The sequence below is a fragment of the Falco biarmicus genome, chromosome 7 (genome assembly GCF_023638135.1).
Source record: "Falco biarmicus isolate bFalBia1 chromosome 7, bFalBia1.pri, whole genome shotgun sequence".
In the NCBI taxonomy this organism is placed as follows: domain Eukaryota; kingdom Metazoa; phylum Chordata; class Aves; order Falconiformes; family Falconidae; genus Falco; species Falco biarmicus.
Window position 1 is genome coordinate 58,882,149 of NC_079294.1, and position 62,898 is coordinate 58,945,046.

Sequence of the window (62,898 nt, forward strand, 5' to 3'; positions counted from 1 at the left end):
TCCGAGAAAGTACTGTAAAAATCTCTAGAAAGGTGCAAGACAATTCTATATAAACTATAGACTAATCTGTATAACTGCTATGTGGGATTTTCTGAAAGGGAAAATGTAAATACAAAGCACGTACCTAACATTTTGTATGCCTGACTTCAATTATTTTTACAGAATTATTTGCATAATTTAAGTAACAAGCATGTGATGCTTTAAGAACGTGCCTTTAAAAAAAGAAAACTGAACAGTGGTCAAAAATATACAGTCAGAATAAGCATGCATGACACCTCCTCTCTTATACACATCCAGTTTCCAATGATTTCAGCTTGCAGAAGTTTCTGACACCAACAGGAGTGTGGCTCTTCAGCAGTCCCTTATGAGCTCTCTTCTCAAGCAGACACCCTCAATCCTGAAAACTTTCATGAACAGCAGCATCCTTTTCTAGATACTTGTCCAGTCTCCCCTTGCACCTACATACAATTCTGCATCCACAGCATCCTGCAGTGAAGCTCTACAGCCCTACTACCCACCGTGTGATGGAGTACCTTTCTTTGTTTTGAACAGAGGCCTGCGTAGCATCAGTTGTTCTGGCATTGAAAGAGACCCTTAAAACAAGCAGTTCCTATCCAAATTACAATTTTGCAAATCTTCCATAGCCACCTCAAAGTTTTCTTTCTGTGTTGAGGACACACAGCCTACTTTTAGTCATTCCTTGCACTGAAGCCATCCCATACCTTTCATCACTCTTGCTGCCTTCTCTGAACCTTTCCTGGTTCTAATACAGATTTTTGGAAAGAGGAGGTCAGAAGTACACACAAGATCTAAAGTACAGGTGAACCACGAATTTACACAGTGGGATTGGATGGTTTTTGTTCTGTTCTCTGTTCCTTTTTTAGTGCTAACATTTGATTTGCTTTTTTCACATCAAGCAGTTCGCTGACATTTTCATGGAATCATCTATCCTGATGCTATGAAACCAACCCTTCCCTTTGATCACTCTTCCCTTTGTGCATCAGTTCACATTTATGTATACTGAATTTCATCTGCCATTTTACTGCCAAGTCCCTCAGTCATGTATGGTCCTTCTGTAATTCTCCACAGTCTGCTCACATTCCTATATTGAACACCACACAAGGATCTCACTATTCCATATCCAAAACAAGATCCAGTGAAACACTGGATTGTATATTATGCTGAAACATATAACCAAGCTTATCTAAGCAGTAATCAAAAAGTGCTAAAGACAAATATAGACAAATGGATAAATGTGACTTGTTAAACCATCTGCTGCTGTCCATTTTTCCCCTCTTGGAAAGGCTACCACCCCAAAGAAGTGTACAGAGAACGCAATGTGCAGCTGGGCCTCACATCACCCTCAAGAAAATGTAGTTTCCTAGCATAAAACCATTTCCTTGGCAACATAAGCTAAGACAACTGAGTTTTCATTGGAAGATTTCAGGTGCAGGCACACATTTTTTTCTGATGCATCTGCAGTGACAGCTGCAGAGATGCAGCATGAATGTTATCTAAGGTGCAGTAACTTCACCATAGCTTTCTGGCAGCAGGCAGAGATTTTCTTCACTCCTCTTTGAGAAATGCAGGGTCTAACCCCACATGCCTTCCACATCCAAAATTCCTACCAACTGCAGTGGGAACTTTCTCCGTATAAAGAAACAAGACTGGATGTTCACTAGAAAATTAAGTAAACACATCGAGGGTGGCCCTCCCATAGACATGCAGACATACAAAAGCTCTTTCCACTCCTTTTCTAAGCATGTCTTTACAATTTATCTACGAAGTTTAGTTGTAACAGAGCCTGGTCTTTCAAATATGCAGTATCTAGCATAAGTATAATACAGCATTTATACTTAGCCACAGAACCTCCACAAATACTAAAATCCTGCCCTAAAGTATACATACGCTATCTACTCACTTTCAGCAACCTGTATTTGATTAATAGACAATCACAGCACATTTTCAAACCCATTTACCATTAAAAAGACCATGTTAAAGACACTGTTAATTTGACAGTTTAAAATAAAAAAATCAGTTCTGATACTAGATATAAACTTACTAAAAATATAATCAGTTTAATATCCTCTTTACTTTGTATACAGGGAATTATTGTAACAAGACAGTTATTTTTATTTTGTGAGTTACAATAATCAGGAATTTTGAACCTTATTTTACTCTACCAATACCCAATACCTGTAAACAAAAGAAAAACAGAAATATTATTCTGTCTTTTTAGAATATTATTGGAGTATGTTCTCCTTAAAAAGTTAATCTGGCCCACTAAATCTGAAAGCAAAGAATAAAGGAATATTCTTTCCCAGCAACAAACCCAACATGAAAAAGCTGAAAGAGTAATGAAGCTGAAAATTATCTGAACACTCACTGTGCTGGTTTTTCAGTTTCATATTAGAAACAGAGTGAAGACAATGCTGGACAATATTTGATTTCTCCAAGAACTGATCACTACGCCCTTCAAATTATCAGATCTGAAAGGAGAAATAGAGCCATTCTTGAAGATCAGCTGCCATCTAGTGAATCATAAGAAAATGTAAAACATTATTCTTTTTTTTTTACAGTTTAAACTAGATTGTGGGTGGAATGCCGTTTTGCCACTTTGTTACTGTTAATTTTGGGGTCTGTAAATTATTTAGGAGCATGGCTATTAAAAGGTATGCATTCCAAAGCAGAGCAATGTCACTCAGTGATGTTTTCTATTAAAATATATAAAAAAGGTCTTGATCCCACAGTTTCTTCCAAAGAAGCCAATCCTGTGCACTTTCAAAAAGTCACAGTAGTGATTTTGGGGCTCCACTTCATTACACTAAAAAGAACTGAACTATCAGTGTCTTAAAGCAAAATATTCAGTATTAGAACAATATGCTAGTTAAAAATCAAGTAAGTTTAAGATAAAACTCACCAGCTGAGATGCACTTATCAAGCAACAATATCATAGTTTTTATGTTGGACAGCAAACGTGTTATTGTTATATGTTTTACACCTAGTAACTAATCTATATAGCAGTGTGCATCAACACTGTCAAATTAACTACTTTTATCTAAGACTGCTGTTTCGTGAATTATTACTTCATTCCCATTTCCCATTTTTGTGAAATGTATTCCATTCATATTTCATAAATTATTACTGGAAGAAACCTGCCAACCAGGCTGGTGGCTTTGTCTTTGCTCTTTCCATAAACCAATGCCATCATTTCCCCAATCAATGTGATGACACAAGCTGGAACTGCCACCAAAAGAAGTTTCAGCTATCCCTTTTCTTCCAGCTGCCCATTTCAAGCCATTTTTTGCAATGACACAAGCATTTGCACACCAGTGCAAATTCAAAATTTAGTGCCAGTTAACTAACTCGCCAAGAAAAAACATACTACATGAAACAAGCTCATCACCTTTGCCATACAGATGCTTTTCTTATTAAAAGAAAGGACAGGAATTATATAATTAAGGTGATAAAGGGTGGCATCCCCTTTTTTACTGTCTAAACTGATCATGGAACTATAATCAGAAAGCAGGAAGGAAAAGAGACTGTTGATTGCTACTTATGCAATTCTATTTATGCAAATCTGTATCAAAGTATTTTTAAAACTGGAAAAATAGATGGATTACTGCAAAGCATCTCTTCCATGCATTTGTCATTAAAAAAAATCAGCAAGAAACCTAGACTTGTCTTCATAAAGCCAACAGAAGCTCAAATCAGTAATTCTAACAACTATTATTCGGAATTCTTTGTCACTCAAGATTAGATTTGCAGGTGTTTTCCTTCTCCTAAGAAATCAGGTTTTCCAGATGTTACAATAAGTCTGTTACAAAGAACAACTATATATGAATATAAACCACAGACTTTGTTTCAAATATGCAATTTTCCATACTTTTATTTCCTAAACACAACTTTTTAAAACCAAGCAGAGGGTCTACCATTTACCATTTGGAACTCTGAATCACAAATCTGCCATTTTAAACAGAGTATATTTTTTGTTTAATCAAGTACATACTCAAGGGCACTCATGTTTACGAGAACCTTTGACAGAAAGAAATAAAACAAGAGAATGTGTTTATAAGACATTGGCTTGAAAATACATTCTCCTTCTTGGAATGAAAGCTCCTTATAATCTTTTGTCTGTATATTCTCTAGACAGGCATTAGTCTGTTGCACACTAAATACCTAAACAAGTCTGCATATTCCATATAAGCATTTGCATACATGTGCAGTACAAAAAAGTGCTATGAAAAGAAACATTAAGTAGATATCCAGGAGAAAAGGAACAGAAAATAAACACTGAAAGGAGAAAATTTGGTCATTAATTGAAAGGAAATAGAACATAGGCCAGCTCGCACAAGAAAAGGCATGGTGGTTTGCATACTCCTCAGCCCTATGCCTTTCTTCTGAATTCCTACTCAGCATTTAAAATCAGCTAAACCGGCTCTGCTAACACTGCCTGCTGTTGTTCACATACATTACTAAAATATTTTGCTTACAGCCCTTCATTCAATAAGGAATATGATTAAGCAGGACACTCAAATCAATAAGATTTCCTTATGCTTCCCCTCCAGAGGCCTTCAAAATACCTGCTGGACACTTCATATTCATGGTGTAAATCACCTTTCTGGGTTTTCTGTGGCCATAACTACACCTGACTGGTAACGTATATCTGAGATCCCAATTCTACATACTTAGCCTCAAATGAAGTCTGCATGTATTCAGGACATGCACAACTTTAGTTACAATGAAGCTACTTACAAAAATAAAATTATGCACATACTAAATTTTACAGCTCACCATTTATCTTGTATCCCACAATGCTTCTTCTGACAGGTTTTTATAAAAGTACTGCACAATTTAAGAAGGCAGCAGACCAAAATTGTTATACAATTGATATTTCTTAAATGCTGATGGAGCATTTGTCAGAGCAACATCCTACTACAGTTTTAACAATTGTTGAATAGCTATCTGTGTCCTAATGACTTTTAACAGCTGCTCCTCATGTCAGTTGGGTGGCTCCCTACTCGTTTTTCTTAACTGGCACCTACAGTTGACTCAATCCCAACTGCCAGTGAAAAAGGTGCTGAGTCCAGGGAAGCACTGACAGGAGACACGAGAAAGGGGAAGCCCAACTTTTGGGAACATGTTTAAGAAGCGCAAACCCGATAAGCGGGAGGCGCTGAGAGAAGAGGCGAAGTGAGGGAGGCGGCGAGCTCCGCCAAGCCCAGCTCTATGGAGAACAGCCCGAGTGGTAACGAAGAAAGGGGTGAATCCATTCCGTCTGTTGAAGAGGGCAGAAGAAGTCGAGAGAGCGAGCTTACAGCTGGGTAGCGGCGAGCTCGCCGCACGGACCGCCGCCTGACAGCCGCTCGGACAGGGACGCCCTCACCGGCGCTGAGGCGGGAGCGTGAGGGAAGGGAAGGCCCCGCCCCGTCCCGCCCCGTCCCGCCCCGCCGAGCGCGCGTGCTCCACTGTGGCGCACGCGCGGGGGGCGCCAGGGCCGCCTGTCAGCGCGGCGCAGCGCGGGAGCGGCCCGGCCCGACCCGACCCGGCCCGGCCCGGCGAGGGGGCCGGGGCTGGCGGAGCGCGGGGGGCGCGGCGCGGCGCGGTGAGTAAGGGGCTGCCCGGGGCCGCGCACAGCGGAGCGGAGCGGGGTGGAGCCGCCGCACTCTCCGGAGGAGGGAGCGCCGCGCAGGTCCGCGATGGAGGCGGCAGTCTTAAAGCTGCTGCCGCTGGACCCGGGCGATGAAGGCACCCAGAGGTGCAGGATGGGCCCTGCCGCCCTCTCCTCCCTGGGCGCCGGGCTGGGCGCCCCGCTGCGGGTGGCGCTGCCCACCGGCTGCTGCCTGTGCACGGCCTGGCCCAGGCACGATTTGGCGGACGGGTACCTGCAGGTGGACCTGGCCTGCAGCACGGCGGGGGTGGCCGCCGGGGACCTCAGGGGCCTGAGTCTGAGCCTGGGCCAGCTGAGGCCGCTGGTCTGTCGCCGGCTGGAAAAGGCGGCTGTGAAAGTGGTCCTCAGGAGCTCCGTGCTGAAGAAGTCGATTCCCAGAGCAGTGTTGCAGGAGACGATCAGAGAACTGCTAAGAAATGTTTATGTTTCACCTCTTTATGTTGTTACTGTTGCCCCAAATCTCGAAAATCCCGTGGTGTACATTGAAATCCTGTCTGCAGAGCCTTTGATGGATGAAGCTGGCCTGGTAACCTCCCAAACAAGCATAAAAATCAAGGAGGTGGTCACTCTTGAGTGGTACAGACATTTATCAGAAGACACTGCTAAAGTTTCCATTGCAGGGCTGGATGACGTGGGGAAGTCTTTGAAAGAAATGATAGAGCTGCCTTTCCGCTTTCCAAAGACTTTTAAGAAGCTAGGGCTTTCTGTCCCCAACGGAGTGCTGCTAATAGGGCCCCCAGGCGTAGGGAAAACCCTCATGGTAAAGGCAGTGGCAAAAGAACTGGGAGTGTATCTGGTTTGCATCAATGGCCCGGCCCTCTACGGCTCCAGGCCAGGAGAAGGTGAAGAGAATTTGCGAAGAGTCTTTGAAAAGGGCAGAGAGATGTCACACGAAGGCCCAACTGTTCTCTTCATCGACGAAGTTGACTCCATCTGCCCGAGGCGAGGAAGCTCGAGCAATGCTCCCGAGGATCGCGTGGTCGCTCAGTTGCTGACGCTGCTGGATGGTGTAGGCAGTGAAGGTAAGATGGTCGTCATCGCAGCAACAAACAGGCCTGATGCCTTAGACCCGGCGCTGAGAAGACCTGGCAGATTTGACAGAGAGGTGAGAAACCTTGTTGCTGATATGCTCTCTTTTTTTCTTTCGTTGTTGAGGTGGAGCAGGGGGCAGTTAATAAAGTAATTCTTTTTTTTTTATGTCTACTACTCATGTTTCATAGTGGGGCTCTACAGGCTTGACACATGTCTTGTTTCTTTAGTTTGCTGCAGCTTGGGTAAGGTAGGGAACACGCTTTCCTGTGGAAAACAAGAGCTTCAAATACTTGAAAATGGATAAGAGTCTTTGTGCTTCTTTATCATAAAGATATGGACCTGTTCTTGAGGGGTTTTTTTTGCTTACAGATATTTAGTATTACAGACTTACAATAATTTCATATAACTTATTGATAATCTTTCTGTAAAAGTTTATTGTGACAGAGAAAATAGTAACCTGTTGTCTCAAAACTTCAGATTTCAGTAACAGAGGCTAGGTCTATTCTGGAAAACTTCTGTTAGCCAAATGGTCAGAAGGAGGAACACATCTAGTTATGCAATGCAAAAATGCTTTTTACTTGTATTGTTTATTTTCCTGGCTAAATGCACTCCAGAGTCATCCATTTTAGTCTTTAATTCCTTTAATGCTTTCACAATTACAATTTGCTTTATTTTCTACGATTTATAGATTGTTGAGATACATTTTCTGGCAGTATTTTACCAGGTTTTTAATAATGTATGAATGTTTATCTGATTAATTTTTTCTATTGGATGAATCTAATTCAGTCCTTGAGATGCAAGTGTTATGTTAAGTTTGCCTTAAAACAGGACTTGCTGGACACTAGCCGACAGTGTGTTATGAACAACTGTTTATACAAACACTGCTCACTTGGACAGTTGAGTGTAAATGAAGGGTATTTAAAATATTTGTCATTTGTGTATTGTTGGTAATACTTTCTTGTAAAAGTCGTTAGGTGCAGTGTAAGTATGTATGAATCTTCAGTAAGCAGTATAAAGCAGAGACAAAGTTGCTTGCATAGGCTTATAAAATAAGAGGAATATAGCAAAATATCCGCTTTAAATTTTTGTTTATTATATTTGGTGTAGGTTGTTATTGGGACCCCAACACTTACGCAAAGAAGATCCATCCTGCAGTTGCTTACATCTAGTATGCCGGTGTCTACAGACGTTGATTTGGTTAAACTGGCAGAAATGACAACTGGGTATGTTGGAGCTGACCTGACAGCACTCTGCAGAGAAGCTGCTATGCAGGCTGTGTTCCACAGCTCTTCGGTATGGCTGCAAATTAGTCAAGATAAATGTCATTAATGTATGTACTACCCTTTCTTCATTAATACATGGCTTTACTTGAAGAGCTCAACATACTGAAGAAGTCACAATAAAATACTGAAAAACACCAGGTGTGTTACAATTGTAAATATGCCATTTTGTTAGGCCTTTCAGTTCTCCACCTGCAAAGACTGTTTTCTCCTTTCTGGGTGAAAAACTTTGCTGCGAGTTTTTATCCTTGTCCTTATCTTTTTAGGATTGTGCAAAGCGGAGGTTCTCATCTTTTTTGGCAAACTAAACTCTAGTGTCCACAAAAGCTTTCATCTGAAGCTATCAACAATTTAAAATTTTACTTTTTTAATAATAACTTCAAATTAAAGTTTAGGTTGACAGGTAAATAGATAACTGCTAGTGATAATAACTATTATCATTTGGGTTGTATGGCTGGATATAACCTTGTTTTAGACAAGGACAACAAGGTATACAACTGCCCAGTGTGCAGAAGTTAAACTTCTTGGCAATTCTCTAATTCCATGGCTAGAATAGCTATTTCTTAATATTCTGACTTAATATTCTGACTTTTACAAGAATTGTGAGATATGTTTGCTGTGGTTTTTCATCTGGAACGGCCTGGCAGAAATTTGAAGCCGTATTTGCAAAATTTCCAGAGTCAGAGCATCTCCAAGAATAGTAGAACCCTCTGTATTCACTCAGGGATAGAAAAAGAGAGCGTGATGTTTCTAGAACTTCCATCTCCTCCAGATACCTTACAAATATTGAATATGATAAACAAAATAATTTAAGCCTGGTATCCCAGAAAGAAATAGATGGACAAATGAAAATAATAAGTAGGCAGCCTATTTCCCTTGAGAACGGGAAGTGCCTTTGTAAAATACACCTTAGTTCTGTTACTGCATCTGTAGTTTAATTGTATTTTATAGCCTATTTGAGAAAGCCTTACTTTCTCCAGTATGTAGTGAAAATGGATGTTAGAATATTTTTATTTGTATTCAAGAGATTTTAGGATTCGGTGTGTGTGGTAACCCTGAAACTAGCAACCATTTCATTTAGCAGATCACTGTCTAATGGAACCATAATTTAGGGGAAAAAACAGCAGTTTTCTCTAAAATATTAATCTCTGTTTGTGTTACATCTTTGCATTGACAGTGTTTAAGCTTGTTAGGGCAGGAATTTGCTTCTTTATTAGTTGCATTTCGCCTTTTGTGAAGTATTTTGCACACTAATGCAGCGTTCTAAGTTAGTACATAAAAATATTGTTAATAAGCTTTATCTGGGTTTCTTCAGGATTTGACTGAAACTGTGGTTAATATGGCAAATTTCCAAGAAGCTTTTAAAAAAATTCAACCGTCCTCTTTTCGAAGTGCAGTTGGACTAACAGAGTGTAAACCTGTCACGTGGGAGCAGATTGGCGGTCTCGAAGATGTGAAATTAAAGTTAAAACAGGTAACATATAAAACAAATTTAGATAAACAGCTGGTTTCAAATAACCATGTCCTCAGAGGTATTCTGTATGTTACAATATGGAAATGAATTTTCTTGCAAATTACCTGATTATAAATTGCATCTTAAACATCTTTCCTTATAGTGTAATAACTTATTACAATGTGTATGAGTGAGAATTCTTCCAGTCACAAGGTATCACCACCAAGTGTAATATCATGGGAAATAAGCATGCTTTTTAGTAGTTGAAAAACACTTAACTTGCAGCCAGATAATTTGTCCATTCCTGAATTTGCAGCTGGAGGTGGCTCATGCGTGTCATCTTTCAAGTACTGCCTTTTTTTCCATTTGAGATGGAGAGGAAACTTTAGGAAGCGGGGAGCATTATATGAAGAACCAAATTAGGATTCTCTGATTTGAAATGAGTGTTTATACCAAGGAGAGGAAATAATGTGCTCAGCAATTTTATTGACTGCCTATGAACTCTAGTTTTATTACTAACGAAGAGTTTCATCCCTTTTTTATGTATTGACAGAGTATTGAGTGGCCTATGAAATTTCCTCAGGCGTTTGCTAGGATGGGCCTGTCTCATCCAAAGGGTATTCTTCTCTATGGGCCATCAGGGTGTGCCAAAACCACGCTGGTGAAGGCTGTGGCCACAAGCTGTCACTGTTCCTTTCTCTCTGTAAGTGGTGCTGACCTTTTCTCACCTTATGTTGGAGATTCAGAGAAGATACTGGCTCAGGTACAGTTCTTAATTTGTGTAAGGTCTATAGTGTATTTTTGCTTGATATTTGTAAAATGTTAGCTAGGCCTACATTTTCTTTTTGAAAAAATGATAGTTAAAGCTGTCATCTGATTATTAAATAGAAATGGTTTACAGGTTTGCATTTATATAAACTGAGAATCTAGCCCTAAAATTATTCCAATTTTAAACTTTGAAAGTAGTTCTACCCTTTTGTTTTCAGTTAAGAATTTAAATAAGAAGTAGAATTAGCCTATAGTAAACATAAGCCAGAACAGGTCTTTTGAATCTGTATTAATGTATCTTTAAAGTTAAGTGAGTAAAATACAGAGCATATGTAGATAGGTATCTTCACCTTACTTGATAGAATATATGCATTAACATTTTTACATTATTAATATTTTTTTCTTATAAAAAAGGTTTTTCGCCAAGCAAGAGCAAATACTCCAGCAATAGTATTCCTAGATGAGATTGATTCTATCGTGGGATCTCGGTCACACTGCAGAACTGGCCATGGTGTCTCAGAGCGGGTTCTTTCTGTTCTTCTCAATGAGTTGGATGGTATTGGACTGAAAGTCACAGAAAGAAGAGGAAGCAAACTACAGCTTGAGGGTCAATGTCAAGAACAAAGCGATGAGGAAAGAAAGGTATTTATGTCCCCTCTTCCATATAGGAAGAACGATAAATTCTATCCAATTGTTCCAGAAATTTTAGTTGTTGCATTCACACTTCTTATTCTTATCTCAAGCTTAAAAATATGCAAGATCTTCTACTCTGTCATGATTTCTGTTTTCTAGAAAATACTGTATATAGGCTGCTAATGTTCTTATATACACTGTTCCTCAATGAGACTTTTTTGAATGCAATACCCACGCAGGCTAATGAGCATTACTAGCTGGTGTTCATCTTCTGTCACAAGAATCCTCTTGCTTGACACAAAGGTAATTTTTTAGATGAATTGTGCTAATTTTTACTATTATACAGGTTCCTTCCTGAACTTACTTTTTAAAGTGCTTTATTTGCAGTGTTTTCTCGTACGTACTTTATACAAAAACAGTACAGTTATGATCAGTTACTTTTTTTAAACAAAAAAGTTGCAGCTGGGCTTTTCAGTGTTCATGACATTTAATATCTAGCTTTTCTATATTTAAATTTCTGTCTTTGTAACATGATAATCTTTGGGGGAAAATAGAAAGGAAATGGTTTCAGAATTGTAGGATACTGAATTTTTGCATATAAAAGGTCTTACAGTCTGGCCAAAGAAAAGTCTGTGTTTATCATCAAGGCAGATACTAACTCTACTTCTTCCTTGTCCTCTAATCTGGCCTGCACCAGATTTTTTTACCTCAATAAAAAATATTAATATTGAAAGGAAAATAACGGCATGAAAAGATACATCACCTTTTTGCTCTTCCCCTTTTCTCATGAGTAGTTAGATGTTATCTAAAGATGATTAATATCTTAACCATGTTGCACTAATTTGTTTATATCATCTCTTACTCAGCTAGAGTTTCAGGAAACTTTGAACAAAGATTTCATGGTAGTTGCTGCAACAAATAGACCAGATATGTTGGATGATGCCTTACTGCGTCCTGGAAGGCTAGACAAAGTGATCTATATTCCACCTCCAGATCTGAAGGTGATGTATTACAAAATCATATGTGACTTTAAATGGAGAGATATTAATTGCCAGCATACTTTAAGAGCAAAGGTGGCATATTCCTAATAATGTATTTAACAGTTGATGGATGATTCACTGAAGATCAGTCACTAAACTCAAGGTATAAAGGAGAAGTTTAAAAGGGAATAATTACATCTGTAATTTAAACACCAGTAACATTTTAACTGGTGTGTGTAGTTACACTGTTGCAAATAGAAAACAGCCAAAATCTGGAATAATTCTGTACAACATCAAGCTGCAGTTTAGGAAGTATTGTAACAAGGTGTCTATTCTTGCTTCAAATCATTCTTGTGCCCTGTTCCCAAGAGTAGCGTAGCCACTTGCTCTGAGCTTCCTAAAAAAAAAGGAGTTGACCCAAAGCAGGCCAAATATGAACTCTTCAGTCTAAAATATTATGTTTTCATGAAGTAATGAGTAACTGCAAATAACAGACTTGAATAGAACCATATAAGTATCATGTCCATTAATAGCATTGTATTCACTCTTTCACCAAAAACATGTCAGTTTGGTTTTGGTACTTTTGGGGATTTTCCTTAGTTCTAATTTAAAATGTGGTACTGCTTTGGAGAGGAATTAATTATTGGTTTGTTTGGCTTCTTTTTCTTGTATAATATGCACCAACTCACAGGGAAGGCTTTCCATTTTGAAAATCTGCACAGAAAAAATGCCATTAGATAATGATGTGTCATTACAAGATGTGGCAGCCATGACAGACCTGTTCTCTGGAGCAGATATTGAAAATTTGTGCAAGGAGGTAAGAAATATTCACAGTTAATCTGTGAAATAAACTGTAAATGAAACCCTTCAATGAAAAAAAGAGAGCTAACTCATAGATGTTACCAAGCCATCTGTAATATGGTTTCTTTCACAGTTTCTAATGAAAAATAAAGATAATTGAGTAAAACAGAAGAACTGAACAAGGGTTAACTCTTTAAATAAAGAGGCCAGATAAGAATAAATACTTTCTGTGATCATTGACTTGAACTTAAGGAACTGTACTACCCTTTGTTTCATGTGGCCCTTTCTAACTCAGGCTCACATCCAGATAAATGGTATTCTGTGCTTTGCAAGCAACTGCAGCATCTTTAGCTGAAATTGGCATGTGCTCTCAAGCCTAGAGAGAAAAAAACTGAGAGGAGAAATCTTAAGTATTTGAGATAAATTATGTAAAAGAGAGAAGACTAGGAAGAAAATCCAAATATATGTGATCAAGGATATATTGTTTAACCCAGACAAAAAAGCAAATGAAAAAGTTACACTCATCTTACTCAATTATCTATTGTTAAATAACTGTAAATTATACAATGCTGTATTCATGTGCTTTACCTAAAATTTTGTTTCATGTAAAGTACTTTAGAATACTTATAATAACTTCTTTGCAGCTTAAAACATGATAAGCACTTCAAGTTGGTTTTGTTCTGGTTTTGGTGTGTTGTTTTTTTTCTTTTAAAGGCTGCTTTATTGGCATTGCAAGAGAATGGACTTGAAGCAACTGCTGTAAAACATGAGCATTTCGTAAAATCACGGAAGACTGTAAAACCATCCTTAAACATAAAAGACTTGGAATTTTATGAAAAATTTTATAATCAAGAATTAGCCTCTGGAATCAAAAAGGAGTGATGTAGCATAGGTATTTTTAAATACATTACAAAGATTTTGCAACAGTTTACATGTTTCCTGCTTTTTAATACTGTACTTACTATAGTTTTCAGTGTATATGAAATACAGTAAAACTTCACTTGTGAAAAATCTGTGATTTCAATAATGGAGAATAAATTCAAATCTTGTTTGTTTTGGCTAGGTTTGCATCTGATGAAACAAGTAACTGAGATACTTGGATAAAGCACTGTGGAACAGCTTAGCTTTACTGTAGATTCCCTACTTTTCGGTACAAACACTGGCATGATAAGAATATTTAATTTAAAATGTATTGTGAAATCTCCAAAAGACAGTGAATATTTTAAAAAAAGAGAAGCTTTTAGAATGTTAAATAGAAGGAAGTAAGTCTCATAGTATATAAAACGTAAGGTTTTACATGTATGTCTACAGGCTTTCTTAGAAGCAGCTTCTAAAATACAGAGGCAGTGAAAAGGTGGTCAGTGCTTAATACCTTGTAAGTTTGGGAGTCTGATTTTTTTTGGAGTAATTTTAGATGTTAATGCTTACTGTACAAGCATTTGGACTAAATAAGAAAATACTAAGGAAGTCTAATTTCTTCTTTAGAGAAGGGAGTTTGCTTTATAACAGTTTCTGCAGAATTCTTTTCCCCACCCCACAGTTCTTTGTCAATATATTTCTGAAGGTCATCTTCTAAAATACACAGATACGTCAAAGGAAATTGTTACTACATGTAAGTGTGCATTTTAACTTACCAAGGTAGGAAGTTTTTAGTTATTCTTTTTCCCCATGAAGATGCTTGTGAACTGAGTAACTCTACTGTCAAAGATAGTTTCTAATTTCAGCTGAGGTTCTTCAGTTATAAACCCATTAATGACTATTTCTTTCTCATAACAGGGATGCTAGGGCCTGTGCTGCAGTGTGGTTTACAGGGAGATGGATCACAAAAGGAAGTTACAAGGCAGTTAGCAACTGCGCAGGGTAAAGGGGAGTAGTAGAAGCCGTTGTAACTTAGGACACACATAAATGACTGTCCTACAGATTGGTGGCTTTGATCACCATTTCCTAAGGAAGGACTGTCCTGCTGCTTTATTGCTGGCAACGAGTAGGCCAGTGCCAGTGAACTTGCCCAAAGGTTTCTCAGCAGAGAAAAGCTGGAGATAAACTACGAAAAACCTCACGGTAACTCCCTGTTTTGCTTTCCAGTGTTTGAGAGTGTTGCTTGAAAATTACCAGACCTGAAAGCTGTTGGGACAGCAAAATACTGTCAGTTCGTTGTTTCAGAGATAATGCTGCTCCCCTTCTGTACTCACCCCCTAGGACCACCCGAGCTAACGGTGCCCTGGTGTGTGTGTCTGTCCCTTGCTACAGGGAGGCAACCGAGTCAGGGGAACCTTCTCCTTCCTCTCCCTGCTGCCGTGGGGGGCGAGAGGGAAAGGGAGAAACAGACAGGCAGGGATTGCAAAGGCAGAGGTAACTGTTAGAGGAACGGCAAAGAGGAGAACGGGGCAGAACCCAGCTGTGATGCTCCAGGGTCCCCCATTGCGTAGTTGGGCATCGTTGTTGATGGCCAACATGCAGCCTGCTGGCACCACGTACCTCCAGCCTGCCCCAGGTAGGAGTTTTTCTGACGGGGCTATCGGGAAGCGATAGGAGCTGTGTAACACCGTAGGGCGGAGGGAACCCGAGTGCCATCGGGCGACCTGTTTGGGCCACTAGACGCCCCTTGCTGAGCTCTGAAAGAGGTGGGCCAGGGCTCGCCTGTGCCGCGGTATACCTGGAGAAGGGGACAAGCAAGGGGACGAAGGAGGAGCTGAGGAGCGAGGTCCGCGTCCCGCAGTAACGGAGAGCGGAGGAGCTGCGGGCAGCGCGCACCAGCCGCCGAGCCCGGCCGCCCGCCGGGCACTTCCCGGCGCTTGCCCGGCGCTGGCCGCAAGGGGGCGCTGCTGGCCCGCGGGCGGCTCCCCGAGGCGGCCGCTGGGGGGCGCCCTGCCGGGCGGGCGCGGGCCGGGGGCAGGGGCGGGCGCGCCGCCTACGCCAGCAGGGGAGCAGGCAGCGCCTACGGCCGCCGCGGGGCGCATATAAGGTGGGGAGGGCAGCGGCCGGTGGCCGTCCGCAGCGCTGCCCGTCCTGCCCCGCCAGGGAACGCCGCCCGCCCGGTCCCGGTCCTGGGCTAGAACCGTTTGTTCCAGGTCCGCAGCCTCAGCAGGATGCACGCGAGCTTCTTCCAGATCCTGAAAGCCAAGAAAGAAGTGAGTTGGCCAGAGGCGCTGGTGTTGGGGTCGCCCCCTTGGGCGAGGGGGTCGCCACTTCCTAGCGGGCTCGTTGGGGAGGGAGTGGTGGCAGTGGGAAGGGGACATCCGCGCAGGGACCCGCGGTGGCGTGAGCCGCGGCAGAGGTGATGCCGCCGCAGGTGCCCGCGCCTCGGTGCCCTGTCACCCCCGCGGCCCCGGGGGGGCTCTGCAGCCGGGTACCAGCTCAGCTCCTGTTCTGTGTCTTTCAGCTCATCCCCCTGGTTGGAGTGGTGTCCTTCGCGGCAGTCGGGGCGCTCTCTTTCTCTGTCTACTCGCTATTCAGCAAATCCGATGTGATGTAAGCAAAAGACACGCTGCTCGGCGTTTACCCAAAGCTTTTTTTGCTCATGGAGGTATTTGACCATTGTGTTTGCACCCCAGAAAAAAACAACCACCTCCATGTGGATGTTCCAGAGTACTACTAATGCCTAAGATACCTGCACTTTGTAAATACTGGAGAAATTAATTGGTTTGGAGCATAGTCCAAATTATTTCCAAACTTTTGACTTGCTAACTGTATTTTTTCTTTGCTTTAGATATAATAGATTTTTACATGTTCTTAGGAAGAATTTCGAATATTCAGATAGGTAAATGACATGCAGATGTGTTGCAGACAGGCTATTGCCTTGTATATAAAGAACAGCATTTGAAAATATGAACTTAGAATAGCTTAGTATTTTAATGGCTTGGCTAATAATTGGAGCTAAGTCCTACGCTGTTTAAGCTTTGGGGATTATTTTTTTTTATTTAAAGTTATTGGAATGGGTATTTTAGCTGTCAGGGTAAGAATCCCCTTACTTTTTCTGTGGCTTTATTCAGTTCTGATGTTACAGCTTACTTCCCGTACGGTAACACGTTATGTATACTTGAACAATGCTGGCTTGTTTGGTGCTTTGGAAGCCTCAAATAAAGCAAGGCATCATTGATTCCTACGCAGAATTTTAAAAGGAAATGCCCAAATCTGTCAACCTGTATTTGAGGGAACTGCTTACATGAATAGTTTTACCAACAATAGACTGCTCATATAAGAAAAACATGTGCAAGGTCGCACCCCAAAACACAATGCCTGCTTTGCTTTGTCTTCTCTTAAAGCATTAACAAGAGTGGCAATCCAGAACCATGGGAAACGGTCAATCCTACCAAGCCTCAGAAGGTAATTTGTACAAATAATATAGTCGGTATAAATAGCATATATCTCCAACACAATTAATAACTTTATTTAAAGGCGTAACAGCTACCAAAATATTAATGAGGAAAGAAATGTAACGCTGACGTATTTAAAAGTGGAACTAACTGCTTAATTCGTGACATATGTATCTTCCCTGTGTTACGTAATGATGGGGATTCGGCTGTTACATTCTAGGTCTGAACCTGAATTTATGGTGTATTTCTGGTTGATATGCTGCCCCCAACATCCATTTACTCAATTCCATTGGTAACAGTGGAAATGCTGTTTACCCTTGCCTTGTTCCTGAATGATAAAATGGACTAAGAATGGTTTTGAGTACTGCAGCCTGAAAAAAAATAATCCTAGTTTACTAAAGCATCTAGGATAAGGAAAAATAAAATTATTTGGCATTATTATTTATTTAATATCTAAGTGATTTTGTTCAACAAATGATTAAATATGTTATCAGTTGTTATTTTTGCTTACTTCTGAAATGAAAATTTAAAGCTACTAGAAATCCTTCTTCAACCATAAGTTGATATGGGATGGGATGGGGAGAGTGGATCAAATGCTCAGTTTTTGCTAATTTCTTTTGTATTTTCTGTTTAATTTCTTCCAGCTATTAACAATCCATCAGAAATGGGAACCGATAGAAGAGCTGGAACATGTCAGAAAGCTTATGAAGTGACAAGTTTCTGTTGCCTCAAAAAGGTACCCTACGAATCTAGTGGAATCACTTCTGCACAAACTTGACTACTGAAATCAGTGTGCGGAAATGCTTCTGCTACATTTTTAGGGTCTCCCTACATTTTTTGGACTCTGGATGAGGAGTTTCATGTTGCTCTAGAAGTTGGCATACAACATCCACATAGTCCAAAAATTTGTCTCAAATAATCAGTTTTCAGTAGGCATTTGATGTCAAATGTTGAATATTCAGATGGTAATTATAGATGGAAAAAGCCCTCACATTTTCACACTTTTTGTCGTGTTTTGTTTTCTCAAAAAACATTAATTTTGTAACTTTATATATTTTTAATAAAATATATTTAAAATTTTCACAACACTCCATGTAAATTCCATAAATGGAGATTACCTAAATGCCCTTCTAAATTGGGATTGCTGGTCTGCTTCTGCTCTGTATTGTATTTCAATGCTGTATGCAGACCAAAAAGTCATCATAGTCAGAGGATGTCTGTATGACAACATAAGTGAGCATAAAAGTATACTTCCATTAGTTTTCTATGTTGGATATGATGACAGTTTAAGTAAAAATTAATTTTCTACTGCTAAAACTAAAGTTTACACATGCACTTGCCTGAACGCACTGAGGAGTCCAGTGGGTTACTTAAGGGTGTATTTGAGACTGCAGGATTAGAACACAAGAATGAAGCATGGCTAAAAGGGAATTGGAAATGAGATAATTTCTGTTGTATTTAAATATTGTTCGTATTTTAAACTTAGAATGTCATAGGAAACTTGCATTATCCAAAACTAATTACATAATGTTAATTTCTTCTTTTCATGCAAGGTAGCCCATGTGCAAGCTCAAATGTATGGCACAATTAATATTTTTAAACATTTCTAGATACGTGCTATTAAGGACATCTGCCTTAACAAAGAGAAAGTAACGTTAAAATTAGGAAAGATTCTATGAAGAGACAGTTCCTCTTAAGCATCTGTCTGTTATGGGTTGGCCGGGGAAGGAGTGTGATGGGCAGACCCCCAGTAAATTAATGAGACAATATATGCATCCAGTGGTAGAACAGTTCTTCTGTGGATATTTTCTGTATGTGTTCCCTTCCAAGCAGTTTTGCAGTATGTTACACAGTTTCTTTTACAGGGGATGTTCAGAATATATATTACTTTCTGTGAGAAAGAAAGCAAAAGCGAAACAACTGCTACTTGGAAAAAAGTCCCCATGAGTGAGTAATAGGGAAGTGCTTTAGGTCACTCTGCTGCAAGAAAGACAAAACTGAAGTTAGTAAAGCTGTCTTCTGAATTTTAAGGTAGTTTGGCTTCATAACTTTAGGTTTTCTTCAGACTTATTTCTGCTGAGAAAAAGTAAAGGCTGAAGTGTTGTCACATACTTGTGTGCAGGTGCAGCATAAATATCTGTTTATCAAGTAAGCATGACTCAGCAGCATTTATGTTTTAGATCAAGAGAAACTACAGGGCTTCAGAATATTTTCTTAGCTTTCATTTTAAGGAATGACATTACAAGATGATTGGACAGCATATAACCACAAAAATCTAGTCCTCTGAGGAATACAAGTTTAAAAATCTAGTCCTCTGAGGAATACAAGTTTGAAGTATTTTAATAGAGATTATTTCAAAATATTTTCTGTAATTTCTGTTAAAAAGTATATATTCTGTGTGTCTGTATTTTTACGGGACTGTATCAAATAGAACAAAGTGCTGTGCTCTGAGTTGATGCATGAATTAAATGAGTGTGTTCTTCACTAAATCCCTTATATGGTCTGTAAATACTATGACTTAAGTATCTGTCAATGTTGGGGAAATAAGTGTAAGTCATTTTCATGTGGTTTTTGTACTTAACTACTTTTCAGTGGTGTCTTCCAGTAGTGCATTAAGCAGTGTGACTGCCATCAGTCATGGGTTGTTGCTTCTTTCATCTTGTCCTGAAGCATAATAGCAAAGGTAATAGAATGTTTTGCTTTGTTAGCTGCTCTTTCTTCTTTTTTTCTTTTTATTTTTAATAGAGATCTGTGGGGAGAGTTTTCACATAATGTGAGAAATCAAAAATTTTTTCTGCACTTCAGAAAGATGGAGATTATTGTGAAAGTTCTTGGGACAAGTTTGTGTGTTCTCAGGCTGTCCCTAAAAAATATTGTCTCCTGCATAGATAAGGAGTTTTTTTCTTGTAAGTAGAGCACACCAAGAGCGATTACTGTATCTCCCCACCTCCAACTACTTGACATAAATCTATAAAGTAATACATAAATTTAACTCCTTGTACTACAAACATCAGAGTTAAGACGTTAAAAATGTAATGGGCTGAATTTTATGAGCTAACTTTTATGAGAACGGTAAGATTTCCATGTCCTGTCTTATGCAAACCTGTGACTTTTTATTCCATGGATCATTTAGCGGCCATTGAAATAATTTAACAACTTTCTTCCTTCTCTCCATTCTGTTGTCTCCATTTTGTCTCCTACTGCATTCTGTTCTTGGGGGTTTTGTTGTTTTGTTGGGGTTTTTTTAAACAATTGCTATCATTGCTCACCCTGTGTAGTACTTTTCCATGGAACTGTATCACTTCCAACAATTTCCTATTAATTACAGGGTTTAATTAAAATGCTTACTGGTTTGTTAGATTTTCAAATACAGATTAGAAACCATTGGAAATGTTTTTTAATGGTTCTAATCACAATTAGAAATAAATCATCATCATGCTTTTCTCACTGCAGGTGGCTGTTAAGTAATTTGTAAATAGCTTTCTGGCAGAACAGTAGAAGATTACTTCTTTAATTACTAATTTTTGTTATTACAATAGTATTTAAAGGCCTGAACTGTAGATGTGGTGTCGTCATGGTTTATCCAAGAGCTCTGCTGATTTTTTCATTTGGTTTTCTTTGCATGATAGCCCTGGTGTCAGCATTTCTCTGTCTGATGTCCCCTACCTCTGCATTTCTCTGCCACAAGATGCTATAGTATAGTTACTAAGTGTTACTCTAGTTACTTCACCGGCACCTGTGGTTTCTGTAGAAAATAGTAACTTGCAGGGATGCTTGATGCAGTCAGTAAAGGAAATTGTTCATCGTGCAGTTGTCATCTGTCTCGGTGCAGAGGGTTGTTGTCCCTGGGACTAGCTGTGGAAAACAAACACGAGTAATGGGAACGATTCACTGGATCTGGCTGATACTTGGTGCTGGATGCTTCCCAAAAAAGCTTTTGGATTAAACAAACATGACCATGCTGTTCAGCACGGTTCTGATTCACTGGCCAAAGTCTTTGAGGTGCAGCACATCGCAGCCGTACGGGGAGCGCACAAGATAAGGAGATCACCTAAAGGTGTAACTGAAATGGAAATACAAAAAGTGTTGGCAAGGAAGTAGGTGCAGGGCACTGCAGCTGGGCTGAGTAACTATTGACCTGCAGGCGCTGATGTGAACAGAGAGCGGGCACGTTGTTTGCTGAAAGCTATCTCCCATCATAAAACTTAATTGCAGCCCTCAGAGGAGGTCCAAAGAGTGCACGGCCACCTGGTGCAGAGCCCTTCCCGGGCACCCGCCCTGGGCAAGGATCACTGCCGCCGGGGCACGCTCCAGGGGGCTCTGCCAGCCCTGCTGTGCTGTGTCTTGGCCTGATGGCCAAAGGCTTTTGATTTAATCAGCTTTTAGACAACCTTGTTCATAGAATGGGTTGGGTTGGAAGGGACCTTAAAGACCATCTAGTTCCAACCCCCTGCCACGGGCAGGGACCCCTCCCACCAGCCCAGGGTGCTCCCAGCCCCGTCCAGCCTGGCCTTGGGCACGGCCAGGGATGGGGCATCCACAGCTGATCTGGGCAGCCTGGGCCAGCGCCTCATTGCCCCTGCGGTGCGGAATTTCTCCCCCAGATCTGATCGAAACCTGCCCTCCTTCAGCTTCTTACATTCACCCTCGGGGCAGAGCTGCCCGCGGGGCCGCAGTGCCCTCCCGCAGGGGCACACGCTGTGCCCCCAGGGCCCCTCGCACGACCAGACGGCCCGGGGCCTGTCACAGCCAGGCCAGCGAAGGGCTGTGCCGGCCCGGAGACCGCGCCCGCCCAGGGCCGGGGGCTTCCCCGGCGCCTCCATCTTCCCCCGGGGCGCCGCTGCGCGGAGACGGAGGCCTCTCGCCCCGGGAGCCGGGCAGGGCGAGCCCCGCTGGGCACCGCAGGCTTCGTGGGACGGCCCGGTGACCCGGTGGGTGCCGCGGGCGGCGGGGCCGGCTCTGGCCGGGCGCCAGGGACAGGCAGAGCGACCCCCCCGCCCTGCCCCGGTGCCGTGCCCGGGCGCCCGGTGCGTGCTTGGGGGAGCAGAGCCCCGTGAGGCCGCATACTGCCGAGGTGCGAGGCGCAGGGCTTGTCTCTGCCACAAACAACAGAGCTGTGAGAAAACCGTAAGTGGGGCGGCAGGGGGTGGCAGAGCTTTAACTGGCGCGGGGCTGTGTTGGTGACAGTCCTGGGAATCGTTTGTCCCGACTTCGGGATACAGGCCGTGTGCTGGCTGATGCAGCCAGTCTAGAAAAGTAATTAAAAAAAAACAACAACCCAAAACAAAACAAAACGTTAGCAGTGGGAGCGTGCACAAAAAAAGTTCGGCATGGTTTGATGTGGGTTTAGTTTTTCTCTTCATTTAAGCTTTCCAAGGTTCAGCCCAATGCGTGAGGCAGGTGCTGGGGCCGCGGCCCTCCCGCTGCGGTGGTGCTGGGCACCCCCTGCTCAGAGCAGGGCCCTGCCCCTCGGCCTGCCTGCGCTCCCTGGGGTGCTGGTGGCATCCCGGCTGGTGTCCCAGCTGCGGCGGGCAGGGTTTGTGGTGCCCGGTGAAGCGGCAGGGCACAGCGGCGGTGACAGCAAGGGCCAGAGTCCGGCCCCTGTGGTGCTGGGCCTCCCGCCACAGTTCAGCCTTGAGGCTGGGCTTGGAGGTGTGCGCCCGTCCTGGGTGACCGTACCGTTGCTGCTGTGCTTGGCCAAGATTTGACCACGTGTAATTTTCCCTAAAAAGTGTTCGGTATAAATAATTCAGGCTTCACGGTGCAACATATTTTAAGAAAAAGCTAATTGTCTTTGTGACTTTGTTTCTATAAGGTTTAAAACATGCTTGCGCTTGTCTGTTAAAATTCAGGTAAATGTGCTTCCGGTTTTACCAGCTGTCAAGCAGTAGAAAAATCAGTCTCTCCAACATGAAACCCTGGATCCGGGTTATGCTAGGCTGGTATTACTCGCTGCCGGCCCTCCACACCCTCCTCCCTATTTTCTACTGCGACTCCTTCTGTCATTCCCTTGCTGACACATCTTTCCTTCTTGCCAAATCTCTGCCTTTCTGTCTCACCCACCAAAACAAACACATCATAAAAACTTAACATTTTCTTGGCCTACTTTATTTCTACCGTTACTACTCTTTATTAGTACATCTGCAGTGTGTTCTAGGAAGTTACACATGTAAAATGAGTACATCAGACTATAATTAGGCTGGTGGTTTAAACTTGGAAATTAAGCAAATAGGGCCCTGCTTGTAAGTTCCTTCTCCCTCTCCCTGGTTCTGTTCTGCTTTATTTATGCTGATGATACTGTAATAAAAGCACCATAGGGATATTTGAAACAAAAACAGTAAGAGGAGCATTACTAATGACAGTAAGATGCATGGTCTGTAAGCTCTTCAAGCAGAAGTCTGTAGATTTTCAGTAATGCATAAATAGTAGCAAATACTTAAGAATTGTCTTTCCATTTTGAAAAAAATTAAATAGAAATTCAGGTCATACATATAAGCATGCATGCATTGTCTTTCAATATACGTGCATAAAAACGTTTGCAGTTTTTCTTCACATTTGTTAACTTATTAATGTTGTGTTGATAGGTAGGGTCCACTCCACTGAAAGCTGTCCCTTAATCATGCTACTGCAGAAAAATAAAGGCCATGTCTGCTCATAATACTATGGGAGACTTACTGTTCCTTACCCATTTCTATCAAAGTACCTCTTGCTTTGAGTAAGCGCAGTTCTGTTACTGAATTCTGATTCATCTGGCTGTTTCCTTACAAGAAAATGGCAGAATAACTTGTTCATGTTCTAGAAATCCAAACTTGAAGTGGTATGGCAGTTTCTAATCCTAAACACTATGAATCACCAGGATTCCGGTAGCCTTGCAGACCGTGATAGTGGCAGCCCAGGCAACAGCTGTGAAGCAGCCTTTTAATTTGTGTACTTTCTTTTTCATTTTGTGTAAATTGGAAAACATAAATTCTTTACGTTCAAACTCACTTAGCCCTCACTCAGCCAGACTTCTGACTTCACTGACCCCAAGTCAGTACTGAAGCTGAAGCAGGAAACAGGAGATCGTAGCTCTTAAACTTATGACTTTATCACAGCAATTGATTTTTAAGGTAGAATTCCCCACTGAAGTGAGCAGGAATTCTGCTCAGACACTGTTTGTTACAGATGGTGGCAAACTGAGGATCTACAGACTCAGGAGGAAAAGTTAATAAGCTACAGCACCAAAAATAAACCTTGGGGACCAGAGCTCTGCAGCAATCCAGCCAGCATTGCCTGGAGGAACATGATTGAGACAAGGCAGAGCTGCCAGCCATCCTACTTTATGGTTACAGCTGTTCTTAGAACTCTTTGGTTTTCAAGCAACTTTCTATCGTTTTACTTTTTTGTATGGTATTTAGTATGAGACAAATCCATTCTGGTAGATCTGGTGGACTGGTAGTGACTGTGGGCTTGAGTGCTTCATTGGCCTTTTGCACAGAACTGTATTTCATCTTTGGAAAGAACTGATGGCATGTTGTGAGGTGCAAGCAAGGAACACCCACCTTATCTCCTGCTGGGTTGTTAACACGGATTGCTAACAGCACAGCGTTTGTGAAAAGCTGGGTTCTTTGTCTTCCTGTTTCAGTATTGTAGAATATGTGGATTTTTAATTGCAAAATTCATGTAGGGTCAACATGCTGTATTAACAGACACAGTTTATTTCAACACTATTACATTGTGTTAAGAGTATAGAGGGCAAATGGGACTAGCTGTGGATGCAAACAGATTAGCTGAGAGGTCAGAAAGCCACACAAGTTTGAAAAACTTCTGAAGTGGGAATATATGTGTTTAAGCTTTCAGCTTTAGCAAAACTTTCTCACTCTTGAGATTTCCTGTTGTGTGTCATTTCTTTAATTGAAGTAAATGTGTTTGCAGTAGGCAGGTAACTAATAAACACCACTTTTTATGAGACTTGATGATGTTGCTGCATGAACAAGGAAGTAAATACAGAAAATACAGATTAGTTGTAATCCCTGGTAGTAACAGGAAAATCTTATCAGTTTGCCAAAGAAAAGCAAAGTCATTTACTTGTAATAAATCACTGATTCACTACATCAAAACAAAGGGAAAGCTGTTTTTCTATTAAAGCTGTTAAGAAAGTTTAATTGAATGATGCATCTCCTGCTGTATGACTTGTATTGTAATTTAGTAAAGCCTGAATATTTTTTTAAATTACTATTGTTAGCAGTATTAAATGATATGTTAGCATTATGCTGCCTTTACTGTGTTAATTTTTCCTCTTGTGAAGTGCTTTGAATGAAACATGCTATGATCAGGAAACAGAATTTGGCTCAAAGACTGCAGTATCCACCTTACTCCCAAAAGCACCAAAACACGGCAGACTCCTAGTCACAATGACTTGCAGTTCTGTTCATTTCCTCATTGCCAAACTCATAGCCACAATTTTAATGTTACAAGACCACGTGGTACAAAGTAAATGTAAAAAAAAAATAAAATTGGAAGTTTGAAGTTATGGGAATGTTTTCATACTGATTTCAGGGAGGCATGGAATTAATATAACAAAACTTGTAGTGGTTGTGTATATGTACAGTACATGTTTTTTGAAAATTTTCTCACCTCTTAAGAGAAATAAACACATCTAAGAATCAGGCATGTCTTTGCTCAAGTTCCTGTATGTGTATTAGTTCAAAGAGGAAGCTTTTGTAGTATGCAAAACAGGTTGATGCATGGAAATTTCTTTTTGTGGTATGTGTTCAGTGTATCACTTCTTGGTAGATGTAAAGGACAAAGATACAGACCCTCTGCGGGCGAGTGCTTTAAATAAACAAAATTGCCACTGAAGTCATAGATGAATTCACTCAATAAAGAACCAAAGTGTCTGACCTTCTGTATTTTTAGAAATCCTCACAGTTGTTTGTTTGGCTGTGCCACAGATGTGTCATGCATTCCTCAATAAGAAACACTAAAGCACAAAGCTATTACTGTAGCTGGAGGTGAGCATTTGTTGAAGTAATGTGTAATCAGAGTTACAAAAATCAGAAGCTAAGAGAACATTTTTGCTTATTGGACTTTTCTTCACTAAACAGATAAAAGACAATATAACAACCCAGCAAAGAAGGGAGATGGAGGCAACACTCCAATAATTTTCTTTTTTCCTTTAGCATCAGTAATGAATGCGTGCGCTGTGGGCTAGAAAGGTAAAACGTACCTTAAGAGCAAGATTGTGAAACCAGTTATCAGACATCCTGGTTGAACTGCACAACAGATGAACTAATGCTGCAATCCATATTGACTTTGTTTGTGACCACCACAATTTGGTCCAGAAATATTACTGTGCTCCATAGTTAGCTGCATGGTAATGCAATGGATTCTAATATTTTGCAGTTGCTATCTGCAGTACCCACATGATCTGGCTTTATCTGTTTTTCTTCCCTCCTGCCTCTTTTGTACACAAACACACCTGGTATCATCCACAAAGTATGAACTCTTAAAAAAAAAAAAAAAAAAAAAAGGCAAAGGAAAAACCAAAACAAAACCTGCAGTATTAATACCCTTACTTAGCCATAGCAGTTGGTGGGCCTGTTAGTAGGATTTAATTTTGTTACTGCTTCTGCTCTGTGAGCTGCTTCTCTTTAGCTCTGACAGCTAAAATTAAGGACTACCTCAATCCTTCCTCCAGAGCAACCTCAAATATAGTTAGTCTGAGTGTGGAAGAATAATATTCTGCTTTTATTGCTGCTTTACAAAGACAGTTAATAGATCTAACATAATGTGCTATCTTGCATAGTTATCTACAAGTGAGCGTATCAGAAACATACCTTCATTTACAGCTTACTGCACATGGCCCTTTAACTTCTGATACGCAGGGAGTTGCTCACTTCAAAATTTTCTGTGATATGCCTTGGCCTTTGCTCTGTGGCAAGTCCAAGCAGCTAGGCTGCCTGAAAAACCATCATAATTTGTTCAATCTAGGTTATATTTAAAGCAATTATCTAAGCAGAAAGCAACCAGTGTGTGTCACTGGTTGGGCAATGTTCGTTTCCAGTTCAAGGTGTGTGTCCTTTGCAGCAGCTTAGAAAATACAGAATTGCTTAAGAGCTTGAAGAAATGAAAGAAGGCTTTACTGGAAGGAAGTTGTGGTTCTGAGTTCTTCAGCTTCTTGTCATCTGTATTTTTCTCTCTGTGAAGCCTCTTTAACTAGATCAAAATACATTATACTAGCAGTTGCAGCAGGGTAAATACAATGATATTCTACATTTATAATTGTATTATCTGCCGATTTTGAAACAAAATTGCTTCCCTCAGCATATGTTTTTGATTGAAAGTGTCATCAGATCTTTATAAAAAAGCAGACAGTCAGGGATGTTTCTGATGGAAGCATATGTCATCCTGGAAACATTAATTCAGCACCCCAAAGAACCAATACTTACTTTCATAGAAATAAAGCGCCTGCATGACAACTTACATTGTTTAGATTAATGGATAGTATTTGTTCTAATTACATTTCAGATACCTGTCACCACACCTGATTTCCACTCACATAATGTTTTATTATATACTTGGAACTGGAGGGAGGCATTTGAGTGTGTATTCCGTGATATGTACCTGTACCTGCCTTTAAAACGCATCTTAAGTCCTTCCCGGTAGTTGATTAGCAAACCTGTGCTAATTTGTGCATTTCTTTATTGCATCCATGATAAAGTTTAATCCCCTGTGTTATCCTTAGAAAAAATTAAGACGTGTCTTTTTTTAACTTACTAATAAGATACTTTAAAAATTTGCGAGAAAAATCTATTTCTTTGACATACCGAAGTCCCGACGGTTGTACTCAGCACACAGCTCCTTTTATTAAAGCTGGGAGTAGTGCGCCATCTGCTGGTACCCTCGGGAAAGACCTTGAAGGTTGACCGGTCAGAGGAGTTTGTGCCATTTTTTTGTCAGACTTATTCTTAAGGTAGGCTTGGAAAAAGCAGCACGTGAAACCTATAAAAAATGAAGAGCAATTGTATGCTAGGTTCAAATATGAATCATCATCTTAACTATGAAAATGGGGGTTTATGGTGTTTCTCGCAAAAATTCTATTTGAATTTAAAAGGCCAGTTACTAGACTTAAATATTTTTATACATCTACATCTCATCAATGTATTTAGGGATTTATTAGATAAATTTTTGGGGTGGGTGTGTTTTGAGAAAAAGAAATAGGCAGAGTGCAGGGACTTGGGTGTTCTTGATGCACCCGAGACAAAAGCAGACTTTTTTTGTCTGCTTGCCATCTGGCTGCTTTTATTTATTCATCAGCTGAATCGAAAATCCCTGTGTATATCAATACTGAGTTTAATGTGAAACACACCCTGGACAGACGGCATTAACCTCATGTACTGACCGTCACAGTCCTGGAAAAACAACTTAGCCTTTCACCAGGTATTATAATAAGGAAATCATAAAGCAGGCATCACATGGATAAAATTATGCTTGTGTTTATGAAATGGCGCGCTTTTTTTTCTACAGAAATTGATGCCATAAAAGGTGTAAATGCTTCATAGCTGTAATAAAAGCAATTAAGTTCTTTTCCTGTACATTTAGCACTGATCGTTTTCAAACTGTGTGATACTCAGAGAAAAAAGCAGAATACAATGGAGAAAAGGAAAATAAGAGATGAAAAAGTAAAAATACTGATTTGGGTATTGTTATTTTACTGCTGTAAACATAGAAGACGGGCACGCATGCATTGTAAGAGCAGATTGCTGTGGCTGCTGCACAGCAATAAATGGGAAGGATCAGTATTTGTTCTAGCAGCTTCCAAAGTTGTGTCAGGTATTTCACAGAACGAAAGAGCCTGTATGGTCCTTCCTAGAGCATTCAGCCATGGAAAATGGGATGAGAAAAGTAGAACAGAAAGGGATTTGCCAGCTCCAGAGCACAGAGAGTGTCTGTAAGCGCCCAGCATGGTTTGTTACAGAGGGGGAGGATGCGGTGAGGCTGGAAAGGGGGTTAAGGGTGGGGAAGGTGTTTTGTTTTTTTAAGGTAGAAAGAGAATCTAGAGGTTTTCAGATTAGATCTTCCTTGTGAGTTAGTAACTTGGTGGCTAGAAGATTTTTCTCATCTAGAGATCAAAGAGGAAAAGGACTTTGGTCAAGCATGTATGTGAATATAACAGGCCTTGCAGGTTGTTTGGGGTATTTCACACCCAGTGCTGTGTGAGAAGCTCCTCGTAACCATGTAGGCAGCAGGTACACAGGGTGCAAGCTGGACATTATTAGTGAAACTGTAGAGAGGGTAAAGCATTGCAAGGAAAAAAAGTGAGAGAAGCAGAGAGCAGTGGTGCAATGCAAAGTGCTGATGAAACATGAGATTTGAGCTAAATGTGCTGACTCCTGAACAACTGAATGTGCTTGGAGCAACCAGCAAGAAGAAAAGAGCTAGGCATTTTGAATGGATAGAGGGAAATGCTGGGGATTTGCAGCAGGTTGTCCCCTCCCCTTGAGAACTCGGGAACTTCTCTGGCAACGGACTAGCTAATTGGAGTCTAGGAAGCTGCTGCAGCATGTATCATGTCTAATTACCCAACAACCTATCTTCATTTATGATACTCTTGTATCTGCAGAGAGAAATAATACTTAATGGCCCTGTACAATGCAGCATCAGTGCAGCATCCTCATGAGATTCTGCCAAAATACCTGAACAAAAGACCTAGTGCTCATTAGTTCGTGGGTGTCATTTGGATTTTTTGATTTGATGTCAGAAAACTACTTTTAAATGCCATCCTACTGCTTTTCTCAGTCATTCTGCCAACTGGGAGTGATTCTGCAAGAAATAGCAGATATGTACAGTAGTAAAATAATCAAAGACCAGATTCAGTGTGATGTTTTAAGTGGTGATTCCACTGCTGTAGAAGGAAATGCTGCCAGTATTTAAAAGACTAAATGTCAACACAATTTACAAAAAATAAAACAAAAAAAATCAAGCAACCAAAAAAAAAATCAAAACTAACAAACCAAAACCCCACAGAATTAAGCAGGGACATATTCAGAAATACAATAGGTTTCTGTTAATTTTCTTCTTGAGATGAGAACATTTCAGAATAGAAGAGTGAGATCTGAGGGTCTGCAGTCTACTTGGTATAAAAATGCTTTATTTACTCATATGAGTAGGTTGTCATCAAAGCTGTGTACCTGCTTCAGGAAAGGATGGGTGACAATCCACAGATTAAGAAAGGAAAAATGTCTGCCCAGTGTAGACTGTTAGAGGTGGCGGAATTTTCACAGGATTTCAGCTGTTCAGTCAGCAATGGCAATGCAGCACAACTCTGGAAAACAGGGATACTAGTTGTGGAAACCTGCTTGAACCTTATGAGTCTCTTGGTTAGAGTGAAATGCCATTTAGGTAAATGCATTTTCATTTCAAGCAGAGGGTTTTGTAGAAAGAAAACAGTGTAAGTAATGTAAATGAGCTCAGGCACATGAAATAATCTGGATGTGCTGGAGAACTGCTTGGGAGGACATTAGGCTTTATTTATACTAAGGCCCCTTTCCTCTAAGCTGATAGTGAAAATGACCTTGCAATGTCTGTAAAAATAGCTTTTCTTTTATAGGCACTTACACTTCCAGAGTATTGTTATTGTGTATTAGCTCATAAATTCCTGGGTTTTCTCAGTATTTCTCTATCCTTATAAGTAAGTGTACTAATTATTTCTACTGGGCTATTTTTATAGTTCTGTTGTGCTCATTTATTCCATCACTTGGAGTATTGTAAGTGATAATACGTGTACTCCTTTTGATGTTAATAGCAGATTCAGAAGATTGCTGGATTCTTACATTAAACATAGCAGTGCTAGACAACCTGTGCCCTGAATAATTCATAAAGACTAAGAAAAGGATTAGTGGTGGGCCACACAGATACAAATGTCCATGTGAGTTTAGTTACGTTAAAACAAGGAATGTATGCTTCAAAGTCTCCCTGAGCATTGATTCTTTTATTCTTCATTCTCATTTCTTCTTCTGTTGCTTTTTCTCTGAACTCCTTCCAGTCTACAGACCTTGATAACAAGGGCCCCTCAAGGGTGAATGTAGCATTTCAAGAATGTTTTGCCAGTTGCTTTATGGCTGATCCTTCACCATACTTTGTGAGCCTGTATTTTATAAAGTGCAAGTACCGCACGGGAAATAACAAGACTTAAATTGTTCAGACTAAAGAGGGAGACATAGGTCATTCTATATATAGCATCACCAAACTGAGTTAAGCTTGAGTGATCAGACATTTCAAAAAAACAGCTGCTGTAAGAATCAAAGATGATGACAAGAGACAGAAGTACAAATAAATGTTTTATAAGACAACAACAATGGGAACTTTAATAATTGATTTAATAAAACCCACAATAAAGCAACACACTTCTGCTTTTTTCTTCAATTAAACAAATGTGTAGTAAATTATTAAAAAACTCCAAATACAATACATCTACTGTACTCCAACTTCTAATTACATTGACTGTAAACCCCAATTTAATTAAAGCCTATTTGAGTATTAGTATGTGCAAAATACCTGTTACTTGTTTGTGGTATTTTTTTTTCAGGAAGTTTGTAAGTATGGGATGCACATTTTTCATGAACTGTGATATGGCTTAATTAACGACAGTGTTTGTACTGAAGCATTAACTTCTCAAGTACAGTGCTATTTCGCCTCTGGGCTGTATGTGCTCCGATGCTTCCCATTTCTTGCCAGAACAAATATAATCCAGTGTTACGTGCGCTTTGTTCAAATGAATACTGTGCTGTCAGTTTTCACCAGTAAAAATTCATTATGTGACCCCTACCTCAAAAAAGGGGAGAAAAGAAGCAAAGATTGTTATCAGCAACTGCAGGTACAAATCAGCCTGATGAATATGTGAAACCCTAGCAAGTTTCAAAACAGACAATAGCTTAAGTATTCACAGCTGAGTATCACAATATCCATTACTGGGCAAAAAATTTCTTTTCCGATCCACACAGAGAACTACTTTTGATGTCAGTGGAAGTTCTGCATAAAGATCAAAGTACAGAATAAGCAAAAAATATCTGAAGCCAAGTTCTTCCCATCTTCTGAACTTTGCACGTCATATTCTTGTTGCCCTTAGCTTCTCCGATGCAATGACTTCAGAAGCAGGCGTAAATCTGAGCTTGGAGGTGCACAATAGCTTAGTGTCAGGTTTTATTATCCTGTGTACATTCGAAGTACAGGGGTTCCACCATGAAGCTAAGCAATTCAGTTTGTGGACTTTGAGATGTCTGGATGAATAAATAGTCTTTTCAAATCACCTCATCCCTTGGTAAATAAGAAAAGGACTTTCTTCTACCTCCGTAGGTTGTTACGCTAATGTTGTCCAACACCATTAGGTTACTGAGCTTGCTTGGATTTTGCTTTATTCATAAAGCTAAGTAGTGGGGACTGCTATCTATTGCAGTGACATTCCTGTCAGGATACCGCCATACTGTGCTTAAAGCAAAGATGAGAAGGTCAGAGATCTGTGACTGAGAGAATATAGATACTTGAAACTCCTGCTCCTCACTTTCCTGTTAGATTCACGTATTTTGCATGTCTCTAGATTGTATTTGAGACTATCTCCACGTCAAGCATAGTTTCTATCATTTAACTTTTAGAACAAAACAATCATGGATAAATGATCAATTACAGAACATTTACTAATTATAACTAGAATGCATGCTAATCAACTGGCCTTTTAATGTGAAGCAAATGTTGGTTTAGACATTCAAGATTATTAATAATAAATTCATCTTACAAGTCAAAACTTTGTAAAATAAATAACCTGTTTCTAATGTATAAACCCTATTCTAAAATACATTAAAGATAACTGATCACTTAAAACACTTTGGGTCCAGTGTTGGGTCTCCAGTTAAATACCAGAAGTCCAGGCAAGGATCTTCCTGGCTGGATCTCTGAATGCCCAGATTAAAGCTAACTTTCTGGTCTGGGTACAGTAAATTCTGTATTTTGCAGTGTCTCCGAAGAGACAGTTTCCAAAAGAATTCCACTAGCACTGTATGCATGATAGTTTAATAAACTGTATGAAAATTACTATTGCAAAAATACTGTATAATGAACTCAGGGATCATGACATATTATGGAACCCTGGCATGATCAGCATTAGAGACTTTTAACTGAAATACTTAATACTTGATGCTCCATTTGGAGTGCAGGTACTTTGTGGTACATAGTTATTAAAGGACAATATTGGACTGTAATTTGTGAGGTATCTGCAGAGCCACGTTGCAGTTTGTAAACAATGATCTGAAAACAGCTTTGTCTCAAAATAATAATAAATTGGATAAACCAGTACAAGGGAGAGAGTGAAATACATGTTCTGTAGGGCAACCACTGCACTTTTTGCAGCACCAGTTCTCCCTGCTGCACGTTACATAGCACAAATCCACATATTAATGGTTTCTACTTGATCATTTTCATTTTGCATTTATTGCTCTCAGTCTTTGACTACAAGAAAAAAAATAAGGCAGCAGTTCCCAAAACATACGAAATTAGGCACTGGAACTCTGACAACTCAAACAGGTTTTGTTCATTTCCTGTTTGTAACTCTGAAGCTGGACAGAGCACTTGTACATTCCAAACGTGCTCAGCAGCAGTTGTCGGGCCTTGGACTGAACTTCTTCCCATTTAGACGAACTACCAGGAACTGGAAGATCAAGAAAACAATTAATAGAATTCACTCCTCAAGAAACCTGGGCAGTCCTGCTGTTCTCAAATTTATAACAGTTTTACCAACTAGAATAATCTCTGGTCATGCTCATTTATTAATTTAATACTGTTCCGTGGTCACTATGTACTCTATATATTATTTTACACCTTTAAGCCTGTATCTTATAACTAGAATCACATCTTGATAAAACTGTGTATTTCAGACACCGCTCGCTACCCCTAAAAAAAACCAACTTGAGCTTTCTTACTAAGAATTAATATTCATGGAACTGTTAGATGTCTAAATTAGCACACCTTTTGGCAAAACATACTTATTTTTCATATGTCAGATTGTTCCGCATTAGAACTTCACTCTGTCTTTCCCTGGACAAATTCCCTAAGGGAATTTCTGAGGAGAATTTTTTTTTTCTTCCCTCTTACCCAAAAAATCTGTATTGGGTGTTTCAGTGTGAATATATTTTCTTTGCACAATTTTAATTTATACTATGTCTTTCTAGGCCAGTGGGTTCTATATCTTGCTGTACAAAACCATAGTTAGTAGAGATTTTTGTCTTCCCAGAATGGTATTTCCTGGTTCAACTTAAATAATAATATGAAGAGAAAGTATTGGGGTTTTTTCTACACTTAGATTTAATTTAGAATTATGCTATACAGCAGCTTACCTAGTTGCAAGTGGACTATGGCAGTTGTTTTTCCTGCAGTGAGAGACCAAACATTTAAATCTTCTATAGAATAAACATCCTCAATTTTCATCAAGTCTTCCTTAATGCGATCCACATTCAAATGCCTTGGAACTCCTGTGATACCAAACATGAGATAAAATTAATTCTGTCTTCTGCAAACTCTCAGTGGTCTTTAAAACATCGTGACAGATCTTGATGACTTGATAATTTGTGCTGTTGGAAGTGATCAGTAACTTCCAAGTTAACAATAGAGAGCAATATGCAAATTGACATATTAAGTCCATTAATATGGACTTAATATTTAAGTCTACATAAGATACAGAAGTTGTACAGGAATTGCAGTGTTGTCTCAAATGCAATTTTTCCTGTCCTGAATCAGCTCTCTGGCAACAGCTAGCGTTAGATCTTTGGAACAATGTATTTCTGTAGACAAATGTACTGCAGCTTCTAACTCCCTGTAACTGCTTAGACCAGACTCTAAGGTCAGAATCTAAAAAAAAAAATAAAGCTAGGGCCTGTCTCCTGCTGTCTCCTGACACTTCTCTCTTCAGGTAACTGCTGTCACTTTCCAATGCTCATACTAATCGATCTGCAGTGGTTAACACATAAGACTTTTGTCTTACAGTGTGGCATCTTTGCAAATCAATGATTGCACTAACCAAGTCCTTCTAGACATAGTGTTTTCAGCACCTACAGCACCTCCACAGCATCCCTACTCCACCCTTTAGCTGTACAAAGGGCAGAATCAAAAGTTTAGATGATCAACATGGGTCAAAAACTAGTACGAAAATACTGAATAAACTGTGTTTCTGAATAGCTTTGTTACTATCATAGCTTTTTACTGCTTATGTTCCAGCTGTATGGAGTTTGATTATATATACTATGAGGACTTCAGCCACTTGCCTCTCAAATGGCTTCAGAATGTTTGGATAACTCCTCTCTGAACCTGATGCCTTACTGTCTTTTAAATTATGCTAGTTCCAGTACTCCTCTCTTGAAAGGTCAATGTCTAGGATTGTCTCACATTAAGCAAAATCTTCCCTCTAGTGAAGACCATTGAAAATTATTTAGCTGATAAACAGCTAACTGCCTCGTATTATTTGCACAGCTTTCTTTTTCCCAGGAAACTGGGACTTCAGTTTTGATGTCTACATCATGCTATTGATAAGACTTTTGTGCTGCCTTATAAATCTGTATTAAAAGCTTGAATCTCATTGCTTGAATTAGATAATCATTTAAATTTTAACTTAGCATTCCTAGTATAATGATGAAAATTCAGTTAAAATTAATACTGAAAGCTGATACAACTCCAAGGACCTTGATGTTGTAGCAATAATCTCCAATATCAATGCAAGTCCATTCTCTGGAGGTCCTGAATTTGAGTTGTAAAAATTCCCTAGCATACATAAAGCCTACCTATCATCGCTTTTAATAACATGATTCATTTGGATATTTTTATGACAACTGGGATACCTACGTAAACAGCTACAACTCAAAACATATGGAATCTAATAAACATTAGTTTGTCTTAGCTGTTTTCTTCAGCTAAATCTTAGCTATTGCCTTGGGAGCTAAATGAGTTTTCTTACACAGTTTTCACCATTTTTGCCTTCTTGGTGAACTTCCATTTTGTTGGAGATTTTTTTTCAAATGACAGCAAAAGCAGTTGACATTGAAGATGTTGAGGTCTTTGATTTAACTTCCTAACATAATAGAAGTCGAGTCAATCATAGTTCAAGAGACAGCTAAGAAGGTACAGCTAAAACCTAGGATTTTTCTCCCGTCCCTAGCATCTTCACTTTCGTAAGGTGTAAGCGCTAGATCAAGCACCAATAGTTGGCATGTTAGCTATAATAACGCAAACAACATTGCCGGCATCTTTCCTTCTTAAGTCACCACATGAGATAAGATTCTTCAGCTTACGTTCTGCTATTTTGTTCCCTTTTTTTTTTTTTCTTCTTCCTTTTACACCACTCTACTGGTAGCTTCCCCTATGGCAACAGTAATATGTTCCCTATTGGCACACAAGTAATAGAACAGCGCTTGCGGAAAAGGGGAAGATGGGACAGGCGTGAACCACCCACCCAGCCATGTGGCCTAAGCCTGCTTGCTCATTTTACATGCATTCACTTTCACTTTAACTTTACAAGTAATTAAAGTGAAAGTATACAACTGAGTCTAAGCAAATGTTTGCTTAGTTTAGCTGGTAGCCACTGCAGACACACAAGGCAGTTCTGTACATTTCACTTTACCCTCCCTTGTTGGTAAAGTATGAGCAGAGCTAGGACTTGTGTCATTGTGGCAGGGATCAGTCACTGAAAGACTGCTGCAACATAGATAAGCCATCAAGAATCAACAAACTAAAGCAACAGGAGGATAAACAGGTCTCCAGACAAACCGATTTGTCAAGATTTCATCATGATGTCAAAAAGGTGCCAATGCTCATTGGTATTTGACATGTAAAGTACTGCTGACTGTGCACAGATCTTACCTTCTAGAATAATAACTCCTGTGTCACACAGAATTCGAACTGTTGTCAAAACCACCAGTATGGAGAATACATATGTACATATAGGATCAGCAATCTTGTATTCTGGCTGGAAGGGAAGTTCCGAAGTGTTAAAGCATGTATGAAAATAAGCTCACTTATAAAAACATGACTCAGAAAATGCAGCTACTCTAGCTCCAACTGTCATGAGTATTTCTTGTTTGCATAGTTACAAAATAGATAATGGAAATAGTCTTTGCTTATTTTGTGTGAATATATGAAGCTTAGAATATCAAAATCTACTTTTTTTATTCACTTAGAAAAACAAGTCCCTTTTTAATTTCATCACTGGAGTTGAAATTAAAAAAATTCCACCCTGCCTCAAAGACTAGCCATGCCTTACCTTAAAGCGTATGATGTATGCAGCTACGAGCACACCAATACTTTGTACCAGGTCCCCCAGGGCATGTACAAATGCTGCTCTCACGGCAAGGCTGCTGTGGCCGTGGCTGCTGCTGTGGGCTCTGTTAGGAGAGGTCGACTGAGGTACGTGAGAGTGAGGGTGGGAATGGGAGTGGGAGTGCAGGTGGCCAGATTGATTCAGCAAAAAACCCATTCTGAAAGTGAAAGAAGAAAAACACTCCAAGAAACAGGCTTTAGGGGTTGGGGGGGTGTATGTTTGTGGCTTTTTTTCTTTTTGTTTCCTTTTAAACCAAAGAATTGAAAAAGTAATACTCAGCATCATTTCTTGTCTTATATATGAAAATGAAGAAGTCCAGCAAAATTACACCCCATGATAAAGTTACAGGCCATGAATGAATTAGCAGCTTATTCAGAAACACAATTATGAGTGTTAATGGAGAGAAAGTGAGGTCTTACATTAAGTTAACTGCAACACCAACGGCTGCTGTAATCAGCATGATATCGCCATTTATTTCATAGTCCATATGGATAGTTCTTTGAACAGCTTCATACAAGAGGAATGCCATAAGGATATAGACCAGCAATACACTAAGGATGGCTGACAGTACTTCTGCAAACAGAAAGGAAACAACATTACGAAAGTGAGTCTCAGATCTATTTCTATTTCCAAATTAGAACATGGACAGACCCTTAATTATTTTAACTATTTTATGCGTATTATAACCCCAGTGCACAACTAACAAGTTGTGCAGTAAGTAAAACTTGTAAAATAGGATTAACAAATGGAGCTTGTTCTAATCAACTCCTTCACACTTCTGTCAGTATATCCCTCCAATTGCATATTCTCTGAAAGGTTCTGCACAGACGATGACTGTGACTTCTCCAGACAGCCCAGAACTTTTGTCTGAGATGTTGCCAACAAAGGCCCTGTCCAGGGAGAGGAGGGTAGGTGATCTCAAACGTCACTAGCCCACCTACAAATAAGAGAAAGCTTGATTTCAAGCCTCCACAGTATTAAGCTGGTGGGGTTAGAAATTAGTTTTATATATCCTTTTATATCTAGGATGGAGAAAAATTATAAAAAGATTAAGAAACTGAACAGTACAAACTTGTCAGACCTATTACTCCCAATGTTCTTAACACATGTGTAAACAGTATCTACTGCAGATTTCTGCTATGAAGGATTGCTTAATGTACGTTTCTGTATTGCTGTAATACTCTGTTTTAACATTCTCTAATATTTACCAAATACTCGTATTTCACAAAAGTAAGAGTGTTATGACAAGCATTTTGGTACAGAAATTTTATCTGATTAGCAGGGACATTCTAAAGGGCACATACATCTAAATAAAGAGAAAATTAGAAACTTAATAAAAACTCCTAGTATTTCACTATCCTGCACCTTCTGCTGCCATTTACATCTGTGGAAAGTGGTTACAGCTCTCTACAAGGTTCCTGCTGTTCTGATGTGAGGTAAATAGGCCTGAATATTTTATGGGTCGGGACCTTAGTGCTATCTGCCTCAGTACCCAAGTCATGAAATTGGGCTGGTAACAGCATACATAAACCTGAAGAGCATGAGTTCACACTAGTTTTAAGGCCCTACTATAAAGAATATGGGTCACTAGGTTCATTTTAACATAAATATACTTCTACCCTGTAGCTTCATATTCTCAAAGTGATTGCCCTGTTGCAGCTGAAACTTAAAAGGCAAAGATACCTGGCAGAGAAAACACCGGCCCAGTTAAAAGACTGTCTCAGTTGTATGAAGTTAATACAGGGCTTTACAGAAAGCACTGGGAAAACCTTAATGCTCGCTCCATTGTATTGCTTGGAAATCTGCAGCCATGCCCAAGTGATCTGTCATCATTCTGTGTAACGCTCATTACTGTCACTTCCCAGATGCATCACTGGATTTTAGCCTTCCTGTGGGAACTCAAAGATCAGAGTTGGAATTCATTTACGTGGAATTGTAATGGCGGTTCTTCCCCCTTGTTTCACACGTTGCCCTGATTTATTCCCCAGTAAGAGCAAAATTCTGCTCTTAGCTACACCATAGCCAAGATCTTATCTGAGAACTGCCTCGCTTCCCCCTCTGCTCTGAATCTGTCAGTGTACAGTACAACCTTGGTAACTGCAGAAGGTGTCATTTCTAACACAGAACTGCCTTAATTGTATTTATTGAATATTACAGTAAAAACCATGCAGCTCTACAAGCATTTTAATATCACCAAAATCACTTGATCCATACACTGAATTTGTAACATAATTATGGGAGAAGAAACTCACACCAACGCCTTCAGCTGTTCAGTAGTGTGTCAGTGCCTGGGCGAGTACCAGCATTACCAGGCAGTAACAAGGCTCTGAAAGGCAACTGCCACAGTCTCAGGGCAACATGAAAATCTGGGAAATACCCATGCAAGTGGTTGTGTTCTTTACAAAGTAGGCAGATTATTCAGGGCAACAGCCTTTAAAAAATCCAGTACATTGCTTAGAAGGTTTTCCAGAATGCTTTTTAAAAAATTTGTGGAGCCATAGCACATTAGCATGTAGCAGAGAAATAATATAGTGTGGTTTTACAATCTAAACTCATGTTTTCGGCATCGGAAACCAGTGTTTTCCTTGCAGTTTCTTTCACAGTCATTGTCATGTCAGCATTGTAGATTTGTGCTGAGATCTTTCACTTCTTGTGAAATGAACTATGCACTGTCTCAGCGGACTGACTGATTCTGTCACTACTAACATTGTCTCTGCAGCAATGGAAAAATGCCAGGTTCCATATCTGTGCTTAAATCTGCTCAGTGTCTTGCTGAGAAGGAGGTATCTCTACTTGGTGGTGAAACAGAACTATTTTTGGCTTCAAGAATATAATCCTTTTTAGACATGACTGCAATTTCCATTATTTTGTCTTCACTTTTCTAACCCATTCCTAAATCTGTCAGCTTCCTTTTCACCACTGAAAACTGAATAAAACTGAATGTGGAGCATACACATTATGTATTCAGAGAGAATTCAGATAAGTGAAAACTAGTGCTAATTTTCTTCTGGAATTTGACTAGGCAACTAATAGGTCTGTTGTCTTAACAATGCAATGTTTATGGGAACAAGTTTGAAAATTCATCGTTCTGCAAACAAAAATGATAATAAGCACCAGAAATATTGTTCATTAGAATGTTTTCATGCTTACTGTATGTACAGATTATCTTCAAACTTAATGCAAAGCAGGTCAGCAATGAGATAGTTCTTGCACATATTCCCAGCTTTAAACAAACACTCCACATTTTTTCTGTGACAGATGCTTAATCTGTACCCTGTTTTTAATGTTCTGTCATGTTTTAACATCTCTCTCGTGAAATTCAAGCTATTGTTGAGCTCATATTTGCTGACAAGCTTCTGGCATATAGGTTATTTGGAAATATGTGTTACAGAGAGGATATACCCTAGAAGCAGCTTTGTTCCATTGCCAGCATTCACTGATGTGTGAAACTGGGCCCGCAGGCCACGGCATTAGCACTGGGTGCCTAAAATCAGGCAAATAAACTTCACAAATGTGACTTAAAAAAACCCCCTGTGTATGGTAATCTTGAACCGTCCCATCTTCTGTACTTGGAGAGCCTAGGCCAGCGTTTGGGGGGGTCCCTTGCAAGGCCTTTACACACTTCCCCTTCCTCATTGCAGCCACAGAAACTCTCTTCCACCCGCCCCCATGCTCTACTCCTCCTCCAGAGAAAACTGCACTGCCGCTATTCACACAGAATGGCTGAGGTAGAAAGGAACCCTTGGAAACTGTTGTCCTGCTCAAAGCAGGGCCAACTACAACAGGTTGCTCAGGGCGGCATCCAGTTGGTTTTGAGTATTTCTACTGTGAGACTCTGCAACCTGTTGTAGTGTTTGACCTCCTACTGTCACTGGGGCGGAAAAGGGCGAGTAACTGTTGCAGAACTGAGAAGCTGCTCCCTGTAGCTTCTCCCAGGGAGAAGATGGTGGGCGATATAAACTAATTCTATGGGCCAGATCTAGCCCATGGGCCACCACTGGATCAGTCTGGACAATATTTTTCTTGGCACTAAAACAGGAAAACAAAAAGGTACAGAAAGTGAGGTGGCAGGAATCCTCAAGGATTTATGTCTGCAAGTGCTATGGAGCCCTCAAATTAATTGAAAAGTTGGCGAAAATTTACATAACTAGGTAAGATTTTAATGGTTAAGTAAGTTGTATTTTTCTTAAGATTAACTTAGGTTTTAAGCTAGGCCATGGTATGTTCAATGTATGTACTATTTGGTTTTAGAAAATTTACAAAGACACACAACTACTCAAATAATTTTTTAAATAGCATTAAAGTATGTATAAATGCAAACATCCTTCTGGAGAGTATGAGCAAATGCCAGGGGCATACCTGCAAGGTCAGGTTTCAGTATTAGGGGAGCTTCTATCACAAAATTAAAACTTCTTGAAAGAAAAGTTTGTAATGGGAAATGCTGGCACTGTTAATGTTTTCTTGCTAAAGCCCCAAAGATCTCTGCTAGTATACAGAGTTATGCATTCATGCATTAGTGACTAACTGATGACAAGTGCCTAGGAGTGATGGAGTTGTTGAATTCTGCTGCTGTTCTAGCAGCCAAAATAAGAATTACAAATAATGACTACAAAAGACATTGGAATTTCTTGAAAAATACACACTATAGAACGTACACATCAGAGGCAGAAAACTGTGACACTAGAAATTATCTATTTCATGAAAAATAAAGGTTGAAGCTTTTGGTAAAATGCCTACAAGACCTGCAACTGTATATTAAGAATTGTTATATCCAGTCAGCAACCACATGAAAACACCCTTTTATCATCATTACATTTCCAAACATGAAGTAATGAATCCTGAAAATACCTTTCCAAGGTTTAGTACATAATTGTTTATACTTCTTTTTACAGACACCTAAAATAGACAGAGGTTAAGTGACTTACTGTATTGCAAACTATGGGACATTTTGACCTCTGCTTTGTGTGGTTTGAGGAGTGCAAGTGGGATACTGATCTATGCGGCTTCTGGCAGGGCAGAACGCTGTGATAATATGCTCTACAGAACTTTTTAATTCTGGATTAAGATGTAGTTTTTCACAGTGACACTAGAAAAAGGTCCTATCCATAATTCTACTGAAGTCAATGGAACGATGTCCATCCTGGGCACTGGCAATAATGTTGTGAACAACAACTGACTGACGTGCAGCTCCAAGAAGCTCCTCGGTGTGTCACACAAGCAGTTAACAGCGGTACAGCAGTGAGTGGCCAAAGAATGTGTCCCTCTTGCTTAAAAGCCTCAACTCCAAAGCACAAAGGTGCACAGGGGCCTGACCTAATGCAACAGCCCACCATCTGTGGATAGGCTGTGAAACACAGCTGCACGTCCACTCTTGTTCTTGCTGGGGACACCTTCCTCCTCTGAACCCTTTTTAAACTTTCTAGGCCATGGTTCATTTGTAGGAAGTCATACTTACAATGTCATCGTCTATCCAATTCCCCAGCCTTCCTCTTCAAGACAGTACATGAATCAAGCATTTAGAATTTAACTCGGAATCTGCTAAGTCCCAGTTCCACAGAGATGGAGAGAGACATCCTGCTCATAGTGAGTGCAACTCTGCCATCAAACTTCACTTTTGGCTGAGGTTTAAAATGTAAAAAAATTTTTATTATCTATTCCCTTGTGGAAATACAATCTGTGTAGTGGATCCACAATGGCCGGTGAAAGGACATTACAGTCAGAGTGTTAAAGCAAATTTTAGGCTTGTTGCTACTTTCTTTCTAGTTACCTATTCTTCTAGAATTAGGTGATCTTTACAGTTGTTGCTTAAAATACTCTTGTTAATAGCAAAAGCTGATATCTACATACCTAAGCGATGAAATCCAAAAGTGAACCTCTTTGTGGGAGATTTTGCAGACAGCCAGAGAGCAAGCAGGGTCAAAATAATACCACTAAGGTCAGTTAACATATGAAGTGCATCTGTCATAATTGCTAGACTGTTAGCAACGTATCCACCTGAAAACAAAGTTGGAAAAGTCAGGATGTATGCCACTAATGATTCTAGATAATATCCTTTTAGCACAGCTTACAGTTATGTATTTTCAGAACAGTGTATTGAGAGCCCTTCTTATAATCCCTAAACAGGGGCGTTTTGCCATTACAATCAAAATGCCATGCTATAATTTAAGGCTACCATAGTTACAAGTGCAGTGAAGTGTGCTTTCTATTAAGAGTAACACAGAAATGATTCAGTCCTGTTATGCTCACAGAGATTACTTGCATTATAATGTTTGCAAGATCAGGCCAAAAATAGTTTTGTATCATTTCTATATATATTATTGCATGTGTGTTTAATCAGCTGATCCTTTTATTAAATTACATCTGTTAAATATTTTGACATTGTGGAACAGGGACAGAAATCCAGTGACTCAATGGCAAGGAAATTTACCCTGCCCCCTTTATATTTTTATTATATTATCTTTTAACCCTCATTATTTCGCTGTTATGGCAGGGGTTTGTAAGTTCTGCCAATACATACTGCAGACGATGACTTTCACTTGCCTAGTGTTTTTCTTTTGTTATTTATTACTATATTTTTTCCTCATAATTGTGAGCTGCACTGAGACAAATAACCTCAGATCAAAGGTTAGTATCTTTGTTCCAATTCAATTGCTAGTGCTACTGTTGGATAGGTGAGATGTAAAGAATGCACCTCTCTCTTAAGCATCCCTTATCCAAAGGGGAATCAAGGACAAGCTGTGTTGTCTTCCATATGCATGAAAGTAAGCCCACTTTCTCAGAAAAGAGCACATCTTTAGTGTCAGCTCAGCTATCATTTAGTTTCTCTTTTTACCTTGAGATTGTCATTCAGCCTCTAAATTCTACAGAGCAAAGCATGCAGCTGGCACGCCATTTGGCAAGCTTGAGGCTCCAACTAACATTTCGGGTAAAGGTATCTTCATATACAATTAAAACTGTCTTAGGGAAGAGGCTGAACATGAGTAAACAGCAAAGGGAAATTCACAACTGGCTGACTGCTTTCAAGACTGCTCATAAAACACGTGTGTATGTATGGCTGCGGGTGTTTGTATGTACACACCTGCAGACAGAGCTACATGCTCCTCCCCAGCCAAACAAAGCACTTTGGCTGATACTGTAGTAGTGCTTGTACTGAGGGTAACTACCAAACACACCACATTTTCAACCAGTTCCTTTCCTCCATCCCCGCTTCTTCAGTTGTTTGTAAGTGTCCAAGTCAAATTCCTCTGAGGCTGAAATTTTCCAAAGGCTATCACAGCTCAAAACTAACGAGTTTTTAAGATTTAGCAATTCATCAGCTTTTTGAGTAACATGAGTTACACCTTTCCTTTCTGAATTAATTTGTGTTCTCACGTAATTTAAAAAATATGACTTAGAAATGTGTAAGTCAGCCTTTTGTATAGTCAGCACAGAAGAAACGTTGTATTTAAGGACATTGAATTGAGTAGTTTATATGTATGGACATTCAATCCAGTAGTTTACATGTATGACCATTCAAAGTACATATGTTAATTCACATGTATTAATTTTGAGAATCACTTCAGTCCAAGATGAGTCAATTCTATTTCAGCTAGCCTCCCAATTTTAAAAACTATAAAAATAAAATTATAAAGAAGGAATTCAGGTACAGAAGCTAATCATAATGCAGCATGTGGATTAAGAAAACATAACTGAGATTTACAAAATTCTGATATCAAAGGTTCTCTGTTTCCAAATGTATCGGTTCATTGCTTGGTTAAAAGTACTGCTTAAGAGCTGTTCAAACAGGATTGGCAACTTGGAAAAAAAAAAGGACATCCATAACCTCTACAAATAGACAGCTTGATGGCTCACCACTGCTTTCAGTGACCTGTGAAGGACAGCTGTCCTTCTCACGGATGATCAATTGGAAATCTCTCAACATAGCTGAAAACATCGAAACCTTGTCAGAAAAGCTAACTAAAATTTGCAATATGTTTTTAATTTCTTGATGCAAAATGGTTCCCACAAAGTGTAAGTTGTTATCTGACTTTTACAATGACTGTTCATCAAATTAAACAACAAAAACTGAGGTGGGCTGGGGTAATGAGCTTGGCTATACTTTGGGAAAAAATATGCCAATCAAAATTTCACAAAAAAGCTGCTGAAACAAGACTTCCTTTATCTTGACATCAGTAACAGACAGCAGGAGGACTTTTGCTGAAGAAATTAATTGTCTGATAGGGTCTTCTGCCTTTTTCTCAAACTCAAATCTGTCAAAGATCACAGAAGTCAGTCAGTTAAAATGTTCTATGTAATCAAACACAGTTTCCCAAATACCTGAGCTACAGATCAGTTCAGGAAGTTCCAAAATTTGAAGCCAACCAGACAGAACACAAGAAAGGAGTGGAGTGAAATAAATTAAACAGGAACAGCACTGACCCAGGACTTGAGGGCTCCATCTGTAATTACTCATTCTACTGCTGATTACTTGCCCTGTGACAAGTCATTCAGGTCAAGATCCACAAAAGTACAGAGATACCCAAGTCCTCTATTTATTTGCTGTGCGAGCTGGATGCCTGAATATTTTATGGGCCTGGCCCCTTAGTGCTATCTGCCTCCGTGCCAAAATAATGAAGTAGGGCTGGTGATAGCCTACAGAAACCTGAGGAGGATGAGCCCACACTACAGTACCAACACTTTGTACAGATAAATCCGCCACCCTGAGCTGAGCCTGCAGAAGTCCTGGCTGTGAGGGAGAAACAGATGATGTGACAATGATGAGAAATTATTTTTTACTCTCAACACGTATTATTTCTAGAGCTCTCCCTGCTCTAGCTATGGAGAGGTCTAGAACAGCATGAATCGGATCTGAAGCCCCTAACAGATACATTCTCAGTGACTTCAGCATAAGCTGCCTACAGCTCAGACATACTGTTCAGTGAGGGGCCCTTCAGATGAACTAAATTCAGCGTATATGAGAACTCTGGTATGAATACAATCAAATAAAATCACTCTCATGTTAAAGGGTGCCTGCATCTGAGATGCAATGCTGTGTTGCTTATCAAATTTACCTGAGGTCATGCTGAGAAAAAAATGGAGCCAGGGGGCAAATGGAGGCATTCAGGCAGATCCTCACAAGTCTGATGCAAAGCGCCTTATCCATGATAAGCTGATGTATTGTGGCAGTGTTATCAATGACTAACCACACACAGAGAGATGTTAAAAGACAAAACTACTTTCTTCCATTAACCCATGTTCCTGAAATAAGGCCCCAAATAAAACTGGTGCAAATACAGTTGGTAATCTGGTCTCTCTCTGAAAAACAGACCATTTCTCCTAGAGATTTTTTTCTACATATGTAGGACAAACTGTATTATTTATACTCAGGCAATGATTTTGCTCCCTATCCATCTTGTAGAAGTTCCTGTCTTTAAGATGCAATTCACAACTGTCCTAGGCCAAGTGATCCAAGAGCATTAGCTCACCACATCAGCAAAGGTCAGATCTTCAGCCGTTACTGACCAAATCTGCATAGGTAAGGAGGAGGATGTAGGTCCCACGTTGCTATATCTGAGGTATCTCTGTCCTTTACTTCCAGAAAGTTTTTGTGACTTTTTTTTTTTCCCCACCTGGTGAATTATGGCCAACAATTCATCTCATTAGCTGTGATGATTAGCTTGTATGTTAAAATGAAAGCAGTTTAAAAGCAATTAATTGTTATAGTTGCTAGAGAGCCCTGGACCAACCCATCAATGTGCTGGCACTGTGTAATGCTCCCCACCCCTTCAAATCGGGGGAAAGCAGATGGGAGACTTCAAGCATCCTTCAGGAGGCTGAGCAGCACCGAGCAGACACTTGCACTGAATGGCATGGACGTGTCCAAAAAAACAGATGGTAACAGGACACTGATTAATAAGTGAACAGAGATTAGAAGATAAATATTATCCTTTGTAAAAATGATTAGGTAATGGCAAAGGCGTAACACATAATAGCTCATCTATGCATCCAAGGGACCTTCAATTCTTAAATTTTATTTCAAACCTATGCTGCTATAGCCTATTAAATAAAGTGCAGTCATTTTGTATACAGACTGCTGTATAATGCATAGGTTTCTCTTCAACCTGAACAGCAGATGACAGCCTGCCTTTGTGCGGGAGCAATGAAAGCTGAACTTGAGCACAAGATTCATTCTTCTGACCAACAACAATCAGATGCTTATATAGGAACAGCTTTCCAGGTAAAAGCCCACCGTACTTCTGCCAAGTATTAACAAACAGAAAACATGTAATTTAACCAAACTACTTGGTATTCTTAAGTGTTGTAATGGGAACTGTTAAAATACCTATTATTTTGATGGACTTTGCTTGTACGATTTATGTTTGGATGGAGCATATGCTAGCCCTGAGCTCAGTAGGGCGTTGGGAAGTTGTCAAGAGAGTGTCTCCTTCCCTGGATTGTCACTGACAGCTCGGGATTTGGCTTTTCAGTTGTAAGTAACAGTGTATTGCTTGACCTGATGCATAAGGACAAATACTCCCCAGTATCAGTTTTGTTGTTACGGTAAATCCCACAGGCGGAAACCCTGTTTCCCTCTTCCTCTCCTGTTGCAAGTACAGTGGGGTTGTATGGCAGTAATTAAAACATACTGTGATGAAATTGTTCATCTTAAGTATGTAATAAAATGACGCTTCTCCCTCGCTAAAGACACCTTACACACCTGTAAGACACACAGGGAGAAACAAAAAGCCATTGGACAAAGCAAAAAACCCAGCTTAGCTGATGCCATTTGGGGGGAACTGGGGAGGTTCAGGTAAGGGAAGTTGCAGATTCCTCGGGTTTTTTTTCCTTGCGTGGAAAATACAGGCGGCCTTTGCTCATTCTCCGCACTTGCAGCCATTCGCTAAACGCCCGCGGGCGCCGCTCAGCGCAGGGGCACAGCCGGGCCGGAGGGACGGCCAGCAGCCCCGACTCACCTATGAGCTCCCCGGTCATGAAGAGCAGGTAGAGGAGGGCAGCGAGCGCCAGCCGCCGCTTCACCGTCCTCTGCTTGCAGCGCTCTCGCCGGCTGCTGCAGCCGCTGCAGGGGCCCGCCCGGCCGGCGCGGCCGCTGCGCAGGGCCCCGTCCCGCTCCAGCAGCGACTCGTCGTCCGAGGGCAGGGCCAGGGGCGCCCCGTTCGCCGGCGTCTCCGGGGCAGCCTCCGAGGCGTCGTCCGACACCACCACTCGCAGCTTGTTGAACCGGGGGAAGTCCTCGTCCCCCACCTCGTCCGAGAAGTCAAAGGCACTCGAGTCGTTCAGGAACAGCGGGGCCTCGCTCCTCCGCAGCAGGGACTTGATGCTCGTCCAGAGGCCGGGCCCGGCCATAGCGCCGGCGGCCAGGGGGGCCCGCCGGGCCCGGCCGATCCGCCGCTGGCGGCTCCGCTGGCGCAGCTGCCCCCTCGCAGGCGGCGCCCGTCCGCTCGCCGTCCCGTCAGGGCATGTCCCCTACATCGCCCCGCCGGGCCCGGCCGCAACGCAACGCAGGGCTCCCCCGCGGGGCGCCCCGGCACCAAAGGGCCGCGCCGCCGCCGCCTCCCGGCACTCGCGGCCCCCCCCGCGCCGGGCACCGAGCTGCGAGGCGGCCGCGGGCGCTGTCACCTGCCCCGGCTGCCCCGCGGAGCCCGCCTCCCCGCCGGCGCGGCCCCGGGCACGGTCACGGCGCGGCCGGGCAGGCGGCGCCGGGCACAGGGCCGCCTCCCCGCCGGCGCAGGGGGAGCGCCGCCGCCGCCGCGCGCGTCACATCCATCAGCGGCCGCGCCTCCGCCGAAGCCCCTGCGCGCTCCCGGCACTGCCCCCGGGCCGGCCCCGCGGAGGGCGGCAGCAGCGGGCGCGGAGGGGCCGGGCCGCCAGGCGGCCGCCGGCAATCCCTGCGCGCCCGCGGGGATCCACCGGTTCGAGCCCCGCTGCCGGCGCTGGCCGCGGAGGCGCTGGGGCCGCGCTGCGCTGCGCCGCGCCGGGCGTGCGCCCGCGCTGGGCGGGTGAGTGCCGTGCGGGGGCTTTAACACCCGGGTGGGGTCGGTCGGCGGGAGCGGCTGTGTTCGTGCGCGCCGGCAGCCTGGACCGCGTAGTTCGGTGCTTCGGTTCCAGTCTGAGAAGCCGCCCGTTTGCACTGTGTGGCTTTTACCGTTTCCAGTAACTCCCGTCAGGGCAGCCTCGTGTTGTGGGAAGTTCCATGTGCCTTTCTGAACATTCCCTCAAGGCTGCAGGGAGAAACGAGCCTCAGAGGCCCAGCTGTCCTGTAATTCCTTCCATAACCACGCTCTCACTCAAGAGTAATTAGCTTGAGAAGTTATCCCCCACCTCACTGGTCTGGGTACTAGAAATTTTCTTCTAATTCCTAGCCTGCACTGGTTTGGGGCCACTTTGTACCCGTTACCAAATTCTGTTACTGCGTCAGTCAGTTCCCCAAGTCACAAACGTTTCTGGGAAAAACATGCCCACCACGGCGCCAGTACATATCCTGGGTTTTGACCGGGCTGAAGGCCCTTACCAAGTTAAGACCAGAGAGCTGTGAAGGACTGCAGGGCTCTGCAGGAGGGCACTGCCTTCCTGGTAGCCCATCCTCGGCGGCGCTGCAGGACATGGAGCCAACAAGCCAGCAAGGATGTTCCTCGTTGGAACGGGCCCTGCAGGATGGCAGGCGTAGTGGGTAAACTGGATTTGGGCGGAGATTACTTATTGTTTTTTTCCATAATGATTTCCACAAATAAACAGCACTAGGCTTTCTCTGAGCTCCCTTGCCACTTTACACTGTGGCCGTCTTCCTGAGCGTGTAATCTCAGGTTGTTCTCCCTCAGATGGTGACAGAGGTGCCATCCCCTGCCCTTTCACCTCCTTCGTCATTCCCACAGCAGGGTTACTGGCACAGTTGTTTTGGGGCCAGACAGTGAACTGGGTTCCTGCAATGGGCTGGAATTTTACAATACATATTGGAGGGTGTTGGGACACATTTGTGTGTGTAACTGAGACTGCTTCCGTGATCACAGCTTGTGTAGACACCCATATGACAACTGAGGGGGCAGCAAACAGCGTGGGAGGCGGAATGAACAGTCGAGGCTGTGAACCTGTTAGGCCAGCCTTGCTGCCTGGGGAACTGCTCCCAGATGGGTTCCAGTTCAGCCATTCTTAAATGTTTTTGTTCTCAGCTCTGGGTGATTTGACTCACTGTGTTTCACCAGTTTCACCACTTGTACCAAGCACTAGTGCGTGAGGACACATGGGCATGAACGACTAGCCAGGAAGGAGCTGCCAAAACATCTGTCTTAAAATGTTGGGCTTTGCATTGAGAGATTGAGGAATAGGTGCATGCTCCGTTCTACAGGAACAGAAACTTCTGGCACTGAGGAAGGGTAGTGAGCTGGGGGGACAACACCTACAACCAGTGCACCAAGGCTGGCCAGCTTGCCTTATACTGAATAACTAAGACCAGATTTTTCTGAAGTGTTGTCAAGAGTCAAGTAATACGTGTCAAAATAAACCTCTGTTGAACAAAACCTTTTGTAACAGCCTGTTACACTCCCATTTCTTTATTATGGCAGCCAAGGCTGTACCCTCTCTGTAGTCTGGTTTACTTAATAACTAAGTGAGAGAGTCTTAAAGAGGTTAGCCATTTAATGTGAAATATTTCCTTTTCATACTGTCATCCCGTAAGTCATACAGCACTTTCAGAGTTGGGGGTTTAAAACATATTGTTTGCTATACAATTCAAGCTAACTTCATTTTTACTCAGATTTCTAGGGTGGTGGTGGGGGTGTTACTATATATGTAACTGTTTAAATGAGTTACAACGATAAAATAATGTGTAGGTGACAGTGCTGCGTTAAAAGTTTCTGAAGAGTTTCCACAACATAAAATTAAAATGAAATGTGATTATTTGCTGTTACAGTGTCACATACATAGGCATTTGTCTTGCCAGTAGTTCAAAATTTAACAGCTTTCCAGCGCATGAGTCTGCAGTCTTGCTGGGAGCAGAAGACCTCCATGAGCAAGCTAGAAAGTTGTGTACGAACTTTGGACAAGCATCTGGAGATAGAAGGTGTTGAATTGCTGTAGGATTAGAAGTAGCAAATAAGTGCAGGAGTACAACAGAAGACCGTAGCAGAACAGGAGAGAAAGCAAGGAAGCATACAAGGATGTTAAACACAGATTCACAAACATTGCTGCCATGGGTAGAAGAGCCATCAGCTGAAGAGTCCAGGTTCTTCACAGTCATCTTTAGGTAGCTCTGTTGCTGTGCAGGGACTATAAATGCAATTCAGCTAATTATACAGAGGTGTCCTCAGCATGATTTTCTTTCTCATTAATTAAAGCTCATACATTTCATTGTATGGCTCCATGGGTTATGGAGTTTGTTGTTGTATGGTATCTTATTTTTAGGTAACAATAGTAATGTTAGCAATGATTTTGCACAACTCCTTGAAATTAAATATTTAGACCAGCAGGTAACTGTGCTTTTTGCTAGTTTAACCAAATGCTTACATTCCTTATTAGAGGGTTCACTTAACTTCTTTTTCAAACATCATTTTCTCTTAGAATAAAACTTTACCTAATCCTTCACAGGATAATGAACTTGGGAATACACTTGGGAAATAATCACTGTGAAACAGAGAACATTTTGTAGAAGAAAAGGAACAAAAGAGGCTTTCTAACAGTCTCTTTTTTTGAATGTCTAGAATGATAAATAGTTAAATGTCAACTTGTCTAGAAAAACAGATACCAATTTTATATTCCAATCCTCAGCCTATTTCTGCAAGACGTGGGAGGGCCTGGAACAGTCAAAGCAGAAGCACAAATCTGAAACACCCACATCTCAAGTGAGATTATTTCAGAGTGATTATCTCACTTGTTCTTACTAGAAATTCCATCTGGAAGCAGAGAAGTTTTTCCCAATGAAACTTTCAAAAAATTTTTTTTTTCCCGCTGAAAGAAACTTTTAAGTAAAATTGCTAACCAGTTGTAACTGAGAATTTGATTTGAGTCTGTTTAAGTTAATTGACAAGTTCCTGTTGTTGCAGTCTGGCTCCAGACCAGGCCTTTGATGCTTCTTTTTCAAAGCAAAAGCAGAAAAGGAAAGAAAAACGGATTAAGTTTTTAGTCTGACAGAATAGTGACATAATTGTGATCAACAGTTAATTAGAATACATGTATGAAGAAAAATGTAAATGAATTTGCAGCAATCTTAATTAAAAATGTTAATTTCAAGGATGTAATCTCAAAAAGTCCATTTTTTGCCTCAGTCTGTTTTTGAAAAGCATTAGTTGGACTACCTGAATTTAACTTCGTCTTGAAGGTTTGGGGTTTTATGGAAATATTGCATTCAAATGTTTTCTGAGTGGTTCCTTCATTGGTTTCTTCTCATAGTTGTGCCAGCCTTTCCTGACAAGCCTTTTCTTGAGAAGTTGTAAGAGAAAAAAGAAAATCCTAACATACTATATGAAAGTGGTTTTTCATTCGGGGGTGGGGGGGAAGCCTGCAAGTTATTACTCTTACAGACTGCTGGCGGAGATGCCGAGACGGATACATACACAAAAACTGTCAGAATTTTATTTCCTAAGGAACAGAAGCTAAAAGTAGCGAATAATCTGCACGGTTTCTGGAGAATAAAATACAGGTTTATGTCCCTAAGAAAGGCCACCCTGCAGGGACTGGCAAGGGCACCCGCAGGACCCTGCCGCGCACACCCTGCCTGCCAGCAGCTACTCGCCACAAAGCAGAACACGCTGGCCACCGCCGGCCAATTCACTCATTGCCACTTCCACCGCTGCCGGGCCCGCCGCAGCAGAGCCGCCAGAGGGCCGGCCTGCAGGGCGCCGCCACCCCCCACCGCCCCCGGCCCGCCCGCAGGCCCGGCGCGAAGGCCCCTGCGGCCCCGCACGGGTACGCCCGCCCGCGGGGGCCCTCAGGACCGCAGACAGCTTTGCCGCCGCCGGTGAGCTCCGCGCCGTTCCCCGCTCCCCCTACGCCGCCCGTTCGGCTCCCGCCGCAGCCGAACGCGCCCGCCCGCGCTGCCGGGCCGCCCGACGGGCGGGGAGCGGCACCCCAGGCCGCGGCACGCGCCGCCCCGTTTCCGCATCCGGGGCGGGCGCCCTTCTAGCCGGCTGCGCGCCGACGGGACTCTATGGTGAGGCGGCGGGCTGCGGGGCAGGCGGCGCCGTGCCGCCCCGCTTGGTGAGCGCAGCCGGACCCCCCGCCGCCCGGCCGGGCCCTGCGCCCCTGCCGCGGTCTCGGCCTCAGCCTGGGCGGTCTCCTGCCCTGCGGCGCGGTGAGCGGTGGCCATGAGCGGCGCGGAACGGCCCGAGGAGAAGGAGGCGGCGGCGGCGGCCAGCCCCGGGCGCTCGCTGGGTACGTGCGGGACGGCGGGGCTGGGCGCAAGGCAGGTGCAGGGAGGCCCGGGAAGAGGCTGGGACGGCGGGAGCGGGGCACGGCGCCCTGAGAGCGGCTCGGGCCGCCGCCGGCCCCGGGGGCCGGTGACAGGGCTGGGGGCCCCGCGGGGGCCGAGGGCAGCGGCCGGGGCGGGCTCCCACGCGGCGTGGCCTGTAGGTTAAAGTCCCATCTCTTCTAACAGCCCCGCACGCAGTAAATAATCATAGCTTGCCCCTGCAGAATTCACATGTTAACTCTGACTGTTGCAAACTTCTGGAGTTCTGTGTGTGGTGTTTCAGTGAGGCCTTCGTATGTGTTGAGTGACTGGCTCGGACCTTTATTTGATAGGCGCCGGTTTATCCTCCTTGAAAGCAAAGAGTGTGTGTGGGGGTGTTAATGTACGGGCATTCTTGCTGCATAGCCAGAACAACTGATACGGCCCTTTTTTTTTTTTTCCCCTCTGTAGACTGGCATATTTTAAAATGTTTTTTGTGGCTTTGGAATACTCTTTGGTTTTCCTTTTCTGTTCTGCTGGCGTTCGGGTAAAACTTTTCACCAGGGAGCTCGTGATACGGAACTGGGAATAAGGGAGGGATAAAGAAGGGGAGGAAAAAGAAAACACAGTTCAGTTGATAAAGTGCAAGGGGTTATACCTTCAGTGTTGAAATGCTTTTAATTTTTAAAGAGGAAAATTTAACTGCTATAGGCAAAACTTGAAGTGCATGCTGACGTGTCACATTCAGTCTTGCTATTCTTCGGTGTAGGTCCTGGTGATGCATCTCCAGATGAAGGAGTAGTAGAAGATTTGCCTTTAATAGATGAGAAAGCTGTGGAGCAGCTAACTGAAGGATTGATTTCTCATTATCTGCCTGATCTTCAGCGATCAAAATCAGCACTACAGGAACTTACGTAAGCAAATTTTTAAACCCAGCTTCTTCTATGTGCAGTACTCTGTTTGCTGCTTTTTTCACTATAATGTTCTAGCTACCCATAACTGGAATACAATTCATTGCAGCATTTCTGTGTTTTAACTGCAGCATCCTGAATAGCTGAGTGATTTGTGGGAGTACTGGGGTGTGTATAAGCTGCAGTGTAGCCTATCTGAACTTTGACTGAAGGATGTATAATCTGGAACAGTAAACCTCTAGGCCAGATATAGCGAAAGACATGTAGATTTCTTAAATACTTCTTCATTTCTGCAGTGGAAAATCTGCTGGAAGTTGGATTTATTTTGCTTGCAGAGATGCAGTTCATAGTCGGGGCAGCTCGTAGTGGGGTATATTGTTTGTTGTCCAGTCTCTAAACCGTGTTGCAAAAGCTACATTTGGAAAATAAAATGAAGGAGCTAAACAGGTAAGAAGTCTTTGTACATTGGCATCTCACTGGTAACTGAGAATAGCTTATTTCAAATGTAGGCTGGATTTGCCATGGATGCAGAGATACTGGAAAGGGCTTTACACAGATCCATCTCAGCTTTTGTAGGGTACGTTGGTTTGGGTTTCATATGCATGAGGTGGTTATGCTGCTGCCAAGGATAACCTGCGTCTGCAGAGACTTTAGCTGATTCCTGTGGGATTTAGGATCTTTAATAAGCACCAAGAAACCACACAAGCTCTATACAGAAATAACTCAGTCCTGCAGCATGATACAGAAGCACTTGAGTGGAAAGTCAAGAGCTAATTGGTTTTCCCTTCGTGCAACCTGGGGTGTTTACTCACTGCAACCTGCAGAGTGCCTATTGAGGGTTTTGGGATATTCATCCCAGACATTCATGCTTTATGATGCCAGCTAGATTTGTGTGTACTCAGCTGGGATTTTCCTAAAAGCATGTACTCATGTCTTTTCTGAAATGGCCTGGCAATGCGTAAGAGGAATCTGATATTGGGAAGTATGTATTTATATTGTTACGATCAAAAGTAGTATTTATTTAAAGGTCTGGTTGAAAAGCATATGTGCTTCTTTACTTCAGTTTTATGCTTTTTTTTTTTTTTTTTTAGACAGAACCAAGTGGTATTACTAGAAACGTTAGAACAAGAAATTTCAAAATTCAAGGAGTGTAACTCCATTCTTGATATCAATGCTTTGGTGAGTACTTTCAATGCTTTGTTAAATCTCTATTAGTGTAGATTTTCTTGCCAAAGGATTAGTAGCCACTTGTGTATTTTCCTTGTTCTTAATGACCTATAGGAAGAGAAGCAACCAGTTCCGATACTTGGGACAGATTGTTGCTGGAGAGGTTGCAGAACCAGCGTATTTCCCTTAAACAGGGAGGGCACTGGGAAGAAAGAGCAGGCTCAGTCAGCTAGTGGTAGTTAAGTCTAGCTGTTCAAAACCAGTAACCAAAGCAGATGTATGCCATTTTTCAGTAGGACTGAGGCTCCAAGGTGAGCTCTGTGCACCTCTCCAGACTAGCAGGAAGGGTGCATGAAGCACTGATACACAGTGCATAAAATGGTAATATTTTTATTGTTTAATTAATCTTAATTCAGTAGATTACTGGATGTACCTATTGAGATATGACAGTTTTCTATATTAATACATGTAATGTGTGAATTTATATATAAATTATATATATATAAACTTGGACAATCCATTATCAAACTGGTCATGACTGTTTTTGATTGCTGTTTTGCTGTGTAGCTCTGTAAAACAACTATTCCAGCTTGACAGTCACTGCTTTAATGGTTATGTTTTTCAAGTTTTCAGAAGCTAAACGCTATCACAACAAGTTAGTGAATATTAGAAATGAAATGATGATGCTCCATGAGAAGACATCAAAGCTAAAAGTGAGTGGGATAAATATTTTTACTTTCCAACATAGATATTTACTTACGTATTCTTGACTTCCAGCTTTTTGGATGCATGCTGAAAGTTATGATTAAAATAGAATCTTCAGTCCTTATCTTAAATGGATGTTTTCAGTAGCACCGAGCCATGTATTTTTTTAAAATTTCACGTTCTCCTGCCTGTGCTCAAGCAACTTACTCATCCAAACTATTGGTAAATCTCCGTGTCATAGTCATATTTAGTTGGTACAAGAATCATGCTTTGTTCTATTGCTTAATCCACTCCGTTCCAGCTAGTTCTCTTTGTTGTTTCAGTTTCCATGTCTTTTTAATGAAAACTAGGTTGTCATAAATGTTAGAATTTCTCCTTCTGTTTGATGTAATATCAACAGTGCCATAAGTTCACTGACTTCATGCTATGTAGGCAGTCTCCAGTTACATTCTGGCAAGATTAGTCCGTCAGTGTGCTCAACAGAAGGATTTTCACTTGGGAGACAATAAATTGCACAATATGCGCCTTGTCTGGTATACATGAAGGATGAATTTTAGTGAGGCTGAAGGGAGTGCGGTTTGTATTTTCCCTCTGTAGATCACAGACTTGTCATTTCTAAAGTGAGAGGGAGAAGGAAAAAAAAATGAACAGTTTCTGCAGCATTCAGTCATAGGTGGGGTGGATTGGAGAAGATAGTGTTAAGACAATGGGAAGGATTTTGGTCGTAGCTCCGATTCAAATAAAGCTATAAAACTTACAATGATTTTCTTGTATTTTCTATTTAGAAAAGAGCACTTAAGCTGCAACAAAAGAGGCAGAAGGAAGAACTGGAACGAGAACAACAACGTGAGAAGGAACTTGAAAGAGAGAAGCAGTTAACAGCAAAACCTGCTAGGAGGACATGAAAGCAGAGCATGCAACAACTTGTCCAAGCTAGTAATTTCTGCGTTCTCTGGAATTAAGGCAGACTTTGCTTAAACTGGGCTATAGCTGTTAGTAGCAACAGTGTATTATATTATAAATTCCAGAATGGTAATACTAGGGTTGGTAACGCTCAAATTTTTTCATTTCAGCCATTAAAGTTGCCTTCTTTTGTAATGCTATGCAGTTTGATATTATTATAATGTAAGTTAATTTTTATATATATTTATGTATGTATATAGGAGAACTTCGGCGTCACATTTTTAAATACCTGTCCATTTTTTTTTTTGCCTGTTCTTTTGGTATCTAGAATTCTGGGAGATATTTGTGACTGGCACACGTGGGTTTTAGACAAAATACAGAATACTGGTTGAAGTTCAGATCTTGTCACCGGACTTCAGTGGCCACGTATTTCACTGAAACTGCTTTTATTCAGGCAGTTGGAATCTTTTTTTGATGCCCTGGTTCATAAATACTGACTTTTTGTGCAGCCTTAGTTTAGCCTGTCTCTAATGAACTGAAGAAACTTCCAGTGTATTTGCCTGAAAGCTCACTTTATTGCAGCAGTCTTATTTTTTTGTTATCAAGTAACTTAAGAACAGCTTTAAAGTAAGTTCTGAATAAGTTCTCAGCTGAATTGGCAGGGCGGGAGGTGTGTGGGTGTGGTGGTGGTGTAGGGAGCAGAACACTAAAGATTCTCAAAATTGAGTGTGTGCAATGCAAAGATTAATGGGTTTGTGCTTTCACAAACGTTAGAGCCAAACCAGGGAAATGTTGCCTCTTTAGTGGTTCAACAGGAAGACTGTGTGGTCTAAGCAGACTTCTGTGGGATTAGAAGTTGTCGTTTCTTCATTTTGTGTGACAAAATAAAACACAACCAAGCCTAAACTTCCACTTCATGTGAAGTTCAGTTACCTGTAGGAAAAATTACTGCGTTTAATTTTTTTCCTTGAGAAATTCTTTATTTGTACTTCAGGGCTATATAAGAGAATTTTTATTATGCTGTCCTTACCCAAATCGATGATGATTAGTGTATACTGATGATAAATGTGGAATGGAGGTTGATACCTATTTCTCTGAACATAATTGCTTTCTTGCAGGACTTGGTGTGGACTTGCATTCAAATGAATGTACATGTTGTCTGGACTGGTGAAAGAGCTTTAAACTATTTGTTCCTTCAATCTAACAAACTAGTTATTTTAAATCTGTTATTTTTTGTAGTAATGTAACTGTGTTTTGAAGTAAGATGAAGGGTAAGCTAGGTAAAGTTTTCCATAAAATATATATGGTAAGGTACCATAGGGGCACAGTCAACTTGACTTTTTCTTCCATTTTAGATGATTCATACGGTGTACGCCTGCCTGGACTCTACTGTATTACAATTTTCTGAACTCCTAATTTCCCATTCTTAATGTTTATGATCTTTTTTCTATGAAAAACATACTTTTAATGACTAATCATCCAACATGCAAGGTAAACTGGGATGACATTTTGGGGCAAGGAGAACAAACTACTTGAAGTAGTCTGAAGGGACACTGAAATGCTGTTACTGAAGCAGTAATAGATTAAAACTATCCACAGGTGTTTTTCCTTTAAGCTGACTTGTGCCTGGTAATTGCCAGTGGATTGTTGACCTGTGCTGTTGTTTGTATGTATTTCTAGGACAAATGTAAAGAATTTCCAGAGTCCGTATTTTTGGAGCAGAATGTACATAACTAAATGTTGTTTAAATACTGTACTTTGTAATGCAATTTCAAAATTAAATTCTGGGACTTCTAACAGTTCTTGTGAAAGTATAACGTGAAACTAGATGCCTCAGTATCCAAATAGGGATTAAATTCTTGTGGTATTTCTTGATTTGTCTTCCCCCCCCATCTAGAATCCTGTTTAGTATTTCTAGTTGTGGTCTTTCTGTGAAGAACTAGCGGGTTTTTTGTTTTGTTTCAAAAATCATGGCTACTTTTACTGAAAATACAGAATTCTAAGCATAGAAATAGATGCTTTTGCAATTGCATAATTCATTGTTTCTTTGGAATAATTTCTGATCAAAGGAATAAAAGCTTGTGGTGCCTGCCTGAGGAATCACATACATGTACGTAAAAATGTAATTGATAATTTTTCCCATAAAATTGTAATAAAATCTGGGGGTTTGTATGAATAAGGAACTAATTTTACTAAATGACTTTTCTGTAATATAAATTCTTTTCCCTGCCTTTTAAAAAATTACTGATCAAGTAGATAAATGTCGTAGTGTTAGACATTTTCTTACTTTATTCCATCCACATGAGGAGGCACAGCTACCTGCATCTCTTTTTTAAGAACATAAAAAGACAGCTTTAAAACTGTCGTCTTTTTAGTAGTGTTTCATACTGTGTGTACTCGTTTTTAAACTGTCAAGTCATAGCAGCAGAAGACACGTAACTGTGCAAGTAACTCCTTAAATTTTTATTTTGCAATGTTCTACAAATGTAGGAATTACTGTTACTAACTGGGAAATCTTGGTTTCCCGTGCTTTTATGTTTGCTGTTGTTAACCTGGATGCTTAATTTGGTTTCCCCCACCTATAGTCGTACAGCTTTACATAAACCAATTTTTAATACAATGAAATCTGATTTCTTCACAATAGTGGTGGTAGCTTTGCCGTGTTTATAAGACAAATACTTGTGGTCTTTTGGAAAAATGGCTACGGAATATTTTATCTGGTTTTATTCTATGTGCTATGACCCAAGTGATAATAGCGTAAATAATAATGTAAATGTTTCTGGAGCTGTTCCTTGGGATTCTAGCAGGCAAGAGAGCTCTCTGGCTGCCTTCCAAGTCTTACTCCGGTAGGGGCTTTCTGCCACCTACTGCTCGCTTGGCGACGCTGCTGGCTGCTCCGCGTTGTAGTTCCCAGCTTGGCGCTTTAATGCCTCACCTGGCAGGGGTCAGCGGGTTTCAAACTTCATGAAATCTAATTGGTTATTTGATCTTTGTTGGATTAGTTGTGTGAATATAGCTAAATTACTGCTAAAAGCTTTGCAGGCCTTGGAGCTAGCGATGGAAATCTGTAAGAATACAAATTATAGCAGCATATATGGCTATTTATGCTAGGCACAACAGTATGTACCAAGTTTCTTAGTAAAATGGTATGTGAATGTAGAAAAGGTGATTTATAAATAAATTAATTAATAGATAAGTAAATCAAAGTGTAAGCTTAAGTTGAAGTAAACACTTGGTTTTGGCACAAATATCACTACTTTCCAGTAATTTGAAGTACATTTACTTACTTTACTTTTCTCAGTCCTTGGCAAAATGATTTGTAGAAAAACAGCAGGAGGACAGGACAGTTCCATCCGCACCACCACCACTGCTGTATCTCTTCAGACCACTCCTTTGTGATACCAGCACAGCCAAGAACTCTTACGATGTGAGAAATTTATTTTTCTTAAATATTCTCCATGTAGGTGACTGAACTAAAACCGGTGGGAAGAACAGCTCTGTTACGGGTCCCTGGCAGCGTCACAACAGTGCTGGTGTGCAGAATTGTAAGTTTTCCTCTATGCGGTAACTTGGCATCCTCGGATTTGGGAGGTTATGACTAACTCAAGTCTATAACCTACATGTTGTTCATGAAGTATTGTGTAGCTTTAAAGCACAGATGTTGGCCATACCTGGTAACTCCGTATTTCCTTCTTGGTTTTGCTCATATCTGGCCATTGATCTCCACGATGTCCAGCCATGAGGTTTAAGAAAGGAAATGGAACAACCTGCTTGGCAATCGGAGAAGGTGCAACAAATGTTTTCAGCATTTACAGACTTGCAACTTAATGAAGCAAATAATTTAAAGCTTGAAAAAGAACAATTTCGAAATCTGTACATGTGCAAAGGCAGTAGTCTCTAAAGCAGTAACTTACAGAAGCCATTCATACTGAGAACCTAAGACAAAAGACAAGCATCTGTTTTGTTTTGTGTTTTGCAATGAAAATAGATCCAGCATTGCTGTGAAAGCAAGGGGATCTGTGCATGTACTGGTCAGTGAAGTACTGTACCTGTAAATTAGCAATATAATTGTTGCCTTGATGAGCAAGCTTTTTCTTTTGTTATCGGGGTCTCACATAAAGAGTAATATCCTGTGTAAATAGAGCCTGCCAGAGTTAACAGTAGGACAGTTAATGTAAACTCTTTGCCACCCCACTGCCTGAAACCAGGGTTTCACCCTTTCAGTGCTCAGCTGCAGGTGCTAGTTTTCCAGTCTTTAAAACTGGGTAGAAGTCACATTGGTATGCAGATGTATTTTGTTCTCTTTTGGTTCTGCGTCTACTTTTGGGGGGTTTACTAGTGCTTTCTTTTGTTAGCCTTACAGATGCTATGATTTAGAGGTATGCCAGAAGAAGAATATCTCTAAGAAAAAAATATCCAAGATGATGTGAAGAAATTACTGCTTTTCTTCTACATCACCCAGTGTTACTAGAATTCATGTGAGATGGTGCTCGCTATTGGGTAGGCACTTTCTATGGAAAAATAATTCCCATCCTGGAGAACACCCAAGTCTAAGCCTAGACAGACCTGAAGATGTCCTGTGGAATTAACAGGCCAGGAGGTGCATGCTCCAGGCTTCCCGGGAAAGCCCAGCTGCCTGGTGAGCCCATGGCTCCCGCAGCCGGGGGTGCCGGTGGCCCTGAGGAGGTGTACAGCCAGGAGTGTGCCCAGCCCTCCCACAGCAGCTTCCACCCTCTCATCCCGTCTGGACTTGGCCGCTGTGGGAGCGTTAGGCTCTGGGCTGCCAGAGAGCAGTTTCTTCATGTTGGGTTTGTGTGGTCTGTTTCAAAGTGAAGTTGTCCATTTAAGTAATTTCATTATTAAAATTGCAGACCACCTCTATAAGTCTGGGGGGAATATGCATGGAAGTATAAAGAAGATGTCTTAATATTTAAAGACAATCCTAAAAATACGTTTAAAAGAACAACTTTATTTTCTCATGGACAAGGACAAGGATCAACCTCTTAGAACAAAAAATGTGGAAAAAAAAAAAGACTGTACCAGGGTAGCTGGGAATAGGAAGTCAATAAGCTCTTAGAAATTATAAAGATAGGTAGTTTGGGTGTTTCAAAAGATGTGACTGTAAACTGTAATTTTTTTTCTCTTTAGAGAAGTCACTTGTGTTAACAAAGATGTCTAATCTCCACGTCATGTTTTTAAAGATACTGATTGTGTTTTCTCCCATGTGAGAAACATTCTCCCAATGTGTACATTTTCTGTCCAGTGAAATCCAGGAAAGTGTGGGTGTTCAGCAGCTTTGAAAAACGAGCCTTTGCCTCTGCATGGGAATGCACTGTCACCAGAAGTGATTTATTAATAATTATTGATCTAATAAGTGTGTTGGGTTTTTTTTAAATTCAAATTTAACTACTTAGCTATTTTTCTATCTATAGAAGAAGACCACTAGATTAAGGTTTAGGGTTGCTGCTTACAGGTGACCTGATGATTTCAGATGTCAAGGTGCCAGTGGTCACTAGGTTACAGCTACTGTAGGGGCTGTGGTTTTGGTATAGGTCATCCTGAAGTGAG

At 41.2% G+C, this 62,898-nt stretch overlaps 4 protein-coding genes across 9 annotated transcripts; 3 read left to right on the forward strand and 1 right to left on the reverse strand.

Moving 5' to 3' along the window:
• Positions 1-5,520: 5,520 nt before the first annotated feature.
• AFG2B (AFG2 AAA ATPase homolog B) lies at positions 5,521-13,680 on the forward strand. The gene is made up of 8 exons (XM_056346917.1): positions 5,521-6,776; positions 7,811-7,996; positions 9,299-9,457; positions 9,990-10,199; positions 10,619-10,846; positions 11,704-11,838; positions 12,509-12,634; positions 13,333-13,680. Exons 1-8 carry the CDS (start codon positions 5,700-5,702, stop codon positions 13,498-13,500), a joined length of 2,289 nt encoding a protein of 762 aa, XP_056202892.1. The 5' UTR covers positions 5,521-5,699; the 3' UTR covers positions 13,501-13,680.
• Positions 13,681-15,523: 1,843 nt separating this feature from the next.
• Positions 15,524-25,582, forward strand: C7H15orf48 (chromosome 7 C15orf48 homolog). Of its 3 annotated transcripts, none has more exons than XM_056346930.1 (5): positions 15,524-15,749; positions 16,001-16,089; positions 16,884-16,944; positions 17,579-17,670; positions 24,099-25,582. In XM_056346930.1, exons 1-4 carry the CDS (start codon positions 15,708-15,710, stop codon positions 17,645-17,647), a joined length of 261 nt encoding a protein of 86 aa, XP_056202905.1. In that variant the 5' UTR covers positions 15,524-15,707; the 3' UTR covers positions 17,648-17,670; positions 24,099-25,582. The 3 variants fall into 3 exon arrangements, with proteins under 3 accessions (XP_056202905.1, XP_056202904.1, XP_056202903.1); XM_056346929.1 differs by lacking the exon at positions 24,099-25,582 and adding an exon at positions 19,527-20,386; XM_056346928.1 differs by lacking the exon at positions 24,099-25,582 and having other exon boundaries at positions 15,526-15,749; positions 17,579-19,423.
• Positions 25,583-31,242: 5,660 nt separating this feature from the next.
• Positions 31,243-48,612, reverse strand: SLC30A4 (solute carrier family 30 member 4). Of its 2 annotated transcripts, XM_056346922.1 has the most exons (7): positions 48,222-48,612; positions 43,117-43,263; positions 37,689-37,842; positions 37,213-37,426; positions 36,813-36,918; positions 34,301-34,435; positions 31,243-33,615 (listed from the first exon to the last, which is right to left on the reverse strand). In XM_056346922.1, exons 1-7 carry the CDS (start codon positions 48,610-48,612, stop codon positions 33,461-33,463), a joined length of 1,302 nt encoding a protein of 433 aa, XP_056202897.1. In that variant the 3' UTR covers positions 31,243-33,460. The 2 variants fall into 2 exon arrangements, with proteins under 2 accessions (XP_056202897.1, XP_056202898.1); XM_056346923.1 differs by lacking the exon at positions 43,117-43,263.
• BLOC1S6 (biogenesis of lysosomal organelles complex 1 subunit 6) lies at positions 48,584-59,127 on the forward strand. Of its 3 annotated transcripts, none has more exons than XM_056346924.1 (5): positions 48,584-49,265; positions 54,414-54,558; positions 55,647-55,734; positions 56,349-56,435; positions 57,213-59,127. In XM_056346924.1, the coding sequence occupies exons 1-5, from the start codon at positions 48,584-48,586 to the stop codon at positions 57,330-57,332; spliced, it is 1,122 nt and encodes a 373-aa protein (XP_056202899.1). In that variant the 3' UTR covers positions 57,333-59,127. The 3 variants fall into 3 exon arrangements, with proteins under 3 accessions (XP_056202899.1, XP_056202900.1, XP_056202901.1); XM_056346926.1 differs by lacking the exon at positions 48,584-49,265 and adding an exon at positions 53,367-53,628; XM_056346925.1 differs by lacking the exon at positions 57,213-59,127 and having other exon boundaries at positions 56,290-56,435.
• The last annotated feature ends 3,771 nt before the right edge of the window (positions 59,128-62,898 follow it).

Coding starts and splice junctions, on each gene's coding strand:
- AFG2B (XM_056346917.1), top strand. CDS start 5,700: ATGGAGGCGGCAGTCTTAAAGCTGCTGCCGCTGGACCCGGGCGATGAA. Junction 10,200..10,618: donor CAGAGAAGATACTGGCTCAG/GTACAGTTCTTA, acceptor CTTATAAAAAAG/GTTTTTCGCCAAGCAAGAGC. Junction 12,635..13,332: donor TTGAAAATTTGTGCAAGGAG/GTAAGAAATATT, acceptor TTTCTTTTAAAG/GCTGCTTTATTGGCATTGCA.
- C7H15orf48 (XM_056346930.1), top strand. CDS start 15,708: ATGCACGCGAGCTTCTTCCAGATCCTGAAAGCCAAGAAAGAA. Junction 15,750..16,000: donor TCCTGAAAGCCAAGAAAGAA/GTGAGTTGGCCA, acceptor TGTGTCTTTCAG/CTCATCCCCCTGGTTGGAGT. Junction 16,945..17,578: donor ATCCTACCAAGCCTCAGAAG/GTAATTTGTACA, acceptor AATTTCTTCCAG/CTATTAACAATCCATCAGAA.
- BLOC1S6 (XM_056346924.1), top strand. CDS start 48,584: ATGCTCGTCCAGAGGCCGGGCCCGGCCATAGCGCCGGCGGCCAGGGGG. Junction 54,559..55,646: donor TCAGCACTACAGGAACTTAC/GTAAGCAAATTT, acceptor TTTTTTTTTTAG/ACAGAACCAAGTGGTATTAC. Junction 55,735..56,348: donor TTCTTGATATCAATGCTTTG/GTGAGTACTTTC, acceptor ATGTTTTTCAAG/TTTTCAGAAGCTAAACGCTA.
- SLC30A4 (XM_056346922.1), bottom strand. CDS start 48,612: ATGGCCGGGCCCGGCCTCTGGACGAGCATCAAGTCCCTGCTGCGGAGG. Junction 37,427..37,688: donor GGTGTTGCAGTTAACTTAAT/GTAAGACCTCAC, acceptor TTTCACTTTCAG/AATGGGTTTTTTGCTGAATC. Junction 36,919..37,212: donor CATACATCATACGCTTTAAG/GTAAGGCATGGC, acceptor CTTCCCTTCCAG/CCAGAATACAAGATTGCTGA.